At 43.2% G+C, this 70,681-nt stretch overlaps 3 protein-coding genes, 1 non-coding gene and 1 pseudogene across 5 annotated transcripts; 2 read left to right on the top strand and 3 right to left on the bottom strand.

Moving 5' to 3' along the window:
- Positions 1 to 11,395: 11,395 nt before the first annotated feature.
- LOC136325957 (transcription elongation factor A protein-like 1) lies at positions 11,396 to 12,677 on the top strand. The gene has a single exon (XM_066261188.1). It carries the CDS (start codon positions 11,501 to 11,503, stop codon positions 12,128 to 12,130), a length of 630 nt encoding a protein of 209 aa, XP_066117285.1. The 5' UTR covers positions 11,396 to 11,500; the 3' UTR covers positions 12,131 to 12,677.
- Positions 12,678 to 25,578: 12,901 nt separating this feature from the next.
- On the top strand, positions 25,579 to 32,205 carry NANOG (Nanog homeobox). Of its 2 annotated transcripts, none has more exons than XM_066253108.1 (4): positions 25,579 to 25,729; positions 29,368 to 29,627; positions 31,564 to 31,650; positions 31,834 to 32,205. In XM_066253108.1, exons 1-4 carry the CDS (start codon positions 25,579 to 25,581, stop codon positions 32,176 to 32,178), a joined length of 843 nt encoding a protein of 280 aa, XP_066109205.1. In that variant the 3' UTR covers positions 32,179 to 32,205. The 2 variants fall into 2 exon arrangements, with proteins under 2 accessions (XP_066109205.1, XP_066109202.1); XM_066253105.1 differs by having other exon boundaries at positions 31,789 to 32,205.
- Positions 30,452 to 30,531, bottom strand: LOC136321105 (U6 spliceosomal RNA; annotated as a pseudogene).
- A 13,211-nt stretch (positions 32,206 to 45,416) lies between the features above and the next one.
- LOC136325950 (solute carrier family 2, facilitated glucose transporter member 3) lies at positions 45,417 to 61,958 on the bottom strand. Its single transcript, XM_066261176.1, has 10 exons — positions 61,605 to 61,958; positions 59,529 to 59,621; positions 58,840 to 58,997; positions 52,844 to 53,084; positions 52,397 to 52,559; positions 51,895 to 52,082; positions 50,003 to 50,107; positions 49,534 to 49,635; positions 47,949 to 48,152; positions 45,417 to 47,346 (listed from the first exon to the last, which is right to left on the bottom strand). The coding sequence occupies exons 1-10, from the start codon at positions 61,617 to 61,619 to the stop codon at positions 47,128 to 47,130; spliced, it is 1,488 nt and encodes a 495-aa protein (XP_066117273.1). The 5' UTR covers positions 61,620 to 61,958; the 3' UTR covers positions 45,417 to 47,127.
- A 4,292-nt stretch (positions 61,959 to 66,250) lies between these two features.
- Positions 66,251 to 66,357, bottom strand: LOC136321581 (U6 spliceosomal RNA). The gene has a single exon (XR_010728729.1). It is a non-coding gene; the product is annotated as a U6 spliceosomal RNA (small nuclear RNA).
- Between the last annotated feature and the right edge of the window lie 4,324 nt (positions 66,358 to 70,681).

Here is a 70,681-nt window from a genome sequence, read left to right as displayed (position 1 = left end):
CCTCAGCATTCCAGGTTGCCAACCTGAGATTGCCAGCTTGAGTGCAGGATTATCAACATGATCCCATGGTTGCTAGCTTGAGTTCAAAGGTTCCTGGCTTAAAGCCCAAGGTCACTGGTTTGGCTGGAGCCCCCACCCCCACCTCCATCAAGGCACGTATGAAAAGCAATCAGTGTACAATTAAAGTGCCCCAGCTATGAGTTGATGCTTTTCAACTTGTAATATTATGTAGTACATGGCTCCTCATGTCCAATTGTTCATTAAAAATATTTTTATTCACCTGGCTAGTTGGCTCAGTGGTAAAGCATCACCCCAGCATGTGGATGTCCCAGGTTCGATCCCTGGTCAGGGCACACAGAAGCGCCCATCTGCTTCTCCACCCTTCCCCCTCTTCCTTCTTTCTCTCTCTCTCTCTCTCTCTCTCTCTCTCTCTCTCTCTCTCCCCCCCTCCTGCAGCCATGGCTTGATTGGAGCATGTTGGCTTTGGGCACTGAGGATGGCTCCATGGCCTCTGCCTCAAGTTCTAAGAAGAGCTCGGCTGCTGAGCAACAGAGCAATGTCCCACATGGACAGAGCTTCACCCCCTAGTGGGCTTGTCAGGTGGATCCTGGTAGGGGCATTGTGGGAGTCTCTCTCTCTCTGCCTCCCCTCCTCTCACTGAATAAAAAAATATTTTTTTATTCATTTACCACTTAATACATTTATTGAGCATCTTTCTATACAATAGTCACAATTCTAAGTGCTAAATGAGTAAAATAAACAAAAATCTTCCTATTGTGGATTACTCATTACCGAAAATTCTTTTTTTTTTTGATAAGCAAAAGCTTTATTCAGTACAGCACATCCCGCTCAAGGAGGTTTTCTGGTCCTGGGGACAGGGGCCAGAGGAGTCGCATTGAAAATTATTTTTTATATTAATTTTTATTTTATTTTATTTATTGCTTTCTAGAGAGAGGGGAGAGAGAAAAAAAGAATGGAGAAGCAGAAGCATCAACTTGTAGTAGTTGCTTCCTGTATGTACCTTGAACAGGCAAGTCCAGGTTTTTGAACTGTCGACCTCAGCATTCCAGGTCAATGCTTTATCCACTGCGCCACCACACATCAGGCATAACTGAAAATTCTGTAGGGCAGTGTTTTTCAACCAGTGTGCCATGAGACATGGTCAGGTGTGCCATGGGGAAATTAAACATGGGCCCCCAAACTACGGCCCACGTGCCAGATACGGCCTGCAGAGGCTATTTATCTGTCCCACCGCCAGCCGCCTCTATCCCAACATAAACATTCCCCTCACAATCCCTCCAGCTATCAGCGACAGGAAGAGTGGAGGCACAGGGATATCTCACTGACCAATCACCTTCTAGGATTCATCCCAACCACTAGCGATGAACCAATAGTAGGCCGCCTCTCATCCACACCCAGGAAGGTCCCCACTCGGGCTGCCACGCACTTGTCATTGTGTGGCCACAGCGAGTAGTTGAAGCTGCTACTCCTCCTCATGGTCCCGATTTCTAATCCTGGTCAGGACTGGAGGTAAATGTTGCCACTACTAGATGAAGCCTCAGCCTCAGCTGGTTATGTCTATCCTGATGGTGTATATAGATATTTGACCTTTTTCTTTTTCTTATTTTTATTTTTTATTTATTCATTTTAGGGAGAGAGAGAGAGAGAGAGAGAGAGAGAGAGGCAGAGAGAGAGAGAGAGAAGGGGGAGGAGCAGGAAGCATCAACTCCCATATGTGCCTTGACCAGGCAAGCCAGGGTTTTGAACCAGCGACCTCAGTGTTTCCAGGTTGACGCTTTACCCACTGTGCCACCACAGGTCAGGCGACCTTTTTCTTTTTAAAAGAGGCCCCCACAGAGAGTGATATACAATGCATCAAATGTTATCTAACTTTAAAGCTAAAGTTTGCTGATCTTCCTTTGGACAGTTTTTGGTTATCTGTTGCCAAGGAGTTCCCCATTCTGGTCAACAAAGCTATTTTGACATTGCTCCCATTTTCAACCACATATCTATGTGAGCTGAGCTTCTCAAGCTTGACTGTGATAAAAACTAAAAACAGGGAGAGACTGAGAACTGTTGAAAAAGAGCTTCGTGTGTGTCTTTCTACCATTCCTGCCAATATATCCCTTTTGTGTTCATCGAAACAGGCCCAGGTTTCACACTAAGTGAGTATAAATACATTTAGAAACTATATTATTAACTATATGTATAATATGTACTGTGTTAGAGTGTCATTTTGGTAGGTGGTGTGCCCCAGGATTTTGTAAATGTAAAAAATATGCCGTGGCTCACTGCTGTAGGGAATAGTTGATGTCAATTATTTGGCGAGTTTCTTTTCAAGTTATTCTAGGTTATTATTATTTAACCTTTCATCCTGGTCATAATCAGATGCCATAATTGCATTAGCAATCTATGTTTTCAAAGCTCATTTTTAGTATGGCCAAATCAATTTACTTATTTGTCTCCTTTTTCTCTTCCTAGCTCATAGTAATGATTGGGGGATTAATATATATTTCCTATGTTAATTTAATAGAAGCCATATTTTAAAGCTATATTTTGAAATGACAATGTATGTTTTGCAGGTATGTATTATTACTCTTGCTAACATTTTACCAGAAGAAAATTTAAATATCATTAAATATCTTTCCCAAATAAAATGGATATTAATATGGATATTAAAACAGAAAAAAAATCAATCTCTTCAATACCTTCCGATTCCCAGTAATATGAATAAACAAAGATTAGAATTCATTTGCCCTGGCCTGGTAGCTTAATTGGTTGGAGCATCATCCCTATGTGCCAAAGTTGAAGGTTTGATCCCTGGTCAGGGCATTAAGAATCAACCAATGAATGCATAAATAAGTGGAACAACAAATTGATGATTCTCCTCTCTCTCTCTCTCTCTCTCTCTCTCTTTCTTCTTCTTCTTCTTCTTCTTCTTCTTCTTCTTCTTCTTCTCTCTCTGCAAAATCAATCAATCAATAAAAATTAGGATATGTGCTTGAAAAATAAGTTTAGAAGTCAGGACATTTGATGTTTTAGGAATTTACTTGGCACTGTGGGTAACATTCCATTTTAGATATTTCTGGAGGGAGATCATTTTTAAAGATTTTATTTATTGATTTTACGGGGGGGGGGAAGGGAAGCAAGAAGTATCAACTCATAGTTGCTTCACTTTAGTTGTTCATTGATTGCTTGTAGTATGTGCCTTGACTTAGCAAGCCCAGGATTTCAAACCAGCAACCTCAGCATTCCAGGTCAAATGCTCTACTCACTGCACTACCACAGGCCAGGCTCAATGTTGAGTAATAACAAGAGACAGAGAGAAAAAAAGCTAAATATGCTAAATAAATGTTAGTATATTAAAATTTTCACTATATATATATTTGGGGGGGTATTTTTCTGAAGTTGGAAACGGGGAGGCAGTCAGACAGACTTCCGCACACATCTGACCGGGATCCACCCGGCATGCCCACCAGGGAGCGATGCTCTGCCCATCCGGGGTGTTGCTCTGTTGCAACCAGAGCCATTCTAGCGCCTGAGGCAGGGACCATGGAGCCATCCTCAGCACCTGGGCCAACTTTGCTCCAATGGAGCCTTGGCTGTGGGAGGGGAAGAGAGAGACAGAGAGGAAGGAGAGGGAAAGGGGTGGAAAAGCAGATGGGTGCTTCTCCTGTGTGCCCTGGCTGGGAATTAAGCCTGGGACTCCTGCAATCCAGGCCAACGCTCTACCACTGAGCCAACCGGCCTGAGCCTTTTTTTTTTTAATTCAGTGAGAGTAGGGGAAGCAAAGACAGTCTCCTGCATGTGCCTCCAAGCAGGATCCACCTGGAAAGCCCACTAGAGGGCAATGCTCTGCCCATTTGGGGCATTGCTTTGTTGCTCAGCAACTAAGCTCTTCTTAGTGCCTGAGGTGGAGGCCATGGAGCTATCCTCAGCACCTGGGGCCAACTCACTCTAATCAAGCCATGGCTGCAGGAAGGAGAGAGAGAGAGAGAGAGAGAGAGAGAGAGAGAGAGAAGAAAGAGGGGGAGGGGTGGAGAAGCAGATGGGCACTTCTCCTGTGTGCCTTGACTGGGAATCAAACCCGGGACATCTATATGCCGGGCTGATGCTCAACCACTGAGTCAACCAACCAGAGCCCATAATATATTATTTCATTTAAACATTATATCAACTCTGTGAAGCACTAATATCACTGTTAAGGGTAGCAGAATATGTCACCCCAAAATATGCCACTTTCACATAGGATTAAGTTAAAGTCATTTGAAAAAAAAAAAAAGCTTGACCTGTGGTAGAGCAGTGGATAAAGCATTAACCTGGAATGCTATGGTCGCCCACTTAAAACCCTGAGCTTGGCCCTGGCCAGTTGGCTCAGTGGTAGAGCGTCAGCCCAGTGTTTGGATGATCTGAGTTCGATTCCTGACCAGGGCAAACAAGAGAAGCGCCCATCTGCTTCTCCACCCTTCCCCCTCTCCTTTCTCTGTCTCTTCCCCTCTTGCAGCCAAGGCTCCATTGGAGCAAAGTTGGCCCAGGCACTGAGGATGGCTCCATGGCCTCCATTTCAGGCACTAAAATAACTCCGGTTGCAATTGAGCAAAGGCCCCAGATGGGCAGAGCATCGCCCCCTAGTGGGCATGCCGGGTGGATCCCAGTCAGGCTCATGAAGGAGTCTCTCTGCCTCCCTGCTTCTCAATAAGTAAAGTGGAAAGGAAGGCAGGAAGGCAGGCAGGCAGGCAGGCAGGAAGGAAGGAAGGAAGGAAGGAAGGAAGGAAGGAAGGAAGGAAGGAAGGAAGGAAGGAAGGAAGGAAGGAAGGAAAAGTAAGAAAAAAGACAAAGAAAAACAGCAGATGCAAGAAAAGTGCTTTGACCTCCACTTTTCTTCCTGTAGATTAGAGATAAAGCTCCCATGTGAAAGTTGTTCTCCTTATTCCTGGAGAAAAAGAATATTATTTGTATCACCAGAGATGGGGAGTTGAGGCCCAAAGAAATCTGTATAAGTAAACCTTGTTAAAATAATCCTTGTCAGGCTCTGGCCAGCTGGCTCAGCAGTAGAACATTGGCCCAGCGTGTGGAAGTCTCAGGTTTGATTCCCAGCCAGATCACACAGGAGAAGCACCCATCTGCTTCTCCACACTTCCCCCTCTCCTTTCTCCCTGTCTCTCTCTTCCTCTCCCGCAGCCAAGGCTCCATGAGAACAAGGTTGGCCCCGGCGCTGAGGATGGCTCCATGGCCTCTACCTCAGGTGCAAGAATGGTTCTGGTTGCAAGGGAACAATGGCCCAAATGGGGAATGGGTAGAGCATCGCCCCCAGTGGGCTTTACCGGGTGGATCCCGGTCGGGAGCATGCAGGAGTCTGTCTCTCTGCCTCCCTGCTTCTCACTTCAGAAAAATATAAATAATAATAATAATAATAATAATAATCTTTGTCATCCCTTAGTCTCCCATATATTTTAGTCACTTTTTCAAAATTACTACTCCCTTTTCCACCTCCTTTATAAGCACTATATACTAACCACTTTTAGGGGGTCTTCATTTTCTTGTGAAGAATGCCAGGTATAAAAATTTTATTTATTTTTTTTTATAAAATTTATTATTATTAATTATTATTATTATTATTTATTCATTTTTAGAGAGGAGAGAGAGACAGAGAGTGAGAGAGAGGAGAGACAGAGAGAGAGAAGGGGGGAGGAACTGGAAGCATCAACTCCCATATGTGCCTTGACCAGGCAAGCCCAGGGTTTCGAACCGGGGACCTTAGGATTTCCAGGTTGACGCTTTATTCACTGCGCCACCACAGGTCAGGCAAAAATTTTAAATAAAATAATATGCTTTTCTCTTGTTAATCTGTTTTATCTCAACCTAACTTGTAGGTCCAGCCAGAGACCCTAAAAGGGTAAAAGTCAAGTTTTGCCTTTCCTGCAGCTGTTTTACAGACAATGGAACTAGAAAATCAAACAGGTCAAATTAACTTACCCAAAATCTAAATAGCTGAAATAATAGTATATCTCTCATCTAAGTACTGTACTAACCAGGCCCGACCCTGCTTAGCTTCCGATATCAGACGAGATCAGGCACCTTTGGGGCGGAATGACTGTGTAGACAATGATTTCCAATACAAACCCAGGTCTGACTAGCTTCAAAGCTAACACCTGCTTTTCCAAGTCACCAAAAACCATACCACACTACCTAAGTTTTTAGGAGTAAGGGTGAAACAATGAGATCAATCTGAAAAAAAATTGCAAGATAAAAACAGAATCTTAAAAATTCTAGATAGGCCCTGGCCGGTTGGCTCAGTGGTAGAGAGTTGGCCTGGCGTGCAGGAGTCCCGGGTTCGATTCCCAGCCAGGGCACACAGGAGAAGTGCCCATATGCTTCTCCACCCACCCCCCTCCTTCCTCTCTGTCTCTCTCTGCCCCTCCCGCAGCCTAGGCTCCATTGGAGCAAAAAGATGGCCCGGGCGCTGGGGATGGCTCCTTGGCCTCTGCCCCAGACTGTAGAGTGGCTCTGGTCGCGACAGAGCGTGGACCCGGATGGGCAGAGCATCGCCTCCCGGTGGGCGTGCCGGGTGGATCCCAGTAGGGCGCATGCGGGAGTCTGTCTGACTGCCTAACCGTTTCCAGCTTCAGAAAAAAAAAAAAAAAATCTAGATAGTGCCTGACCTGTGGTGGCGCAGTGGATAAAGCGTCGACCTGGAAATGCTGCGGTCGCCTGTTCGAAACCCTGGGCTTGCCTGGTCAAGGCACATATGGGAGTTGATGCTTCCAGCTCTTCCCCCCTTCTCTCTCTCTGTCTCTCATTTCTCTCTCTCCCTCTCCTCTCTAAAATGAATAAATAAAATTTAAAAAAAATTCCAGATAGCTACTGTGACCATAGAATCTTTTTTATAGCCTTTGACATTTTGGAGAACAGTCGCCATTCAAATGGGGATAAAAATCTTTTTTTTTTTTTATTTTTCTGAAGCTGGAAACGGGGAGAGACAGTCAGACAGACTCCCGCATGCGCCCGACCGGGATCCACCCGGCACGCCCACCAGGGGGCGATGATCTGCCCCTCCAGGGCGTCGCCCTGCTGAGACCAGAGCCACTCCAGCGCCCGGGGCAGAGGCCAAGGAGCCATCCCCAGCGCTCGGGCCATCCTTGCTCCAATGGAGCCTTGGCTGCGGGAGGGGAAGAGAGAGACAGAGAGGAAGGGGGGGGGGGGGAGAAGCAAATGGGCGCTTCTCCCACGTGCCCTGGCCGGGAATCGAACCCGGGTCCCCCACACGCCAGGCCGACGCTCTACCGCTGAGCAAACCGGCCAGGGCCTGGGGATAAAAATCTTAAGGAAAAATAATAATACCTTTAAAATCAGTGAGTATATTATGTGTTCAGGAAGTAGGCAATAAATACAAGTAGAGGAAAAGAGCTGGGAAATGGGAGACAGAATGCTGTAACAGATGAGGACATGGTGAAATAGAAGTTCTTAAAATAAATAGACAAATTTCACAGCCAAGAGGAGCCTTATGAAACTCAATGACTAAATGTATGGTGGTATCCTTGATGGGATTTGGAAACAGAAAAAAAGAAAATAAGAGTTGTGAGACCTCCTACCCAGCGGCGGCAGACGGCAGGATGCGGAACTCAAACACGTGCTTGACCCTGCTTCTGGCCGGGCGCAGTTCGCAGTGCACCAATGCGGGCATAGTTCGTGGCGCACCACCGGCGGGGCACGCCTCCTGGTGTAGCGGATCTTTCCTTTCTGAACCTAGCCGGGCTGCTGCGGTGTAAAAGAGGAATTTGCCGAAATGGCGGCGCTCATTCTTGGGCCATGAGAATGCCAGGAGGGGCAACCACCCTAGGTATTTTAGAAATGATAGAATTAGGTGTAGGAGCCTGACCTGTGGTGGCGCAGTGGGATAAAGTGTCGACCTGGAACACTGAGGTCGCCGGTTCGAAACCTTGGGCTTGCCTGGTCAAGGCACATATGGGAGTTGATGCTTCCTGCTCCTCCCTCTTCTCTCTCTCTCTCTGTCTCTCTCTCTCACTCCTCTCTAAAAATAAATAAATAAATAAATAAATAAATAATCTTCGCAATGAAAAACTAATGATTGATGCTTCTCGTCTCTCTCCGTTCCTGTCTGTCTGTCCCTGTCTATCCCTCTCTCTGACTCACTCTCTGTCTCTGTAAAAAATAAATAAATAAATAAAAATTAAAAAAAAAAAAAAAGAATTAGGTGTAGGAGATGCCACCCTAGTTTATATAGCATTCTTGGTTTACCTGAACTGAACCCTTTGGAGAATAAACTGGCATGAAGTAAACTGGGATTACCAGGATTCCAGCTCATTTGCCTTGTCAGTACTGAGACAGAAGAAGGTGCCCACACCCAACAAAGCTTCCCTCAGCTGTACAACAGAACATTTACCTTAGATAATGACACCTATACTTAATGATGCTTACTTTATTCACACAAAATTGTATTTGAGACCCATCAGACAGCTTCATCTTTTATCTCAGAGAGCCCTATTCCATGTTTTCTTTCTGCAAAATAAAACTTTCCCATATAGAATTTTTGTTGTTATTCAGAAATATTGGGTAGTTGATCTAGAACGTTTTCATCTGGAGACAGTTTAATTACAGTCATGTACTAGTTTATGCCTAGGATATATTCAGAGGGGTGGAATGCATATGTTTCTTCTACCAATCCACACCCACAGCTGCCTCTTTGTTCGTTGCTGCCTCTGCTAGCTCACTGTTAAGACCACCAACTCTTTCCCCAAACTCAGCCCTCTGGGGGGGTTTTGCCACTAGAACTACCCTGGAATGGCTTATACACTTTGACACTGGTAGAGTTTATTTGAGTCTGTTTCATCCCCAGTAAAAATTAAAAGTTTTCTCTCTATTGGTTTTCATGTTGCAATTACTGTTTAATCTCTTTTTGGCTGACTCTAAATCAAAACTAAAAATTTTGGTCATCCAGGCCCTGGCCAGGTAGGCTCAGTTGGTTGGAGCAACCTCCCAATTTGCTAGGGTTGTGGGTTCATCCTCAGGGTACGTTACAGAGGTCAGCCAATGATGGCATAGATAAGTGGAACAACAAATCAATGTTTCTCTCATTCACTCCTTTCTCTCTCTAAAATCAATAAATAAAATAAGTTTTTAAATATATATATTTTTTAATTTTTTTTTTACAGAGACAGAGAGAGTCAGATAGAGGGATAGACAGGGACAGACAGACAGGAACGGAGAGAGATGAGAAGCATCAATCATTAGTTTTTCATTGCGCGTTGCAACACCTTAGTTGTTCATTGATTGCTTTCTCATATGTGCCTTGACCACGGGCCTTCAGCAGACCAAGTAACCCTTTGCTGGAGCCAGGGACCTTGGGTTCAAGCTGGTGGGCTTTTTGCTCAAACCAGATGAGCCGGCACTCAAGCTGGCGACCTCGGGGTCTCGAACCTGGGTCCTCTGCATCCTGCATCCTAGTCCGACGCTCTATCCACTGCGCCACCGCCTGGTGAGGCTTTTTCTTTTCTTTCTTTCTTTCTTTTTTTTTTTTTTTTTTTTGAGATACCACCTCATACCTGTTAGATTGGCTGTTATCAACAAGACAGGTAATAAGTGTTGGAGAGACTATAAAGAAGAAGGAACCCTCATTCACTGCTGGTGGGGATGTAAACTGGTACAGCCATTATGGAAGAAAGTGTAGTGGTTCCTCAAAAAATTAAAAATAGAACTACCATATGACCAGCAATTCCTCTACTGCGTATATACCAAAAAAAAAACCCTCAAAAACATTGGTATACGAAGACATATGCTCTACCATGTTCATCACAACATTATTCTCAGTAGCCAAGACATGGAAACAACCAACGTGTCCCTCAATAGAGGACTGGTTAAATAAGATGTGGTGCGCATATATCATATATACAATGGGATACTACTCAGCCATAAGAAATTATGATGTTGCCATTTACGACAACATGGATGGACCTTGAGAACATTATGCTAAGTGAAATAAGTAAACCAGAAAAGGCTAAGAACTATATGATTTCATACATAGATGGGATATAAAAATGAAACTCATGAACATAAATAAAAGTGAATTGGTTACCAGGGGGAGGGGAGTAAAGAGACAAATATACGGTGACAGAAAATGATCGAACTTTGAGTGATGGGCACACAACAGTTCAAACACTATAGAAATGTTTACCTGAAACGTATGTACTCTTATTGATCAATGTCACCCATTAAATTTAATTTCTAAATTATAAAAAAATAGTATAAAAAATAGGCTTATACACAGTGTGAACTTACATGTCTAGGTTAATAGGGAACAGAAAACTGTTACCTATGAGAGTACTGGGCCTTCCTTCACTCGTATTACCACCATCCTTGTTATATCACAGCTAAAGTATTATAAGAGATGTACTGGGGAACATTTTCAAGGTAGTGAATAGATGTTTTTGTCTTCTTCACTGTTTCAGTGTTTCTTTGTATTATATTTATAATAAAAATAGTTTAAAATTTTTTAAAACAAAAACTTAAAAAATATGAATAGTTAATAGCAGTATATCAATATTTGTTCATTAATTGTGAAAGTTGTACCATACTAATGCAAGATATTAATAATAGGGGGAGCTAGGTATGGAGTATATAAGAACTTTATTATCTTTCCAATTTTTCTGTAAACCTTAAACTATTTTAAAATAGTTTGTTTTTTAAATTACCAACAAATAAATAAAATGTACCTAGAATATTGGTTGTTTGCTAAATATGTTTGCTACCATTGATTAAATAATATCAAAAATGAATATTTTAATTTTTTAATTCTTATTTATTGACTTTAGAGAGAGGAAAGGAGCGAGAGAAAAAACATTCATTTGTTTTCCACTTATTTATGCATTCATTTGTTGATTCATGTATGTGCCCTGAGAGGGGATCAAACCCAACATCTTGACCTATCTGGAGCTACTTGGCCAGGGCCTAATATTTTTTTTTTGTTGGTTTGTTTTTGTTTTTTTAAAGCAAAGCTTTCCTTTTAAGAAAAATTTTTTTCTTTTTCTTTTTTCTTTTTTTTTTTAAGAGAGACAGAGAGAGGAAGAGAGAGAAAGGCATTCATTTGTTGTTCCACTTAGTTGTCCATTTATTGGTTGCTTCCATCTGTGCCGTGACCCAGTATCCAATCCTCAACCTTGGCATTTCCGGAGGACGCTCTCACCGACCAAAGGACTAGATTTAGGACTAAGCTAACCGGCCAGGGCAGGCCTAATATATTTTTAAAGATCAAGAGAAACCGATAAAGCCAAATAAAAAGAATCTTGTTAATAATAACTACCAAAGTCAGCCGGCCCCGCCTCTCTCCCTCCGTCCCTCCCTCCGTCCCTCCCCACTCCCCGCCCACTACGCTGTCTGACGTCAGTCTGCGCGCCTGCAGGTCACGCAGCCCGCAGCCTCCAGGAGCGATTGCCTGAGAGCGCGCGGCCTGGAGCTGCCCGTCCGCGCAGGGACCGCTGCCAACATGGACAAAGCCTGCCAAGCAAACGAAGAACAGCAGGCACAGAGCACGCCCGAGAGGGACGAGGAGCAGAGTACGCCCGAGAGGGACGTGGAGCAGAGCACGCCCGAGAGGGACGAGGAGCAGAGCACGCCCGAGAGGGACGAGGAGCAGAGCACGCCCGAGAGGGACGAGGAGCAGAGCATGCCCGAGAGGGACGAGGAGCAGCCGCAGGCGGAGAACTCGCCGGAAGAGCCGCGTCCAGAGGAGCCATCTTCGGAAGAGCAGTCCTCCGAGGAGGAGTTCTTTCCCGAGGACATCCTTCCCGAGCTCCTTCCTGATCTCCTTCCCGAGCTGCTGGGGCCCGAGTATCGCCCCTCGGAGGAGCGCCTTTCTCTGCATGACCTGTTCGCGGCGCGCCCCGCCCTGGAGCAGCCTCCCTGCGGAGTGGGGAAGCAGAAGCTGGAAGAAGGAAGCTTTAAGGAAAGGCTGGCTCGCTCTCGCCCGCAGTTTAAAGGGGACATACACGGCAGAAATTTGAGCAACGAGGAGATGATCCAGGTCGCAGAGGAGATGGAAGAGATGAAAAGAGTGCGAAACAAACTGATGATCATGCACTGGAAGGCGAGACGCAACCGTCCGTATCCTATGTAATGTGCCCGGCCATTAATGCGGTTTGTCTGACTTGGTATTGCCACTTGAATCGTGTGTATTTTCTCGACTCCCTCTCACCATCTTACTAATTTTAACGTTTTTGTGTGGCTTTATTTAAGGTGTTTCGCTTGTAATTGGGTAAAATTGGGCTTCCTTTTCCCCATCTGCAAGTCTCCCTCTTTCAGTCCTGTGGCTCACCAATTTGCATGAAAAAATGGACGTCATGTATTGTGAAGTGAAAAAAGCGATTTTTGAATAGTCTGTGTAGTATCCCGTTTTTGTAAAAATGTATATTTTTAACTTAATCTGCAAAGAAAAACTGAAAGTAAATATTTCAGAGGCATAACGGTGGCCACCTGTGTGGTAAGATAAGTGAGTTTTTGTTTGTTTTTCACTTTTGCTTTGTTGGAACATCTTGTTTTTTCAGAACGAACACAGTTTACATGTATTGCAAAAACCCTCCAGTATAATGGGAAATAATGTAAAGCAACTTAAACACTGTCAGTTTATAAAGACAATGTGGTAATTAATAAAATGTTTGTCAGAACTTGAGGCCTGGTCTGTGGTGGCGCAGTGGATAAAGCCTCCCCCTGGAAAGCTGAGGCCTGTTGGAAACCTTGGGCTTGTCTGGTCAAGGCACAAATGGGAGGTGATGCTTCCTGTACCTTACCCCCTCTCTCTTTCCTCTCTCTTCTCTCTCAATCTAAAAAAAAATTTTTTAAGTAAAAATAGTAACTGCTGAATTTAACAAACCAAATAAATCAAATGCCTCTATCAATGCCTAGATGTTAACTCTTTCTTTGATTTATTGATAATATACCTAACAGCTGAATTAGTCGGGGTTTTACCATAGAAACAGAACCAGTAGGAGATAAATAGATATATTTGTTTAGTTAAGAGATATTTTCAAGGCATTGGCTTTTGTGATTGTGAGAACTAGCAAATCCAAAATCCATTGGCAGGATTTGCTGGCAGGAAATGATCAGTTCTGGGCTAAAGCTGCAGTTCACAGGTGGGATTTCTTCCTCAGGAAAACCTCGGTTTTGCTCAAGGGCTTTCAGCTGATTCAGTGAGGCCCATTCAGACATTAAAAATAGTGTCCTTAAAGTCAGCTGATGGTAGATATTAACTACATTTACAAAATACTTTTACAGTAACACCTAGAATAGTGTGTAATTGAATAATGGTAATCTAGCTAAGTTGACACATTAACCATAGTAGCTCATCTCTTGTCACCTTGGCATCCAGATACATCTCCTTAAATAGTATTTAATCTTCAAATAAAGAAAACATCAAAGTCATACTTCTGCCTAACTCAGGAGTCGGGAACCTATGGCTCACGAGCCAGATGTGGCTCTTTTGATGGCTGCATCTGGCTCGCAGACAAATCTTTAATAATTAAAAAAAAAAAACATTAAAAATATAAGACGTTCTCGGCCCTGGCCGGTTGGCTCAATGATAGAGTGTTGGCCCAGCATATAGATGTCCTAGGTTTGGTTCTCAGTCAGGAATACAGGATAAGTGACCATCTCCTCCACCCCTTTCCCTTCTCTCTTACTTGCTCTCTCTCTCACTCTCTCTCTCTCTTTCTCTCTTTTCCCCTCCAGCAGCAGCCATGGCTAGACTGGTTTGAGTGAGTTGGCCCCAGGTGCTGAGAATGGCTCTGTGGCCTCCACCTTAGGAGCTAAAAGTGGCTCAGATGCCAAACAATGGAGCAACATCCCAGATGGGCAGCATGGCCCAGTAGGGGCTTGCTAGGTGGATCCCATTTCAGTGCATATGGGAGTCTGTCTCTTTGCCTCCCTTTCTCTCAATAATAATAAAAGAATCAACCAATGGCCTGACATATGGTGGCACAGTGGGTAAAGCCTCAGTGAACCTGGAATACTGAGGTCACAAGTTCCAAAATCCTGGCTTGTCCCATCAAAACACATATGAGGCCCTGGCCGGTTTGCTCAGTGGTAGAGCGTCTGCCTGGTGTGCAGGAGTCCCGGGTTCGATTCCCAGCCAGGGCACACAGGAAAAGCACCCATCTGCTTCTCCACCCCTCCCCCTCTCCTTCCTCTCTGTCTCTCTCTTCCCCTCCTGCAGCCAAGGCTCCATTGGAGCAAAGTTGGCCCGGGCACTGAGGATGGCTCTGTGGCCTCTGCCTCAGGAGCTAGAATGGCTCTGGTTGCAGCAGAGCCATCACCCCCTGGTGGGCATGCCGGGTGGATCCCGGTCGGGCGCATGCGGGAGTCTGTCTGACTGCCTCCCCGTTTCCAACTTCAGAAAAATTAAAAAAAAAAAAAAAAAAACATATGAGAAGCAACAAGTTGATGCTTCCTGCTCCTGTCCCCCCGCCTCCTATATTTCTCTCTCTCTCTAAAATCAATAAATCTTTAAAAAATAAAATAAAAAGAATCAGCCAATGGTGGAACAACAAATTGATGTTTCTCTCATCCTTTCTCTCGAATCAATTTTTTTTATTTTATTTATGGATTGATTTTAGCCAGAGAAGAAGGGAAAGAGAGAGAGAGGAATATCAATCCATTCCTGTATGTTCCCTGACCCAGGATCGAACCAGCAATCTCTGCACTTTGGGGCAATGCTCTAACCAAACGAGCTATCCAGCCAATTTTTTTTTAAGTATTATAAAAAATCTGGCCATGGGCAGTTTACTCAGTTTACTCAGTGTCAGCCCAGTAGGCAGATGTCCCGAGTTCAATCCCTGGTCAGGGCACACATGAGAAGCAACCATCTGCTTCTCTTCCTTTCCCTCTTCCTCTCTTCTCCACTTGCAGGCAGTGGCTTGATTGGTTCAAGTGTTGGCCCCAGGAGCTGAGAATAGCTTGGTTGATTCAAGCATTGGCCCAAGACAGGCACTGCCAGGTGGACCCAGGTTGGGGCGCATGTGGTAGTCTGTCTCTCTATCTCCCCTCCTCACTTTAAAAAAAATTGCCATACACATACATGCACACATAAAATTGTAATTGTCATAAACTGAATTATGTCCTCAAATTTACATGTTGAAGCCCTAACTCCCAATGTGACTATATTTGCAGATAGGGCCTTTACGGTGGTAATTCAGGTTAAATGAGGTCATAAAAGGGAAGGCTAATCCAATAGGACTGATGTCCTTGTAAGAAGAGGAAGAGACCCCCCCCCAAGAGTGCACACCCATGAAGGAAAGGCCATGTGAAGAAACACCAAGAAGGCAGCCATCTGCACCCCAGAAGAGAGTTCTCATCAGAAACCAACCCTAGTTGGCCTGACCTGTGGTGGCCCAGTGGATAAAGCGTCGACCTGGAAATGCTGAGATCGCTGGTTCGAAACCCTGGGCTTGCCTGGACAAGGCACATATGGGAGTTGATGCTTCCAGCTCCTCCCCCCTTCTCCCTCTGTCTCTTTCTTTCTCCTCTCTCTCTAAAAAAAAAAAAAAAGAAACCAACCCTACCAACACCTTGATCTTGGATTCAGCTCCAGAACTGTAAGAAAATTATTTTTGTTGTTCAAGCCACTGACTCTGTGGTATTCTATTATTGCAGCCTGAACAGACTAATACAGTAACAAAAAAGGGAAGAAATCCTTAGCCCTGGCCCGGTAGCTCAGTTAGTTAGAGTGTATTCCCAATACATCAGGGTTATAAGTTTGATCCCTGGTCAGGGCACATAGAAGAATCAACCAATGAATGCATAAAGTAGAACAACAAATCAATGTTTCTTTTTCCCCTTCTTTCTTTAAAATTGATGAATAAGGGGCCTGACCTGTGGTGGCGCAGTGGATAAAGCGTCGACCTGGAAATGCTGAGGTCGCCGGTTCAAAACCTGGGCTTGCCTGGTCAAGGCACATATGGGAGTTGATGCTTCCAGCTCCTCCCTCCCTTCTCTCTTTCTCTCTCTCTCTCTCTCTCTCTCTCTCTCTCCTCTCTAAAACAAAATGAATAAATAAAAAATAAAAAAAAATTGATGAATAAGGCCCTGGCCGGTTGGCTCAGCGGTAGAGTGTCGGCCTGGCTTGCAGGGGACCCGGGTTCGATTCCTGGCCAGGGCACATAGGAGAGGTGCCCATTTGCTTCTCCACCCCGCACCCCTCCTTCCTCTCTGTCTCTCTCTTCCCCTCCCGCAGCCAAGGCTCCATTGGAGCGGAGATGGCCTGGGCGCTGGGGATGGCTCCTTGGCCTCTGCCCCAGGCGCTAGAGTGGCTCTGGTCTCGGCAGAGCGACGCCCCGGAGGGGCAGAGCATCGCCCCCTGGTGGGCGTGCAGGGTGGATCCCGGTCGGGCGCATGCAGGAGTCTGTCTGGCTGTCTCTCCCCGTTTCCGGCTTCAGAAAAATACAAAAAAAAAAAAAAAAAGCATTTAAAATTGATGAATAATTTTTTTTCATTTTTTGTTTATTTGTTGTTGTTCTGACAGAGACAGAATCAGAGAGGGACAGATAGGAACAGACAGGAAAAAAGAGAGATGAGAAGCATCAACTCTTTGTTGCGGCACCTTAGTTGTTCATTGCTTGCTTTCTCATATGTGCCTTGACTGGGGGACTACAGCAGATCTAGTGACCCCTTGCTTAAGCCAATGACCTTGGCTCAAGCTGGTGAATCTTGCTCAAACCAAATGAGCCCTGGCTCAAGCTTGTGACTTTGGGGATTCAAACCTGGGTCCTCCACGTCCCAGTCTGATGCTCTATCCACTGCATCAATGCCTGGTCAGGCTTTCTTTTCTTTTCTTTTTTTTTTTTTTAACAGAGACAGAGCAAGAGTAAGAGAGAGGGATAGATAGGGACAGACAGACAGGAACAGAGAGAGATGAGAAGCATCAATCATCAGTTATTTGTTGCGACACCTTAGTTGTTCATTGATTGCTTTCTCATATGTGCCTTGACCATGGGGCTACAGCAGACCGAGTAACCCCTTGCTCAAGCCAGTGACCTTGGGTCCAAGCTGGTGAGCTTTGCTCACACCAGATGAGCCCGTGCTCAAGCTAGCGACCTCAGATCTTGAACCTGGGTCCTTCGCATCCAGTTCTACGCTCTATCCACTGTGCCACCGCCTGGTCAGGCTGGTCAGGCTTCTTTTAATTTTTTAAAAATTTATTGATTTTTAACCTGACCAGACAGTGGCATAGTGGATAAAGCATTAGCTCGGGATGCTGAAGACCCAGGTTCAAAACCCTGAGGTCACCAGCTTGAGCACAGGCTCATCCGGCTTGAGCACGAGCTCACCAACTTGAGAGCAGGATCACTGGCTTGACATAACCCCATAGTTGCTGGCTTGAGCCCAAAGGTTGCTGGCTTGAAGCCCAAGGTCACTGGCATACAAGAAGCAACTACTATGAGTTGATACTTCCTGCTTCTCCCTTTTTTCTCTCTCCTCTCTCTAAAAAAATTAATAAATTAAGAAATAAAAATATTTTCAAAAAAAAGAAAAAGGGAAGAAATACTCATAACAATTACAATCTTTATTTATGCAACTTATCATACAGTCTAAGTGGTATTTATAACTACCTTCTTCCACTACCCATTCTATATTCCCTTTGCAAGCAATGTATAGTAAATAAGCACTAGAGATCTAATGCACAGTTTAGTGAATACAGACAACAATGTTATATTATCATCATCAAACCTGCTAAAAGACTAGAACATATTCACTTTGCCCTCAGCACACACTTCAGTTAGTAATGACTCAGCCTAGTGGGGTGTCTGACCATTAATAGTCATGCCTACATTGGGTTGTTGTGGTTTTCTGTTGACATTAATCACAAGGCATGACCTCTAGACCAATAGAACATTAGGAGATGGAGACTCCAAGCAAAAATGTTGCTAGAGGATTACTAGAGAAAACAGTAGATGATGCTGCTCCCCTGGATTCCTGGACTGGTAAATTTTGGCTATGGGAGAAACAGCACAATGTACTGAATACTTATTTAGAGCCCTCTGGAGAACAATGCCCCAACCCTGCAAGATATTGCCAATTACTGTACTTCTGTTTGATGGGAAACATTGTGAGACCAGTGAAAAAATTCTGTAAGTATGAGAGCTCATTATGACACTTGGCTTAGTGGTAAAGCATCGGCCCAGCAGGTGGATCCCAGTCAGAGTGCATGCGGGGGTCTGTCTCTGCCTCCCTTCCTCTCACTGAATAAAAAAATAATTAAAATTAAAATTAAAAAAAGACTTTATTTATTTTAGAGAGAGAGAAGGGAGGAGGAGCAGGAAACATCAACCCCCATATGTGCCTTGACCAGGCAAGCCCAGGGTTTCAAACTGGCAACCTCACCATTCCCGGTTGATGCTTTTATCCATAGTGCCACCACAGGGCAGGCACTTCATTTGCAACCCAGTAAGTTCATCAATTAGAAGCAGTGCTGTGTGAGGTAACATGAAGACAGATAATGCATTCAGTAAGTCCACAGAGGGTAATTTTGGCAGAAGCATTACATGCAGGAAAGGCAAATTTGTATCTAGAATAAATGTCTATTCCGATAAGAACAAAGTACTGCTCCTATCAAGATGGAAGGGATCCTAGGTAATTAACCTGCCACTAGAGAGATGGCTGATCATCCGCCACGGGTAATGGTATCATATTGGAAAATAGTGTTTGTCTTCACTGCTAGCAGATGGGGCACTCAGCAGTGGCTGTAGCCAGGTCAGTCTTGGTGAGTAGAAGTCCATGTTGCTGAGCCCCCATCTTAGTCCAACTATACCCTATCATCTTCTGAATTTCCTTCATTCTTCCAATCTGAGTGAGAGCTGCCAGATATATTTGTTACTAAAATGTTTATTTTGCCCTTATATGAAAATTAAGAGACCAAAGGTCTCTGGCTTGAGCAAAGGGTCACTGGCTTGCCTGGAGCCCCCCAATCAAGGCCCATAAAAGAAAGCAATCAATGAACAACTGAGGTGTGGCAACTATGAGTTGATGGTTCTCATCTCTCTCCCTTCCTGTCCGTCCCTGTCTCTCCCTCTCACACGCATTTAATCTAGCCAGTCAGGAAAGAGTAAGATTGTACAGTCACCACCCCAGCCAATGGGGCAAGACCCAGCCTAGGGCCTATGTTAGGAACAAAAACAGAACCAACCCCTACCCCTCGTCTGCACACTTGCTGGCCAGCTTTCACTAGCGTCAGCACACTCTTCTGCAGGACTTATTAAAGTTGCCTTGCTGAGGTATTTTGTCTCCACAAGTCTTGCTTAATTGCAACTCTAACAGGGTCAAGACTCTGACAATGCTCCCAGTCAATAACTAAGTGTAAAAGGACACTAGGATTTCTCTGATGGAAACTTTGGCTCCAACACTCCCAGATAGCTTCATGGCAGTCTAGGATGTTCCCATCCAACTTTCCTCCCTCCCTCTCTTCTTCACTTGGTGTCATACTTGCTTCATTGTCTGCCTTGGCTCTCCAGCCTTTTGGGCTCCCTCCCAATTTACTTTCCTATAGGCATTTCCCCTAGTAGAATCCTTTTTTTTTTTTTTTTTTTTTTGCGAAAGAGACAGAAAGAAGGACAGACAGACAAGAAGGGAGTGAGATGAAAAGCATCAATTCTTTGTTGTGACACCTTAGTTATTCATTGATTGCTTTCTCCTTTTTCATATGGGCCTTAATGTGTGTGGGGGGGGGTACAGTAGAGCAAGTGACCCCATGCTCAAGCCAGCGACCTTTGGGCTCAAGCCAGCAACTACGAGGTCATGTCCAAGACCAAGCGCTTAAACCAGTGACCCCACACTAAAGCCAGTGAGCCCGCACTCAAGCCAGTGACCTCGAGGTGTTTTTGTTTGTTTGTTTTTAAATTTGAGGAGTTTATTGGCCAGCAACTACAGGGGGCTAGGGCGAACCCAAATTCTGCAGCCTATCTTGAGGTTCTGAACCTGGGTCCTCTGCATCCGAGGTCTTAGCTTTCATTTCTTTAACCCTGCCAGTAAGTCTCGTTTCAGGGCTCACATCAGATGACCAACCACAAAGGAATGTCTGATGTCACAAGCTGAGAAGTCCTGGATGATTGAAAACCCCACAACCCTTCCTACTCCCCCTCCCCCAAACCCTTAAAAAGCGCAGTCCCAGGCTGTGCCTGGCGCTTGACTCTCCCTTAGGAGTCAGCCCGGCAGGGTTCCTTCCTTCCTTTCAATAAAGCCTGCTACACTGGTCTTTTCGGACCATGGATTCTAACACAAGGCTGATGCTCTATCCTCTGTGCCACCATCTGGTCAGGCCCCTAGTAAAATTCTTGCATGCTCAAAAAAAAAAAAAAAAAGGGACTGACCGCCTGACTAGGCAGTGGCGCAGTGGATAGAGCATTAGACTGGGACATGGAGGACCAGGGTTCGAAACCCCCGAGGTCACCAGCTTAAGCCCAGGCTCGTCAGGTTCTCCGTCACACACACAAAAAAGAGACTGACAATTCAGTTTAAATATTAACCCTTCTGAACTCTCCAGTAGAGAACTTAGAATTTGTTACACATAATAATTTAGTTCTTAAATTTTATAAAACTTTAGTTACAGTAAGATCTGACAAACCTAAAACTGAACCACAAGGTAAAAAATAAATGTGCTTTTATTTGTTTTTGAAAGTTCTTGTAATTCTCCAATTTGTTAGTGTTTTAGCCACTGGAGCTGATTTATTAATTTAATAAAGATGTATTGACCGTTTCCCCTACTGCCTACCACTGTATTCCAGAGCAGTGCTTCTCAGAATTTAGGGTACACAAGAATTAGTGATTCTTAAAAGACAAGATTTCTGGGTCTTACTTCCCGTGATTCTGATTACATATGCACTGAAAACAAAACTAAAAAAAGTATAACTAGCATTATTGCCGTATTTGTTTCAGTATGGTGGTCTGAAACAGAACCCCCAATATCTTCGAGGTATGCCCATAAAATCTAAAATAAGGGTTTCACTGAATCACTTACTTACATTTGCAGCCCTGGACTCTAGCACGTTGCAGTACACCCCTCCTCCACCCGTACAGCCTACCCAAACAAACCCGAAGTCTCCGACAGCTTCTGAGGCATTCTCAACCTTATTCAAATCGCTTTCCAGGGCAAAGAATGTAGTAAGTCTGCCTTCTAGCCACCACCCCTCCCTTTTGGCCTTTCACTCCGGAGGCTCTTATGCTTGATACAATGGGACACAAGTCAGGGGGATGGGGTGAAGTTGACCCAGGCTTTTAGGCAAAGAACCCTATCATCAAAGAACAAAGCTTCTGGAACCTGCAGTTTAGAGAGCTCCAGGAAAAATAAGCATGCAGTCTTGACTGCTCTCATTTACTGAACTGCTAATTGAGAGCCAGGAAGTCAAATATTTCCCTTTTTTAAATCCCCCCCGATTTATTGAGATGTAAATTGACATATAATATTGTATTAGTTTAAGGTTTACAACATAATAATTTGATATATATTATATATGGAGAAATGATCACCATAATAAATTTAGTTACCTGTAAACCACCTCATTCCACCCCCTTTTTCTGCATTCCCTTTTATTATTATTTTTTAATTAATTTTTTTTTTTTGGTAATGTTTTCGTTTTGGCTAATACCACTATGAATGTTGGCATAAAAACATCTGTTCAAGTTCCTGCATTCAATTTTTTGGGTATGTGCACAAAAGTGGAATTGCTGGATGATATAGTAATTCTATGTTTAACTTTTTTTTTTTTTTTTTTTTTTACAGAGACAGAGAGAGAGTCAGAGAGAGGGATAGATAGGGACAGACAGGAACGAAGAGAGATGAGAAGCATCAATCATCAGTTTTTCGTTGTGACACCTTAGTTGTTCATTGATTGCTTTCTCATATGTGCCTTGACCATGGGCCTTCAGCAGACCGAGTGACCCCTTGCCTTGAGCCAGCAACCTTGGGTCCAAGTTGGTGAGCAACCTTGGGTCCAAGTTGGTGAGCTTTTTGCTCAAACTAGATGATCCCACTCTCAAGCTGGCGACCTCGAGGTCTCGAACCTGGGTCCTCCGCATCCCAGTCCGACACTCTATCCACTGCGCCAATGCCTGGTCAGGCGACTCCCCTATTCTTCTTTTTTAATCTTTATTTATTCATTTTAGAGAAGAGAGAGAGAGAGAGAGAAGGGGGAAGGAGCAGGAACCATCAACTCCCATATGTGCCTTGACCAGGCAAGCCCAGGGTTTTGAACCGGCAACCTCAGCATTTCAGGTCAACACTTTATCCACTGCGCCACCACAGGCCAGGCGACTCCCCTATTCTTAAGGTGACCAACTTTTTTACAATGAAAAGGAGGACAAAAATAAATAGAAAACAGCCTGACCTGTGGTGGCACAGTGGATAAAGCGTCGACCTGGAAATGCTGAGGTCGCCGGTTCAAAACCCTGGGCTTGCCTGGTCAAGGCACATATGGGAGTTGATGCTTCCAATTCCTCCCCCTCTTCTCTCTCTCTGTCTCTCCTCTCTCTCTCTCTATCCTCCCTCTCCTCTGTAAAATGAATAAATAAATAAAAATTAAAAAAAAAATTTTTTAAAAAAAGAAAAAAATAAATAAATAGAAAACAATATTATAAGTAAAAGAAACATTTTATTCATTGCAACAATAATACACTAATATGATTAATACATAATAAAAACATTTGTAATATTTTATATTGTAATTATGCTTACATGCCTATTAATTTTTAATAATTATAAGAAAAAAAGTAGCCTGATCAGGTGGTGGCGCAGTGGATAGAGCGTCGGACTGGGATGCGGAAGACCCAGGTTTGAGACCCCGAGGTCACCAGCTTGAGCAAGGGCTCATCTGGTTTGAGCAAAAAGCTTACCAGCTTGAACCCAATGTCGCTGGCTCAAGCAAGGGGTTACTTGGTCTGCTGAAGGCCCGCGGTCAAGGCACATAAAAAAAAAAAAGTACTCATTTAGATACAAATACATCACATCACATGCAGTGGATCAACTCTGCATAGATCAAACATGGACATTTACAGATTAGTCTTCCAATATCAAAAAGGAGGACATGTAGGAGGACTCTTTTCAAGGGAGAATGGAACTTACGAAAGGACTGTCCTACCTAAAGGAGGACAATTGGCTACCTTACTATTCTAGACACTTCTGTTTCAGAAGGATGGTCTGTGAAGACAAAGAAAAAAAGTTACATAGAATTTTATCCCCTTGTTTGGACCCAGCAATACTGTTACACGCACAAATTGGCATCTTTGCACTGTGAATAAAAAAACAATTTGCACCGGCGCAAAGCCAGCAGCTCTAGCTGGAGATCCAAGTGTCAGTGTGTGTGGTGGGGGAGGTTAGTCAAGAGTTGTATCTTGGAAAAACATTATGATTGGGATTGGCTAAGAGTTAACTTCTAGGGATGGGAGATTAAAAGGGGATAAGAAACCTGAAGTTTTTTGAATGTTGAATTTGAAAATGGGGAGGAAAATTGCAAGCCATAGACTGTTTTGTCATAAATATGTTAATGCTTGAAACTAACTCCAAAAATTCTTCTCTTAGAAGACGAATCAAAAAAGAACAGTGTGGAGATGGGAGTGGGGTTGAAGATCATGACTGGATGCCAAACCAGAGAAGAAAAAGCTGATTAAAGAAAAAAGCCAGCCTGACCAGGTGGTGGCGCAGTGGATAGAGCGTGGGACTGGGATGCAGAGGACCCAGGTTCGAGACCCCAAGGTAGCCAGCTTGAGCGCGGGCTCATCTGATTTGAGCAAAGTTCACCAGCTTGGACCCAAGGTCACTGGCTTGAGCAAGGGGTTACTTGGTCTGCTGAAGGCCCACAGTCAAGGCACATATGAGAAAGCAATCAATGAACAACTAAGGTGTTGCAATGAAAAACTAATGATTGATGCTTCTCATCTCTCCATTTCTGTCTGTCTGTCCTGGTCTATCCCTCTCTCTGACTCTCTGTCTCTGTGAAAAAAAGAAAAAGAAAAAGAAAAAAGCCAGAGGAGAAAGAAAAGCCAGCAAATGATGACTGCTTGGGAAAGAGGGAGAGACAGGAGGGCAAGCATTGACTCTGCAAGGAGCCCACCACAAATGTGTTGGCAGGTCCCTTATGGGAATATCATTTTTTTAAAAAAATTTTTATTTTATTTATTCATTTTAGAGAGGAGACAGAGAGGGACAGAGAGAGACAGAGACAGGAGGGAGGAGCTGGAAGCATCAACTCCCATATGTGCCTTGACCAGGCAAGCCCAGGGTTTCGAACCAGCGACCTCAGCATTTCCAGGTCGATGCTTTATCCACTGCGCTACCACAGGTCAGGCCATGGGAATATCATTTACCTAGAGTTCTTTTTTAACTCCTTCCTTTCAACTGGATTGGTCAACAAATTTCATTATTTTATATCTAGTAATGTCCCAAGTGAAATTAAAAGGTGGTGTTTTCATTCTATCATGTTGTCCACTGGATTAAAATAAAAATAACTACAAACGGTAATGCAAACTTGAAGGTCATGGGCATAGGATCCTGATAGAATTTCTATCAGCAGCCACCATTTATAGGTCACTAGCTGATGTGTCAAATACTGCATTTAGCTCTTTATTTTCTTTAATTCTTACAACAACACAGAGAAGGTACTTTTGTCCCTATTCACAAATGAGGAAACTAAGACTTTTAAAAATTGCTGCACCAAGATTCTATCCAGTAAGGAGTATAAAGAAACTAAAAATCTTTCATAGTAATGGTATGTGCATAATTACTCGCCGGGCACCAAAGTGTCTTGGTTAGCAGATCAGCAGATCGCAGCTCCTTTCCTCTGGATGTTGTTGAAAACAAGACAACAGTCCTATTGGAAAGACTGCCTGTCCTCCTGAAAGCTAAAAAGCAAAGCAACTTCAGTGGAAGTTGAAAACAAGTACTGTTTTTAACATCAATTGAGGCCTTAGCAACACACAATGTGTGTTTTATTGTGACCTCAGGGTAAATCAAAGAAGGAAATGAGAGTTTAAGTTTCTGCATAACTAACCTGATTTCAAGGGGTCTAGAAATTAAGGAGTTAAGTGTCCTAGTGGGAATTTCATTCACCTGCAGTAGCCTCAGGAACTGGAGGTGCATCTTTGATGTTAAAAGGTGGAAACACGATAAATCTAGAAGTATTTCGTTGTTGAGTTGATTTAGTCTGTGGCCCCAGTTTTCTCATTCCCCACCCAGTCTGGGTTATTCCGCAGCTACCTTTTGCATGACAATGGCCGTGGGGAGACTGGCAGACAGGATTAACTGAGAATTCGCAAGGGTGTGTGTGGGTGCGGGGCTGCCAGGAGGGGCGGGTCTAAATTTGGTTGACCCTTCCTTATAAATCTACATCCTCCAAAATCTCCACATTTTGCAAGATTGGGCTGTTTGGCCCCTGTTACTGCAAAGGTGATTCATTTCATTCCATCTTTTTGATACTTTTGCATTTGGAGATATTTTTAGTTCTCTGAGGTCTTCTATCTAGATTTTTAAGCCTGGGACTTTCTTACAATTTTGCTCTTTGGGCTTTTTCCCCCCTCCTTCAACTCAGCAACATGAGTGTGGATTCAGCTTGTCCCCAAAGCCTGTCCTTCTCCGAAGCATCCAATTCTAGGGAAACTTCACCAGTGCCCGAGATTTATGAGCCTGGAGAAAACTATGCATCCTTGGAAATATCATCTGCGGAGACGCTCCATATGGAGACTGGTAAGAAAATGGAATCCTTGAAAACCTGAATTCCTTAAGGGGGAAAGAGGATAAGGGTCATACTTTTCCCACTTGAGCCAGTACAGCCCATTAATAGAAGCAGGTGTCCGTTATCTATTAATCCTCAAGACACCTCTCATTCTATTCTTAGTGGCACGTGCCCTTTCACCAATGTCTTAGGTGTCAGGAGTTATGAACTGTGACTAGGGGCATGGGACTCAGCAGTTCAACTGCACACTATGTTTGAGAACTTGCATGCACACTGTAAAAACAAATGAGCTAAAGTAGATAAGCTAATGTATAAATCATTTTTTTTTTTTTTTAATGTATAAATTTTAACGCTGTTCCTGGCACACAGTAACAGTAAATATCACTAAGCCAGAAGTGATAACATCACAGCTTGGGGGTAAGGGCAAGGTGTTCATGGTGAGCGGCCTCTTCCTTGTCAGTCACTACTAGAAATGGCACGGCTGATTACATGGGTCTCACCTTGTGGAAAAGTCTGATCTCTACACAGTAGCAATTGGCTTTTCTCCCATCCTTTGGATGTATGAGTGTTAATGGAAAGCTCTTTGAGCACATACTCAGATCTCCTAAATCTCAAGGAGAAGCGTTCACTTTGCTTTATGGTAGATAATTCCGGAAGGTTTGATCTGCTGACAAAGTGGCTAGAACTCGGAATTAAAAACCAGTTTTGGCTTCAAAGCCTGTTCTCTAGTGCTTAGGCTTCTAAATAACTGAGCTAATCTGTGGTAGTACAGTGGATAGAGTGTCAACTTGGAATGCTGAGGTAGTGTCAACTTGGAATGTAAGGTCGCTGGTTCTAAACCCGGGGCTTGCCGGATCAAGGCACATGCGACAAGCAATTGATCAATGAACAATTAAAGTGAAGCAACTAAGAGTTGATACTTCTTGCTCCCGTCTGTCTCTCTCCTCTTTGTAAAATCTATAAATAATTTTTTGAAATGGCAATTGCGGGTGTGGGAGATGCTTGGGATACTTAAAGCTGGCACTGCTTTTTTAGATATTACTTGTTAAAAACTATTTACATTATTATTACAACTATAAAACTAAGTTGTGGCGAAGGAGTTAGTGCTATGTTTGAGTGTTAGATATTGTTACCCTGTTTTCCTAAACTTTGTTAATGTCCTTTGATCATTTCAAACGTGGAAAATACAGACAGTGCTGGATTGTGAGAGAAATAGCTTGGGAAAGAGCAGGTGAACATCCCTCTGTAGCAAGCAAGTGTAGATGGTGAATTTGTATAGATGTAAAACACTGCCCCACTTCTAGTCTTGAGAGCTTTCTTCTTAGAGCTACTTGCAAGAAGCACCAGGTTGTGAAGTTTTGTCTTTTAAAGCCTGTGCATTTGTACCATGACAAGGGTAGAATTGGAGTGCAAGTAGGAATTGAAGTACTTAATCTAGGTAATACAGGAAATTAATTTTTCATTCAGTTACTAAAGCTGATATGTCCAGGTGCTCTGCTAGACAGTTTTTATCTATTACCTCATTTTAATCAATGAAGAAACTGAGTGAGGGAGGAATAATTTTGGAGATGAGGTTACAGAGTAAAAATAAAGGCAAAGTCTGGACTGAAACAAACCCATTGAAATCCATGTCCTTTTAGTTCTCGTATTTAGAAATGGGCAATATAACTGTTAGCTTTATGAGATTCCCAGAATCTAATCATGTTTATTTATTTATTATTTTTTTTACATGAGTTGAGATAGGAGAAAAGAGAATTTTTAAAAATTTCTTTAAAAATTTATTTCTTCTTGCCCTGGCCAGATAGCTCAGTTGGTTAGAGCATTGTACTGATACACAGGCTGCCGGTTCAATCCCTGGTCAGGGCACATACAGAAACAGATCGATGTTTCTGTGTCTCTCTCTCCCTTCCTCTCTCTCTAAAATCAATAAATAAATTTAAAAAATTTGTTTCTTGATTTATTCATTTATTTTTATTTTTTTAAGAGAGAGAGAGGAAGGGCAAGAGGAAACCATTAATCTGTTGTTCCATTTATTTATGCACTTTTTGGTTGCTTCTTGAATGTGCCCTGCCCTGATTAGGGATCAGACTGCAACTTTGGCGCTTGGGTACGATGCTCCAACCAACTGACCTACGTGGGCAAGGCCAGGAGGGATGAGGATTTATTTGCCTTTCCGGGCCTTGGTTTCCATCAGCTGAACTCCCAATTCCTTGCGCTGCTAGAACTGCTCCTCTAGACTTCAGTGTTCTTTTTTCCTTTCATCATATTTCTTCTAAATTTTTTTGGTCATTTTTTGTTTAAAATCTCTTCCTCCTCAGGAATCACCTTAGCCCCCTTCTTGTGGCTCAGGTGTGCTGTCAGTGAGCACAATACGGTTCTTTACTAGGGTCTTGGTACAGGGCAGGCAGATACATTGTAGACAGACAGCATCAATCCTGATTTGTGCATGCAACACCAGGAGCCCTAGGAGAAGTTGCACACTTCCAGTCTCGCGAGGCTGAGTACTTTTTGCTGCCTCCTTGCATATAGACTGTATGTATGCAGCAACGGCCAATCTTTGTATTGGCAGCAGGGCGTCTCAGCTTATAGTTTCACTTTGTATTGGGGGGCTTGTACCTAGAGATTCCCATAGTTTGGGACCAGCTGGAAAGAACTAGTCATCAGTTTTAAAAGTTATGTAGGTAATGATTAAGATTACAAAAAGTTATGAAGTGACACAGTAGGTGGGAGTCAAGTGATTCAATTTGACCTTTATGAACAGCCCAGGTGTTGTCAAAGAGGTTTGAGTCCCACTGTGTTCAGCAATACTAGCGTGTTTGTTCTATTAGCCTTGTCTGTCATTATTTGCCATGTCCATTGCATGTAAAATGGTGGAACTGGATTGTATTAGATTGTACAAAAATTGGCAAATTATTCAGGTTGCTTAAGAATTGTTGCTTACTATCTAGTTCTGAGGTAGTAAGGACTTTAAAAATGTGTCTGACCAGGTGGTGGCGCAGTGGATAGAGTATCGGACTGGGATGCTGAGGACACAGGTTCGAGACCCCAAGGTCTCCAGCTTGAGCCTGGGCTCATCTGGTTTGAGCAAAAAGCTCACCAGCTTGGATCCAAGGTCACTGGCTCGAGCAAGGGGCTACTTAGTTTGCTGAAGGCCCGTGGTCAAGGCACATATGAGAAAGCAATCAATGAACAACTAAGGTGTCGCAATGCAGAACGAAAAACTAATGATTGATGCTTCTCATCTGTTCATTCCTATCTGTCCCTGTCTATCCCTCTCTCTGACTCTTTGTCTCTGTAAAAAATAAATATATAAATAAACGTATTTATAAAAAAAAAAATGTTGAAAATATGCCTGACCGGTGGTGGCACAATGGATAGAGTGTTGACCTGGAATGCTGAGGGTCCCAAGTTTGAAACCCTGAGGTCTCTCACTTGAGGATGGAATTATCAACATAATCCCCAAAGTCACTGGTTTGAACAAGGGATCACTGGCCTTGTGACTCAACTACGAGTTGAGTTGATGCTTATCTCTCTCCCTTCATGTATCTCTCTCTTCTCAAAAAAATTTAAAAAAGCTTTGCAAATAATAAATTCGTGAATTTAATATTTAAAAAGCTTTAGAGAAAAGTGTTGTTTTTATTCCCAACAGTCTCTCCTCTTCCTCCCTCCATGGACCTGCATATTCAGAACAGCCCTGATTCTTCCACCAGTCCCGACGTAATACTACCTACTTCTGTAGAGGACGATACAGTGAAGGAGGAGGAAGTCCAGGTCAAGAAACAGAAGATCAGAACCGTCTTCTCACAGACCCAGCTCTCTGTACTCAATGAAAGATTTCAGAGACAGAAATATCTCAACCTCCAGCAGATGCAAGAACTTTCTAAAACCCTGAACCTTAGCTACAAACAGGTAAGGTTGTTTTGTTCCTGTCTCTGCAATAAGAAATAAAAAATAATAATAATAAGGCTAATTTGCAGATAACATCTTTCTATGCGTTCTGCTTTTATGCACCCCCTAAATAATTTAATATGAAAATGAAATGTTTTTGTAGTATACTTTGTAACCATTGTTCATTAAACAGTCTGTTGTGTAAATGTGTCTTTATTTAACACTTCCCTGTTGCACAAACCAAAATTGTGGAAATGTTTCCAATTTTGCCTCAATCAAAAGGGGTGTATACTCCCATCTTCAGGTTAGAGAGTCCTTAACCAACATCGGTTCTCATTAAAGGAAAAATTGCATCTTTTGTTTTTATCTGGGTGCATTCGATTACTCCTGAGGTTTATCATTTTTCATGCATTTCTTTAAAAAAAATAATTTATTGGCATTTAATTTTATGGTTTTTTGTCATTTGTGCCATACTTAGAAAGTCCTCTACTCTGTGATTTTAATCTTCTGGTCTTTCTGTGATCTAATTTTCTAACAAGTTTATAAACCATGTGGAAATTTTATTTTGTGTGCTACAGTATAACTTGATATTTTCTAAATAATTGTTCTAGTTGTATGTTCATAATTTCTGAGTTAAAATTGCCACTATTCTCAGGAAATAGGTAAAGTGTTCATCTGGGTGGGGGTTAGTCATGCAAACAGTTTATCATTAACTGTGAATAATGGCATGGGTAAACTACATGTGTACTTCCTGGTTAGTAGATCTGCAGTCTGTCTTTAACTGGTTAGGTTTATTACACAAAAAGCAGCCAGCTGACTTGAGCAGCTTGATAATTCATTTATAGAATATTGATTTAAGATTCTTTTTTTCATGTCATCTTTAAGCAGGGGACATTCTAATCTTCTTTGTATTGTTCCAGGTTTCTTTTTTGTTGTTCCAGTTTTAGTATTTGTTTTTTTGTGGGTTTTTTTTTTTTGTAATTTTCTGAAGTTAAAAATGGGAGGCAGTCAGACAGACGCCCACATGTGCCCAACCGGGGTCCACCCGGCATGCCCACCAGGGGGCGATGCTTTGCCCATCTGGGGTGTTGCTCTATTGCAACCAGAGCCATTCTAGCGCCTGAGATAGAAGCCACAGAGCCATCCTCAGCGCCCAGGCCAACTTTGCTCCAATGGAGCCTTGGCTATAGGAGGGGAAGAGAGACAGAGAGGAAGGAGAGGGGGAGGGGTGGAGAAGCAGATGGGCTCCTGTGTGCCCTGGCCAGGAATAGAACCCGGGACTCCTGCACGCCAGGCCGACGCTCTACCACTGAGCAAACTGGCCAGGGCCCTTGTTCCAGTTTTAGTGTATGTGCTGCTGAAGTCAGCACGTTTTGGGTGTTTTTGTAAATTTTTTTTTAAGATTTTATTTATTCATTATAGAGAGGGGAGAGAGAGAGAGAGAGAGAAGCGGGGAAGAGCAGGAAGTATCAACTCCCATATGTGCCTTGACCAGACAAGCCCAGGGGTTTTTTTTGTTGTTTTTTTAAAATTTATTTTATTTTATTTATTCATTTTAGAGAGGAGAGAGAGAGGGACAGAGAGAGAAAGAGAGAAAGGAGAGAGAGACAGTGGGGAGGAACTGGAAGCATCAACTCCCATATGTGCCTTGACCAGGCAAGCCCAGGGTTTCAAACCGGCGACCTCAGCATTTCCAGGTCGACGCTTTATCCACTGCGCCACCACAGGTCAGGCTCAAGCCCAGGGTTTTGAATCGGCAACCTCAGCATTTCCAGGTTGACGCTTTATGCACTGCGCTACCACAGGTCAGGCTGAAGTCAGCAGGTTTTTTAAAGGACTCTAAAAATTCACATTTTGATAGCTTTAGACAGTTGTAGTTGTCAGGGGAAGAAAATGTTAACAATATTCTTTGATCCCTAGCACATCGGTATCACTACTATTTTATGTTTTCCTGCAGATTAAGACCTGGTTCCAGAACCAGAGAATGAAATGTAAGAAGTGGCAAAAATACAACTGGTCAAAGAATAGCAACCATGTGGCTCAGGTAACAGGAAATTTACTTACTGTGCTCTGGCCTTTCAGTGATTTTTTAGTTTGATCTGTTGCTGAAGCACACAATCCCAGCCACAGGCAATTCGGATTTTTCCTGTCCCCTCTCAGTGAACCCACCCTTCTCTTGCAGATGAGCTCAGCAACCACAGAGTACCGGAGCCTCTCCTATCACCAGGGATGCCTGGTGAATGCCTCTGGAAACCTGTCAACGTGGAGCAGCCATCCCTGGAACAGCCCATCTTGGAACTACCATTCCTGGAATAGTCAGACCTGGTGCCCCCAGGCCTGGAACAGCCAGGCCTGGAACAATCAGTTCTATAGTTTTGGAGAGGAGTCCCTACAGCCCCAGATCCAGTTCCAGCAAAATCTTGTCACTGATTTGGAGGTTGCCTTGGAAACTGCTGGGGAAAGCTATGATGCAATACTGCAAACCCCGAAGTATTATTGTAGTGCTCATCAAACCGTGGATCCATTCCCAGATTACTCCATGAACACACAGCCTGACTCCACCAACATATAGCCATGAACTTATAGCATAACGATGGATATATTTTCAGTCTCAATCTGGGCAGTGGCTGTATTACCTCCTAGGATTTTCTGTGTATCTCTCTGCCTTGATAAGCTGCTTCTCATTATGCCTGTGGTGCCAATTTGGAAGGGTGGGAGTGGGTTATGACCTGAATCTAATCAAAGAGGTTTCTGTAGCCTTGCTTCTGTAGACAAAGATAAAAGGTGTCTGTGGCTATAGATAATTAGATGTAGTATTATTTTGGGTAGCTCTAGGCTCTAGAATCGTAAGGTCAAGGATAGAAAGTAAAAGGACAAAGATGTGTGATAAAAGATTATTCATATTTCCTGGGATTCATATTTCTCAATTCAGGTGAATGGTTAACCTATACTATGCTTCACTGATTTCCTCTGCCCCTTTTGCTGTTTTCACTACAACCCCTAATTTGTTACTCAAGTATTTGTAAAAGATGTTTTGTATTTTGCTGCATCGTGATAATAATGACAGGTTGGCTGGTTGGTTTGTACGTTTAAATACAAATAAATAAAATGTCTATTTTACTGTTAGTTGGCTATACCCTGATTTTTACCCAGTGGTCTAAATAAAGTAAAAACTTGCTAAGCACGGTTATTTATTGCATTTTTGATGTGGGGGAAGAACTAACTGAAGTCTTTCTTAGCCATTGGGAAGACTGCTATCTCAGAAATGAGCAAAGGTGCCCTGGTAGGGCAGGTCAGTGGGTAAAACGTCAGCCCCAGCACGCTAAGGTTGCAGGTTTCATCCCCGCACAGGGCACATATCAGAAGCAACCAATGAGCGTATGTTGGGCAGATAAAATATATTATGCTCACTCTGTTAAAGATGGCGCTGCCCACGTGGAGGCCGTTGCCCAGGTGATATTAATGTGTGTTGGGGGTGGGCTGTAGGCAGACAGGGTCCTTGAAGCCTGGGGCTTGGTTTTAGGACTAAGCCTTTCCCACCCTTTTTGATGTGGGATGGTACAATTCCACCATGCCGCAGATAAGTGACTTTGTATTAGAGACTTCCCTATTTTGTATATTGGATTAAAGGTTTTGATTTCTGCACTATAAAGTGGGGGCAGACCGGGAACTTGAACTCTTGGTTCCTGAGATTATCATTAGAAGAGAGAGCAGAGGAGAGCAGGAAGAGGCCATGTGGCCAGGAGAGCAGTGCTGAGTGAGATGCCAGTTTGTATCTGGGATAAGGAGATGGGGAACTGAGGAGAATAAGGCTGGTGAGCTAGAAACCTTTGATTCTAGGAAACTCGGATAAATCAGTAGCTTTGTGAGCACTGAATGTGATTGGGTTTTGGAGCCCAGTGTATGTTTTACTTGCCTGCCGGGTGCAAGCTAGGATGAAAGATTATGGCCCACTAGTTTGTGGCTCCGTTGTTTCTTTACCGACTGTCCGAATCCAATGTGAACCTGCATGGGCTGGGCGGCTGTGATAGTTGCCCTGGCTCTGGCTGCTGGCTTTACAGCGTACAATTAAATAGAACAAATACGATGAGTTGATGCTGCTCTCTCTCCCTTACCCCCCCCCCCCTTTCTCTCTCTGAAATCAATGGAAAGTTTTTTGGGTTTTTTTTTTTAATATTTTTTAAGACTTGATTCATTTTAGAGAGGAGAGAGAAAGAGAAAGAAGGGGATAGGAGCAGGAAACATCAACTCCCACATGTGCCCTGACTGAGCAAGGCCAGGGCCTCAAACCCGGGACCTCACGGTTCCAAGTCAATGCTTTATTCACTGTGCCACTACAGATCAGGCAATGGAAAGTTGTGTGTTTTTTTTTAATTAGTAACAAAAGTCACCAAGGATATGATGATATGGTGCTTGGTGAGTTATTAATTAGACCTGAACAAACTAATTCTTTCCTCGTGTGTAATATCACTGAAACAAAATTTGTGGTTATTTTCTGGTAGAGTAACACACCTGGGAGGTTTGGGAAGTGATAAGCGGAGCCCTTGGGTTTGTAAAGAGGCTGAATCTGAATGGCAGCCCGGGGGGAGGGAAATACTGAAGTGTCACCCTGTAACATCTGTGAAAGGCTCTGACTGCTCTGCAGTATTCTCCTGCCCTGCCAGAACTATGTTGAAATAAGGTATTTTAAATAATTTTGCTATTAGTAATAACGTTGCTCTATAATCTTATTCAATTATCTAGACATTTGACAAAAGAAGAAGGCAGGAATAGTTAATTCCCACCAAGACCTAAATTCAACATGCTATTCCTTCCTAGTATCAGATATTTGAGTGTTGTGCCAACCTCCATATTATGGACCAAGTAGATAACTGAAACAACATTCACTGAACAATGAGAACAGTATATGAAATGCCATTCTCTAAGTCACTACTTGTCAGTCTTGTATATAATTCAAGCAAATTTTACTTAGACTTTCAAAAATTGATCTTTTCCTGCCACCTTCCTTTTTCACTTATGTTTTGAATGTGTGAGTGAAGGGAAAAAAATCTTAGATTAAACTAGAGCTTTCTTTTTAAGATAATTTGTCATATTTCTGCAAAATTCTTGGCTCTTAACTAAATGCAACTAATAGACAACAAATTTGAAGAAACACTAAATGGTGAACCAGAGTCTAGAAACTTCTAGGCAAAATAGCTATTATAAAGTGTCAGAACCTAGGAAACGCCAAGGCTAGCTGTCCAGTTCTGAACCCTAAAACTTTCTTTATACCCCCAGTTGCTGCTTGTGTTTACTTTGGATTAAGTTTAGTTACAAGATAATTGGGAACAGGCAAGGAAGGGCTAAGAATTGCTAACGATGTAGAGTCCAAAGACAACATTAGCAGCTATTCAAGGCAACATGCTAGGTACTGGAGAAGAAACAGGAAAGTAAGTAAGGGGAAAAGAGAACCATTGAAAAGAAAAAAGGAGAAAAAGACTGATTTCTGATGTTTATTGTTTGCTTTTGGAAATCAAACCATTTATGAAAATGCTATTCATTTACTGTTTCTTATTTCCAACAGGTAGATATAATTGAAGTAAAAGCAGAAAAACCTAAGGCAGAGGATAGTAAAACTCACAATAATTAAGAAGCCAAAGAACATTTTATTTTTTTATAAAATTGGATATTTTAATTTCAAAACTAGATGAAACTTGCTGTTAAAAACAAATTTAAGCAATAACTGCATAATGAAGTGAATCCAGTAAAAATATCTATTCAGTGATAAACACTAAACCTACAGCTATTTTGTATATTGTTTTTGTTTTGTTTTTTTTTAAATACTTTATTGATTTTACAGAGACAGGAGAGAAAGGGGAGCATGGAATGGGAAGTAACAACTCATAGTTGTTTCAGGCTAGTTGTTCATTGCTTGCTTGCGGTATGTGCCTTGACCAGGGAAGCCCGGGGTTTCAAACCGGCAACCTTGGCATTCGAGGCTGAAGGTTTATCCACTGCGCCACCACAGGCCAGGCTGTTTTTGTTTGTTTTTTAAGCTGAGGACAGTGACACAGGGAAGGGCCTAGAATAGAAGAAACAACAGGAGAGAGCCTAGGTGGGGCTGCTTTAGCTCTCTAGCAAATTTACAGAGAATAAATGAGCAGAGAAAAAAGGTTCTGGGGGTAAACCCAGGATGAGCTGCACTGCTCATTGCTCCCCTGAAGGCAATCCTGTGGGGACCCCTGCGTTTAGGAGATGCATGCCTCAGGCGGAAGGAGAAGGGAAAGGCTCAGGTAAGTTTGTTCCTGGGGAGCGAAGGTGTCTAGGTGGGTGGTTTTATATGTGAATATTAGTGGACATATTGTATCAAGATTATACTGTACATTCTCTGATTATGGTGTCACCCCTGCCAGTTAAATATGGAAGCTTTTTAAAATTTTTTTTTTTATATCTTCAAACCTCTTTGGGAAGCAGAATTTAGAAATATATTTATTTGAAAGAATCTTAAAAATTGATAATTAAATTAAAAAACAGAGTGCTTATTTTTTCTAGCTATATTAGCTAAGATTGAGATGGTTTCTTTCTTAAATATTCTCTACCAAAGCTTTTTTTTTTTTTTACAGACACAGAGAGAGGGATAGATAGGGACAGACAGACAGGAACAGACAGAGATGAGAAGAATCAATCATCAGTGTTTCATTGCGACACCTTAGTTGTTCATTGATTGCTTTCTCATATGTGCCTTGACCGTGGGCCTTCAGCAGACCGAATAACCCCTTGCTCAAGTCAGCAACCTTGGGTCCAAGCTCTTGGTGAACTTTTGCTCAAACCAGATGAGCCCGTGCTCAAGCTGGCGACCTTGGAGTCTCGAACCTGGGTCCTTCCGCATCCCAGTCCAATGCTCTATCCACTGTGCCACCTCCTGGTCAGTCACCAAAGCATTTTTTAAAGGATTTTAAAAAAATTATTCATTTTTAGAGAGAGAGAGAAGGGGGAAGGGAGAGGAATAGGAAGCATCAACTCCCATATGTGCCCAGGGTTTCGAACTGGCGACCGATGCTTTATCCTCTGCACCACCACAGGTCAGGCCCAAAGCATTTCTGATACAAAGAAAAGACTGGAAGGAAGGTAGAGGGGTGATGGGCGATGATGGAAGGAGACTTGACATAGGGTGGTGAACACACAATACAATATACAGATGGTGTATTATAGAATTGTGCACTTAAAATCTGTGTAATTTTATTAACCAATGTAACTCTAATAAATTTAATTATTAAATTTTTTAAAAAATGGAATTTAGGTAGCTAAATAAAAGAAAGATTAAGTATTTTGGTTCTTCCTAACATCTCAGTGTGATTTTTGTCATTCCCTTAAAAAAAAGGCTATTAATAAAATATTAAAGCAAGATCATTACAGCCCGGCCTGTGGTGGTGCAGTGGATAGAGCACCGACCTGGAATGCTGAGGTCACCGTTCAAATCCCCGGGATTCGCCTAATCAAGGCACATATGATAAGCAACCAATGAACAGCTAGCAGGGGTCCCCAAACTTTTTACACAGGGGGCCAGTTCACCATCCCTCAGACCGTTGGAGGGCCGGACTACAAAAAAAACTATGAACAAATCCCTATGCACACTGCACATATCTTATTTTAAAGTAAAAAAACAAAACGGGAACAAATACAATATTTAAAATAACAAACAAGTAAATTTAAATCAACAAACTGACCAGTATTTCAATGGGAACTATGCTCCTCTCACTGACCACCTATGAAAGAGGTGCCCTTCCAGAAGTGCGGCGGGGGCCGGATAAATGGCCTCAGGGGGCCGCATGTGGCCCGCGGGCCGTAGTTTGGGGACCCCTGAACTAGAGTAAAGCAACTGCTTCTCATCCCTCTCACCCCTACCCCCATAAAATCAATAAATGAAATCTTTAAAAAAAAATACAGTTAACTTTAACATCACTGTTTTTTTTTTAGTTTTTCTTTTTTTTTTTTTTTTTTTTTAGCAAACGCATGTACATGCGTACACATGCCAGTGAGAGAAAATAATACAAGAGTAAACTTTCACGTACTCACAACTGTAAAGCTCCTTTTGCCCCACCCTGGACTTTAGCTTTGTCCTGATTTTCAGCTAGTATGTCAACTTCAGTTTGTACCTGAAGGAAAGCAGCACACTGGATTGAAATGCCTGAGTCTTCTGAACTCCAGTTTGGATTCAAAGCTCATGTGTGGCAAGAGTACCCAACAGAGAACACCCTTCCGGCAGCCTTAACTCAACATCCATCTGACCTACTTTGAGAAATAAAAAACGAGAACACGCAAAAAAAAAAAAAAAAAAAAAAAAAAAAAAAAAAAAAAAAAGGTGGGAGCAGTATGTGCTTTGCTTCATGAATTTCAAGCACCCAATTCTCATGGTAAAGGACATGTTTAATTCTGTTCAGAAAAACTGTACTATTCAAAAAAAATTGGGAGTCTACAGGGGAGAGATAGGCCATGACTGCAAACCCAACGTAACGGCAGACAGCCGCCAGCCAGAGAGGCAGGAAAGTGGGGAAGGGCCTTCAGTAAAGTAAACATTTCTCCCAGGCCCAAGTGACCTTTGCCTCAAGCAGGAGATAAAGGGAATTTGTTAAATAAAGAAGCCAGTTGGGACTGACAAAAGTTTCCAGCAAAGGAAGTTGGTTGACTAAGGATATCGAAATGTAGGCATTTGAATAGGTTCCTTGGTGTGAGGTTGAAGTGTAACCAGATTGAAAAGAAGTAGCAGCTGGTGGTCAGTTTCTGGCTTAAACTATTCTTGATTTCTGGATGGTTATCAGCTCCAGTCCTAGAAGGAAGTGCCCTTGAGAATTTTAGAAGGTTAAATGCCTGGAAAATGACTTTTATTTTCCCCCAGGGACAGAGAGAGAGAGAGTCAGAGAGAGGGATAGACAGACAGAAACGGAGAGAGATGAGAAGCATCAATCTTCAGTTTTTCATTGCGGTTCCTTAGTTGTTCATTGATTGCTCTCTTATATGTGCCTTGACCGCGGGCCTTCAACAGAGCGAGTAACCCCTTGCTCGAGCCAATGACCTTGTCGGGGTATCGAACCTGGGTCCTCCGCATCTATCCACTGCGCCACCACCTGGTCAGGCTGGAAAGTGACTGGTGCAAAGGTAACACTACCCCCTTGTACCCTACCACACTAGCTATCAAACAAAAATATTTCACAGAGCAAATTAACACACTAGAAGCAAATTAATCAAACACAGGGCATGAAGCATAGGAAATGAGATGGTCATGCTGATGCACTTGGGGCACAAGTGGGGTAGAAAGTGTCACAATGTTCATATGGCCCACCTCTCTGACACATGATATGGTGACAAGAACTAAGGGCAAGTATTGAGGACCAGAACTTGAGGTTGAACAAGGCCAGGGATCTGCAGAAGGAAGGTGTCTGGACACAGTCCCACAGGCTTGCACTATCAGACACTGGGGGCAAGTATTTCTGGCCACAAAAGTAGTTCTCCTTCACCTAATGATGGAATTTATTCTCCTGTGGAATTTATTTCTCCTAGTTGGTCAGAATACATGTGAGGTCAACAAAGAATGGCCAATATAAGAATGATGCATTTTGAGTGCCTCTGGTGTATAAGGATATTTAGTATTAAAGTGTCTCTTATTCCTTCCATCTTTCAGTGTTGTGTGCATGTGTACCTACTTATTTAAATCTAACATCTTACCAATGAATAATTTGTTTATAGTTACTGTGCCTTATGTGTTACATAAATTGTATTTGCTTTCTCTTCCATAGTCAGAGTGAGCATTCTCAAACAATACGGTCAGTGCACATTGCACTATATTAGCCACACAGTTTTGTCCTTTCTGCAAATCTCTAAATCTTCTTTAATTCCTAGCCTCCCCTAGATCCTGCATCTTACTTAAGTCTCTTACCTCCATCAGCCGCTTATCCTACAGTCATACCCACTATTCCCCCAAACTAAGTCAGCCTTTGCAGAAGCCGGTCCCATGCTGTTCAGTGAACCACTAAACACAGTGTTAACTCCCACCAGTTCCCTGATCAATTCCTATCTCATTAGGTCAGTAAAATCCTTTTATCTACTGAGACTCTACCCTCTGGGAAGAAAAAGCTCTTGTTTAAATACCTGCTACATCAGTCTTCGTCAGGGTTAGAGAAATATGATTATTCTTAACTTTGTCGGTGGCTCTTTCCCGTCTATCCTTATGCCACTGGCATCGTCCAAAGGGACAGTAAAAAATAAAGTGAGTTTCTTTTATTTTTACTTTTTTTAGCGAGAGAGACAGAGACAAAGAGAGAAATGGAAGAGAGACAGATGGGAACAGACTGACAGGAAGAGAGAGAGATGAGAAGCATCAACTCAGAGTTGTGACACCTTGGTTGTTCATTGATTGCTTTCTCATATGTGCCTTGACCCGGGGGCTTCAGCAGAGCCAGTGACTCCTTGCTCAAGCCAGTGACCCTTCGCTCAAGCTGGGTGAGCTCATACTTTAGCCAGCAACCTCGGGATTTCAAACCTGGGTCTTCTGCCTCCTAGGCCGACATCTATTCAGTGCGCCACTGCCTGGTCAGGCATAAAGTTAACTATCATTTATACATTGTTGGGCAGATAAAATGTATTATGCTCACTTTGTTAAAGATGACGCCGCCCACGTGGAGGCCGTTGCCCAGGTGATATTAATGTTTGTCTCTGTGGGCTAAAGGCAGGTAGAATCCTTGTAGCCTGGGGCTTGGTTTTGGGATTAAGCCTTTCCACCCTTTTTGCTGTGGGGTGGTACAATTCAATCAGGCCTCACAGAAGTGACTGGATTGGAGACTTCCCTATTTTGTATATTGGATTAGAGGTTGTGAAGCTACAATATAAAATGGGGGCAGAACAGAGTTTGGCCGGTTGGTTCCTGAGGTTAGCATGAGAGAGCAGAGGGAGTAGAGCCAGCAGCGGAAGTAGGCCACGTGGAGGAGGCCAGGAGAAGCAGCCAAGATGGCGGAGTGCTGAGTGAGATACCAGTTTGTGTAGAGTTTGTATCTGGAATAAGGAAGGAGATGGGGAACTGAGGAGAATAAGGCTGGTGAGCTAGAAACCTTTGATTCTAGGAAACTCGGATAAGTCAGTGGCTTTGTGAGCACTGAGTGTGACTGGGTTTTGGAGCCCAGTGTGTGTTTTTACTTGCCCGCAGGGTGCAAGCTAGGATTAAAGACTATGGCCCACCAGTTTGTGGCTCCGTTGTTTCTTTACCGACTGTCCGAATCCAATGCGAACCTGCATGGGCCGGGCTGCTGTGATAGTGGCCCTGGCCTTGACTGCTGGCTTTACATACATAAAGAAGCTAAAGCTCAGAAAGTTTTTTTCTCAGCCCATCTCTTTCTCAGGAAATTTTTGTTTGTTTGTTTGTTTGTTTTGTTTTGTTTTGTTTTCCTTTTTCTGACACGAGAACTGGGGGTGGCAAACAGACTCTCCCATGCGCCCAACCAGGATCCATGTGGCATGCCCACCAGGGGACGATGCTCGGCCCATCTGAGGAGTTGCTCTGCTATAACCAGAGCCATTCTAGCACCTGAGGAAGAGGCCATGGAGCCATCCTCAGCACCCGGGCCAACTTTTGCTCCCATGGAGCCTTGGCTGCAGGAGGGGAAGAGAGAGATAAAGGAGAGGGGGAGGGGTGGAGAAGCAGATGAGCGCTTCTCCTGTGTGCCCTGGCCGGGAATTGAACCCTGGACTTCCACATGCCAGGCTGATGCTCAACTGTTGAGCCAACCCGCCAGGGCCTGAAAATATTTTTTCTTGAGAATTTTATTATCCATCTTATTTTAACTGAATTTATTGGTGTAGCATTGCTTAATAAAATACAGGTTTCAAGGGCACATTTCTACAATATACCACCTGTATATTGCATTGTGTGTTCACTGCCCCACGACAAGTCTCCTTCCATCACCATTCATCCTCCCTCCACCCTCCTGCACCTCCTCCTGCAATCACCACATTGTCCGGAAGTTTAAGTAACTCATCCAATGTTGTTATGTTACCTTCCTTTCACTGTCTGAGTTGACTATAAACCGACTTCTTTGAGAAACTGCTCTGCCCATCCTCTTACATGTAATTTGTTTTTATTTTATTTTATTTTATTTTTAGAAAGAGGGATAGATAGGGACAGACAGACAGGAACAGAGAGAGATGAGAAGCATTAATCATCAGTTTTTTGTTGCGACACCTTAGTTGTTCATTGATTGCTTTCTCGTATGTGCCTTGACCGTGAGACTACAGCAGACGGAGTGACCCCTTGCTCGAGCCAGCGACCTTGGGTCCAAGCTGGTGAGCTTTGCTCAAACCAGATGAGCCCGCGCTCAAGCTGGCGACCTCAGGGTCTTGAACCTGGGTCCTCGGCATCCCAGTCCAATGCTCTATCTACTGCGCCACCGCCTGGTCAGGCTGTAATTTATTTTCTTAAATGTTTTAAAAACTTTTTATTTTATTTATTTTAGTGAGGAGAGAAGGGGGAAGAGCAGGAAGCATCAACTCTCACATGTGCCTTGACCAGGCAAGCCCAGGGTTTGGAACTAGTGACCTCAGCATTCCAGGGCAATGCTTTATCCACTGCACCACCACAGGTCAAGCCATTCATAAATTTTTAAAAATTAATTTTATTGCCCTGCTTGGATAACTCCGTTAGTTGTAGCTTCGTCCAGAAGCGCAGAGGTTGCTGGTCTGATCTTGGTCAGGGCACATACAGAAGCAGATCGATGTTCCTGTCTTTCCCTCTTTGCCTCTCTCTCAAAAAAAAAATTATTTTATTGATTTTAGAGAGAAAAGCAGAAAAGAAATGTTGATTTGTTGTTCTACTTATTTATGCATTCATCAGTTGATTCTTGTCTGTGCCTAGACATTGAACGCACAACCTTGGTTTATCGGGATGATGCTCTAACCAACCGAGCAACCTGGCCAAGGCTTATAATCCATTTTGTCCTTAACAAGCTGTTGTAATTAAGGTAAAATTTTAAAATCACTTCAAAATTCAACTTTCATTAGTTCATTAAATGTTTTGCTAGGTGTTAAGATGAGCAATATAAATATGGTGCTTATCTTCTTAGAGACAGCATAAATGGTTCAGCTCCCGTCCCTTTTTGAAAAGAGAGAGAGAGGGCCAGACAGGGATGGACAGATAGGAGAAAGAAGCATCAACTCGTAGTTGTGTTACTTTAGTTGTTCATCGATTGCTTTTTTTTTTTTTTTTTTACAGAGACAGAGAGAGAGTCAGAGAGAGGAATAGATAGGGACAGACAGGAACGAAGAGAGATGAGAAGCATCAATCATCAGTTCTTTGTTGCAACACCTTAGTTGTTCATTGATTGCTTTCCCACATGTGCCTTGACCACGGGCCTTCAGCAGACCGAGTAACCCCTTGCTCGAGCCAGTGACCTTGGATCCAAGCTAGTGAGCTTTGGTCACACCAGATGAGCCCGTGCTCAAGCTGGCAACCTCAGGGTTTTGAACCTGGGTCCTGTGTCCCAGGCTGATGCTCTATCCACTGTGCCACCACCTGGTGAGGCTGATTCTGTTATTTATTTATTTATTTATTTATTTGTATTTTTCTGAAGCTGGAAATGGGGAGAGACAGTCAGACTCCCGCATGCGCCTGACCGGGATCCACCGGCACGCCCACCAGGGGGGATGCTCTGCCCCTCCGGGGCGTTGCTCTGTTGCGACTAGTGCCTGGGGAAGAGGCCAAGGAGCCACCCCCAGCGCCCGGGCCATCTTTGCTCCAATGGAGCCTCGGCTGCGGGAGGGGAAGAGAGACAGAGGAAGGAGAGGGGGAGGAGTGGAGAAGCAGATGGGCACTTCTCCTGTGTGCCCTGGCTGGGAATCGAACCCGGGACTTCTGCACGCCAAGCCGACGCTCTACCACTGGGCCAACCAGCCAGGGCCTGTTATTCTTTTAATACTCCTTGTCTTGAAGTATATTTTATCTGATACCTTCCCATTCCATTTTTGAATCCATGACAACCAAATTTTCAACATCCTTCCACCAAAACTCTATCTATTGGCTTGATTAGGTGGTAGTGCAGTGGATAGAACATTGAAACATTGACCTGGGATGCTGAGAACCCAGGTGTGAAACTTGAGGTGGCCAGCTTGAGAATGGGGTCTCTGGCTTGTGTGGGATCACAGACATGACCTCAGTCACTGGCTTGAAACGTAAGCTTGCTACCTTGAGCAAGGCGTCACTGGAACCCCCTGGTCACGGCACGTATGATAAACAATCACTGAACAGCTGAAGTGCTGCATCTACAAGTTGATGCTTCTTATCTCTCTCCCTTTCTGTCTCCCTCTCTCTTGCTAAAAGACTGTCCCTACCAAAATTATTGATATCCATATTCTTAAGTTCAATGGCAATTTTCAGTTCTTAGTTTACTAGACAATAAAAAAAGCAGTCTTTCTTATTTTTATTTATTTATTTTTATTTATTTTATTTTTTTTACAGAGACAGAGAGTGAGTCAGAGAGAGGGATAGACAGGGACAGGCAGACAGGAACGGAGAGAGATGAGAAGCATCAATCATTAGTTTTTCATTGCGTGTTGCAACACCTTAGCTGTTCATTGATTGCTTTCTCATATGTGCTTTGACCATGGGCCTTCAGCAGACTGAGCAACCCCTTGCTGGAGCCAGCAACCTTGGGTCCAAGCTGGTTGGCTTTTGCTCAAACCAGATGAGCCTGTGCTCAAGCTGGTGACCTCAGGGTCTTGAACCTGGGTCTTCTGCATCCCAATCCGATGCTCTATCCACTGCGCCACCACCTGGTCAGGCTCTTATTTTTTTTAATGTGTATTTTATTGGTTTTAGAGAGGGAGGAAGGGAAAGAGACAGGTACACTTGTATGTGCTCTGACTGGGGATCAAACCGGCAATCTCTGTGCTTCTGGACAATGCTCTAAACAACCAAGCTATCTGGCCATGGTGAAAATAGCCTTTCAACATGATAAAGATTACTCTGGCCTGACCAGGTGGCACAGTGGATAGAGTGTTGGCTTGGGATGCTGAGGACCCAGGTTAGAAACCCTGAGGTTGGGGCTGACCTGTGGTGGTGCAGTGGATAAAGCGACGACCTGGAATGCTGAGGTCGCCGGTTCGAAACCCTGGGCTTGCCTGGTCAAAGCACATATGAGAGTTGATGCTTCCAGCTCCTCCCCCTGTTCTCTCTCTCTCTAATAAAAATGAATAAATAAAATCTAAAAAATTAAATAAATAAAAAATTTTTAAAAAAAGAAACCCTGAGGTTGTCAGCTTGAGTGCAGGCTCACCATCTTGAGTGTGGGATCATAGACATGACCTCATGGTCTCTGGCTTGAGCAAGGGGTCACTGGCTCAGCTGGAGCCCCCTGGTCAAGGCACATGTGAGAAAGCAATCAATGAACAACTAAGGTGCCACAACAAAGAATTGATGCTTCTCATCTCTCTCCCCTCCCTGTCTGTCTCTCTCCCTCACTAGAAAAAATAAAATATCCACAAAAGTAACTCTGTCACATATAAAGGTAAAAATTCAACAGTTAATATTTAACTCCCTCAAATAATCATTGTAATACCTTTATTGACATATATTATATTCTGCTTTATTTTTCTAAGTGGTGTTATTCTTTTTGTTTTCAAATGTATAGTTGCCCTTGTTTACTTTTCTTTTTCTTCATGTATCTGACTGAGACTGTTTTGTAAGAAACTCACTCAAGGTTACAACAGGTACTGAATGGCCAAACCAGGATTTAAAGCAGATTTTGTTGTTAGAACAGGAAGGACAAAAACAAAAACAAAAAACCAAGCCTGTGATGTCATATGTACAATCAGAATTTTTATTTCAAAACAAAGAACCACAGTAACAATAATATAAAACCTATTTGGAAGTATTCACAGTCTGGTCACTGAGAAATGGCACACCCTCCACACTGCATGACTGCCCATCTGGTTTGTGAGGAGCCAGAAGTGGAGGTGCAGTTGGAGGAAAGTCACCCGCACATACATTCATACTCTCAAGTATGGGCTACACTGCAGTTACTCATACTATCTCAATGTGGGCTACGAGAAAGGCTCAAGTGCCCTTAGCACACTTGACATAATACTATGGTAACATGGTAACAAGAGTAACTTGACATGGTAACAGACAAAAAGAAAAGAAAAGAAAAGAAGAGAAAAGAAAAAGAAAGAAAGAAAGAAAGAAAGAAAGAAAGAAAGAAAGAAAGAAAGAAAGAAAGAAAGAAAGAAAGAAAGAAAGAAAGAAAGAAAGAAAGAAAGAAAAGCAAGCAAAAGCAAGCACAGGTTGACTCTAAAGCAATAACATACTTCAACTAGATAATAATCGTTTAGGAAAAATCCTCTCCCAGTAATGAGGTTACAAAATTCAAGTTAGCTATGAACACTCTCCTCTGAATTCTTTTAAAGCTATGGCTTAAAACAAAATTAAAAAATCTAAACATCTAAAATCTCCCGAAAAGAAACCAAACCTTTACCAAGAATCAATGTTTTTAGGTTGCTCTCCCACCAGATGAGTGGCAGGAGCACTTAAAAAAAAAAAAAAGTGAGTCCACAATGACAGGAAGCAGAAGGGAAAAGAGGATTGATTTCTGCAAACAACTTTCCCTTCTCTGGACTCCATCCAAAATCAGAACCCATCAACCACTATTAACTACAATACCCACCTTAGTAATAATAATCCTAGATTTCAAATAATACTACATATAATCTCAAACAAAGAAAAAAGTTCCAAAGGAAACCAATAGCTTCTTTACACAGGCACATGACTTTTTTGAGAAACTGAACTTGAGAATTTCCATCCGAAGGACAGACACTGTTAAGAGGTAATGCGCAAACCTCACACACATCACACTCCCTCCCATTCGCGTTACCTGATGCCTGAATTCTCCCCTCCTGAGACTGACCTCTCCAGTATCAAATCTTCCACCCTACAGACTCTTTAAGCACCTCCCTTCCAACCTCAATTGCCTGAAGTTTTCATTATTTGGTAAAATCACACTTAAAAAAATAAATATTTATGCAATAAAACCAGAAGATAAATAAATAAAACAAATTAATGTGCTCTGCAGAGCTGCACGGAAGTGAGGATAGCGCCCGTGAGTGACCCCTCTCTGTCTTCCACACTCACGTGTATCTGGTTCCTGGGGAGTCTGAGTGGGAAGCTCTCTCCCCTACCTGCCCCCATGAAGAAATGTTAGAACTTACGGAAGGAGGAGCTGGCAAAGTTGTCAAGTGCCAAGTAGCTAATCCTTCCTGAAATGAAGGTAGGTTTACTCATTTTCTCCTAAAGGAAGAGAATGTCCAAGAAATGAACCGTTTAAAAAGCCACTGAAGATACAACTGACCCCAGCATTGGGTTCCTCTGAGTGCTGACGGAGTGTGGGGGGGAGAAGAGAATCAGCTAGCAGCATTCAGAAGCAGTCCTGGGTTACAGCCTGACGAGGTCTCTCCCCCATTCAGGGAGAGGCTGCTTCTCCACGTTGGGAGGGAGGTGGGAACGCATGGCTTAGAAATCCACGGAGGTCTCCTTTCCGGGCTCCATGCTGTTCATCTCCACAATGGGGCCTTTCTCGACTCTATCAGCCCCCTGGGCCTGCCCTTCAAAGCTCCGTGTAATTTCCTCAAAAGTCCTGCCACGGGTCTCTGGGACTTTGAAGAAGGTGAACAGCAAGAAGGTCACAAGGAAAACGGTGAAGATAATAAAAACGTAGGCTCCTATGTAGTTCTACAAAAATAAACAGAAAAAGGAATGTTGATAAAAAAATCTGGTCACTGACAAAACCCAGTTTCCCTCACATCTGTATTTCCCATAGACTTGAAGCCATAAACCGTTTATAGTTAATGAGTCAGGTTTCTGCACAGGTCTGTTTATGATTTCATTGCTAACTTCCTGTATTATTCAGCAATTTTGTCACTCCTTTTTCCATTTATTAAAGTTAGCTGTTTCTTCCAAATACCTATTGAGTATTTTAGGATTTTTGATTATCATTGTTCAAATCTAGGTTTATTATGAGGGACTCACAGAAATAGGAAATGCCTTGCAGATGTCACTGCAAGTGCCTTTATCCAAATCAGCTCCAGGTTATTTTATAATAGGACCCATGTCATTCACTAACATCCTATGCTTTGTGAGCCTTTAAAATCATGAAGCCAAAATGCTAATTCAAATGATGAATTTTGAGTATTGGTTTGAAATCTTTTGTGGGGGGGGGCGGTTTAAAGCCCTTGAGATAGAATTCTTCCCGGTGTCAATAACCATATGGTAAACATGGCGTAAATGGGCTGATTTCAAGATGGGCTCAGTGAATTCTGCTTTAGTTTACTTACTTCAATTAAGGGGAAGAGCAGTCCAACCAAAAAGTTGGAGGTCCAGTTGGAACAACCAGCCACTGCCATTGCAGCTGGGCGAGGTCCCTGGCTGAAGAGTTCGGCCACAATAAACCAGGGAATGGGGCCTGGGCCAATTTCAAAGAAGGCCACGAAGACCAAGATAGCCACAATGCAGATAAAGCTCATCCAGTTATACGAACTCTACAGAAGAAGGAATAGAGGAAAAGTCATCATTAAACAGAGCATGCCTTTGGCAGGATCCAGCTTCCCAAAGACAAGTACTGACTGATACCAAAAAGCTTCTCCTGTCCTGTGGTATAATGGAGTTACTGGACTTAGAGTAAAAAAAATTGGGGGTTTTGAGTCCTAGCTTTGTGATCACACATAGATCTGTGTGTGTGTGTGTGTGTGCGTGTGTGTGCGTGTGTGGCAGAGACAGAGAGTCAGAGAGAGGGACAGATAAGGACAGACAGACAGGAAGGGGGAGAGATGAGAAACATCAATTCTTTGTTGCGGTTCCTTAGTTGTTCATTGACTGCTTTCTCACATGTGCCTTGACCGTGGAGCTACAGCAGACCTAGTGACCCCTTGCTCAAGCCAGCAACTTTGGGCTCAAGCTGGTGAGTTTTGCCCAAACCAGATGAGCCTGCACTCAAGCCGGTAAATAGTGCTGGTGGCCCAGGGCCACCTTGCCGAGTGACAATAAATCCTATGAATGGCAAAAAAACAAAACAAAAAAACAACTAAGGTGTTGCAACGCGCAATGAAAAACTAACGATTGATGCTTTTCATCTCTCTCCGTTCCTGTCTGTCCCTGTCTATCCCTCTCTGTCTCTGTAAAAAAATAAAAAAAAAAAGAATTAAATTACATAATGTATTTTATAAGCTATATGTTACATAGATGTAAAGATTACAGCAATTTAATTACCTATCTTTGGCAAACTGCCTTTTTTGGTTTAAATTTTTTTTTTACAGAGACAGACAGTCAGAGAGAGGGATAGACCGGAACAGAGAGATGAGAAGTATCAATGATTAGTTTTTCGTTGCGCATTGCGACACCTTAGTTATTCATTGATTGCTTTCTCATATGTGCCTTGACCGCAGGCCTTCAACAGACCAAGAAATCCCTTGCTCGAGCCAGCAACTTTGGGTCCAAGCTGGTGAGCTTTTGCTCAAGCCAGATGAGCCCGCACTCAAGCTAGTGAGCTCGGGGTCTTGAACCTGGGTCCTCTCGCATCCCAGTCCGATGCTCTATCCATTGTGCCACTGCCTGGTCAGGCTTGTTTAAATTTTTATTTATTCACTTTAGACAGGAAAGGAGAGAAAGAGAGAGAAACATTTATCTGTTCCTGTATGTGTCCTGGCCAGGGATCGAACTGAAAACCTTTGTGCTTCAGGATGATGCTATAACCAACTGAGCTATCCAACCAGGCCAAGAACTACTTTTCTTAAAACTCTGGGCATGCTGCTTCTTCTAAATTTGACTTTTTTCAATCTGCAGCCTCAACTATGCATCCCTGTCACAGAGTCAGCTGTAACATCTCCTTCCCCTCTCCCTGTAGTTTACTCAAAGAGCACTCACCCTTAACAACAAGGAAACAGTCATGAGGACGGAACAAAAAGCCATCCCTCCAAGGCCAATCATATGTAGAGTCCTTCTTCCTGCCCTTTCCACCAGAAACAGCTAAAAGAAGAAATATAACATGACATTTCTGCTTTCCTTTTCATAAAAACACTGTGTGAGCTACCGGAATCTACGTTAACAATCGCAGGGTACTTGCTATAGTCACACTCCCCTTTTATCTTACGCAATCCCTCCTATAACCTCCCTCTTTCCCATCCATTCCATATTTGTTTGAAAAAAGTGAAGACTACTTACACCCATTATTCAACAGCTCTTTTCCCCTCAAAGAGGAACTGAACAACAATAATGGCTTTAAATAATGGTAGGGAGGTGGAAGTACATACAACCCATCTTTGAACATGGGTAGCAAGAAGTCCTCTGCCCCCTAACCCCTGTCCCCACAAAATGATCAAACCATCCAACTTACAGACACTACAGTGAAGACGGTATTAACCACACCAGCACCAATGGTGGCATAGACGGGCTTTTCGACACCTGCATCTTTAAAGATTCCTGTTGAGTAATAGAACACCTGGGAGGAAACAAAAGAAGATGCAACTTTAAAGTAGCACTTGTGCATGGCAGCTGAAAAATAGGACCAACTTGCTATTTCGAGTATGAGATGTGATTTGCAAAACACTTTGCTAAAAAAAATGATTGAATTATATCCATCAAAGATTGATGAGAAACCATCAGGGCATAAATCAGTATTTAAAGAGGTGGGACAAGGGTATTCTTCATAACCAAATATTTTATTGACAATGGATAGGAGGTATAGGAATATCCTCTCTTCTCACAGCAAGACTCAAAAGCAGAAAGCTGATATTTGCATAGAATTTAAGGGCTACCTGCCAATTACTAGCTTCCAGTCTTGTGCCCCTGGCTCTCAATTGTCATTGTTTCCATTCTAGATGGAAAAAATGCATAGAATAAGATCACATCAGTCTCAAGGTGCCAGTGTGCTTTTGGACCTGTTTCCTGACTGTTTCCCAGGACTTTACACTGATTTTATTTATGTATTTGTTTATTTACTTATACACTGATTTTATAATGTAAAGTCCCAGAGAAAAGCCAAGGCATAGAAATTCTTGGCTATCTACTTTGGGTTGTATGACTTACTTATCACTGATGACATCATATAACATAGATCACAAAAGTAGCACTAAAATTATCCACTGTGCTGGAAATTTTAAAAGAAGAGTGGTCAAAACACTGTGTTGCCCCATATATTGAAAAGTCTAGAAGATGACAAATGTCAACCATCTGTTCCAAAACTAAGTTACAAAATTTACATTTTTATTTATTTTTGCATTTTTCTACATGGAAAACATGTACTATCAATATCATTTTTAAAAAAGATTTTATTTATTCATATTAGAGAAGAAAGAGAGAGAACAGGGGAGGAGCAAGATGCATCAATTCCTATGTGTGCCTTGACCAGGCAATCCCAGTGTCTAGAACTGGTAACCTCAGTGTTCCAGGTCAACATTCCATCCTCTGCTTCACCACAGGTCAGGCAAATTTTTTTTAAGTAAAGTCTTTTATTTATTTATTTATTATTATTTTTTAGATTTTATTTATTGATTTTTACAGGGAGAAGAGAAAGAGAGAGGGATGGGGAGTGAAAAGTTTCAACTCATAGTTGCTTCATTTTTAGTTGCTCATTGCTTGCCTTATGTACCTTGACCAGGCTAGCCCATGGTTTCAAACCCACGACCTCAGCATTCCAGGTCAACACTTTATCCACTGCGCCACCACAAGCCAGGCTTTGATTGATTGATTAATCTTAGAAAGATAAAGGAGAGAGAGAGAGAGAGAGACAGGAACATTGATCTGTCCCTGTCTGTGCCCTGACCGGGATCAAACCAGCAACCTCCAAGTTTTGTGACAATGCTCCAACCAACCAAGCTATCTCGTCAGGGCTCAATATCATTTTAAGAAATAAAACCGACCTGTGGTGGCACAGTGAATAAAGCATTGACCTGGAATCCTGAGGTTGCCAGTTTGAATCCCTGAGCTTGCCTGGTCAAGGCACATACAGAGAGCAACTAATACAAGTTGATGCTTCCCATTTCTCCCCCCTTTCTTTCTCTCCTTCCCTCTCTTTCCTCCTCTAAAAATGAGTAAATAACAATCTTAAAAAAAAAAAGAAATAAACCCCAAACCAAATCAAAACCTGGATAATCAACATTTTCTGAGTGGCTGCTACATGGCAGGCATTGTGAGAGACTCTACATAAGAAGGTGAGCTATTCAGCTCAGGTCAGAGGTTATAACGGAGGTATTTCAGAACGCGTCAGATACAAACACCGATACTCACGGCATTGATTCCAGAGAGCTGCTGAGAGAGCTGTAGCATGATGGAGATCAGGATGGGCTGCTGGTAGCTCCGGACCCTGAAGAGCTCCAGCACAGTGACTTGCTTCTCTTGGGCCATCCTAGCACCCTCATCTTTCATCTCCTGGATCTCCTGAGTCACGTCCTGGGTGCCCCACAATCGCTGGAGGACTGGTGGAGAGAACAAAGAGGAAAGGAGACAGATAAGGCGCTGTGCCCACATCCATTTTCCCCATAAGACAGCTGGGGAGAAGCCACCGGAGATGAACCCTGGACATGAGCTAATCAATCAGCATCTGTGTCTTAAATTAGCTTCTCACCTTCTTCTTTAGGGGTTAAAAGTCCCTGACTTAGTAATCAGAAAACTCTTCACGTGGGTTCAAAGGGCAGGGAAAGGAGATGACAAAAAAGAGATCTGATATCCTCATCCTAAAATAAACCAGAACCCTACAATTTCTGTAAGTGAATCTGTGAAGGATACTCACTCTTCTTAGCATTGTCCTCTTCCTTTCTGTTAATGAGCAAGAATCTAGGGCTCTCTGGGCAAAATGGAAGGGCTGCGATTTGCAGGACAGCTGGAAGGATGGTGAAGCCCAACAGCACAGGCCAAAGATCATAAGTCCCTAAGATGACGTTCAGACCAAAGATCTAGAAACCAGACAAAGATAATAGTATAAACCTCATACTTTATAGGCCACATATTGATTAAAAACAAACAAAAAAGTTCAAAAAAATTATCCATTCTTTTATCACAAGAAATGATAAATTAGTTTCTTTTCTCTACCCTGCTTACTTCTTCAGCTGTCTGTGAGCTATATAATATCTCAAACATATGTAGTTGAATATGTGCCTAACGTTCTTTTGAGTACTTTATGTTAACTCTTTTAACGGGCCTTGAAACTAACACTCATTAAGTTTAAGTTCTAAAGTACCTGGGCCACCAGAATCCCGATGACGATGCCCAACTGGTGGAGAGTGCCAAAGGCCCCCCGCAGGGCAGTAGGAGAGACCTCTCCAATGTACATGGGCACAAAACCTGTGCTGAGTCCGCAGAAGAGGCCAATAACCAACCGGCCCAGGATCAGCATCACAACTGACTCCGCTAATTTGCAGAATCCCATAAGGCTGCCACCAGCGATAGCCAATAGATTGACAATACGCATTGAATTGCGCCTGCAAGTTCAAACAAAGACAAGTTAGCAAAAACAATCTTATCATTCCTTTTCTTTCCTTATTATACTGTTCTCCAGGCTCATACATCTCTTTTGATTTAACTTTTCCACTTTCTATCACCAGAACATTTCTAGTTGGGATAATGGCTCTTATACCTCTAATATGCATAAAACTCACAGAACTTAAGATTCTCCTCTTTTAAGTTGTAGTTACAACCCAGCATTTTAGCAGCAGGTTATTGCTTTTAATGAATTTATTGGGGTGACACTGGTTAATAAAATTATGGGTTGCAAGTGTACAATTCTAAGGCCCTGGCTGGTTGGCTGAGTGGTAAAGCACTGGCTTGGCGTGTGGAAGTCCCAGGTTTGATTCCCAGTAAGGGCACACAGGAGAAGCAACCATCTGCTTCTCAACCCCTCCTCTTCCTTCTCTCTCTTCTTCTCCTGCAGCCATTGCTTGAATGCTTCTAGCAAGTTGGCCTTGGCGCTAAGGATGTCTCCATTGCTTTTCCTCAGGTACTCAAATAGCTCAGTTGCCCAAGCAACAGAACAGTGGCCCCAGATGGGCAGAACATCACCCAATAGGGGGCTTGCTGGGTAGACCTGGTTGGGGTGCCTGTGGGAGTCTGCCTCCCTGCTTCTCACTTAATAAAAAAAAATTATAGCCCTGGCCGGTTGGCTCAGCGGTAGAGCGTCGGCCTAGCGTGCGGAGGACCCGAGTTCGATTCCCGGCCAGGGCACACAGGAGAAGCGCCCATTTGCTTCTCCACCCCTCCGCAACGCTTTCCTCTCTGTCTCTCTCTTCCCCTCCCGCAGCCAAGGCTCCATTGGAGCAAAGATGGCCCGGGCGCTGGGGATGGCTCTGTGGCCTCTGCCCCAGGCGCTAGAGTGGCTCTGGTCGCAACATGGCGACGCCCAGGATGGGCAGATTATCGCCCCCTGGTGGGCAGAGCGTAGCCCCTGGTGGGCGTGCCGGGTGGATCCCGGTTGGGCGCATGCGGGAGTCTGTCTGTCTCTCCCCATTTCCAGCTTCAGAAAAAATGAAAAAAAAAAAAAAAATTATAAAAGTGTACAATTCTATAATACTTCATCTGTATACTGTATTGTGTGTTCAGCACTCCAAGTTAGGTCTCCTTCTATTAACCACTTATCCCTCCTTTATCCTCCTCTGACTCCCCCCACCCTCCCTTTTGCTCTGGCAACCACCATGCTATTGTCTGTGTCTATTTACTTTTTGCTCAATCCCTTCATCTTTTTCACCCAGCCCCCAATACCCCCCTCTGACAACTGTCAGTCTGTTCAATATCTATGAATCTGTTTCTATTTTTTTTATTAGATCTTACATATAAGTGAAATCATGTGGTACTTAGTCTTTCTCTACCTGGCTTATTTCATTTAGCATAAAGTTCCCCAGGTCCACCCACGCTGTTGCAAAGGGTAAGATTTTAGCAAGCACTTTAGGCCAGTAGTTCTCAAAGCGGTCCATAAACAAACATATTTGGCTAGAAATTTGCTAGGAATTAAAACTGTCCTACCCAGCCCTGGTCAGGTAGCTCAGTTGGTTAGAGTGCCATCCCAATATGCCAGCATTGCAGGTTCAATACCTGGTCAGGTTACACATACAAGAACCAACCAAGGATGGCTGAATAAGTGGAACAGCAAATCAAAAAGTTTCTTGCCCTTTATCTTCCTTCCCCTCATAAAAAAAAAAAAAAAAAAAAAGCATGGCTTATCGTGGCTCAGTGGATAAAGCATTGACCTGGAATACTGAAGTTGCCAGTCTGAATCCCTGGGCTTGCCCCGTCAAGGCACATATGAGGATCAACAACTACGAGCTGATGCTTCCTACTTCCCCACCTTTCTCTCTTTCCTCTCTAAACATCAATAAATATTTTTAAATGAAATAAAATTTTATTTCAGATTTATTAAATCATTAGGCTTGACTCTGGGGTGGGGTCCAACAATCCCAGTTCTAAAAAGCTCTTTGGTTGGCCCTAGCAGGTTGGCTCAGCAGTAGAGTGTCAGCCCAGCATGTGGAAGTCCCGGGTTTGATTCCCGGCCAGAGCACACAGGAGAAGTGCCCATCTGCTTCTCCACCCTTCCCCCTTTTCTTTCTCTCTATCTCTCTCTTCCCCTCTCGCAGCCAAGGCTCCATTGGAGAAAAGACCCAGGAGCTGAGGATGGCTCCATGGCCTCCACCTCAGGCGCTAGAATGGCTCTGGTTGCAAGGGAGCATTGCCCTTTAGTGGGCTTGCTGGGTGGATCCTGGTTGGGCACATGCAGGAGTCTGTCTCTCTGTCTCCCCATTTCTCACTTCAGAAAAATACAAGAAGATTAAAAAGCTCTGCAGCCACTGTGGGAAGCAGTATGGAGTTTCTTCAAAAAAATTAAACATGGGCCTGACCAGGCGGTGGCGCAGTGGATAGAGCGTCAGACTGGGATGCTGAGGACTCAGGTTTGAGACCCCGAGGTCGCCAGCTTGAGCGCGGGCTCATTTGGTTTGAGCAAAAAGCTCACCGGCTTGGACCCAAGGTCTCTGGCTCAAGCGAGAGGTTACTCGGTCGGCTGAAGGCCCATGGTCAAGGCACATATGAGAAAGCAATCAATGAACAACTAAGATGTCGCAATGTGCAATGAAAAACTAATGATTGATGCTTCTCATCTCTCCGTTCCTGTCTGTCTGTCCTTGTCTATCCCTCACTCTGACTCTCTCTCTCTGTCTCTGTTAAAAAAAAAAAAATTTAACATGGAACTGCCTTTGATTCAGTGATCACACTTCTGGGAATATAATCTAAGAATCCCAAAATAGTACTTTGAAAGAATATATGCACCCCATGTTCATTTGCAGCATTATTTACAATAGCCATGATCTGGAAAGAGCCTAAGTGCCCATCAGTGGATGAATATATAAAAAAGCTGTGGTACATTACACAGTGGAATACTATGTGGCTGTAAAAAGAAAAAAAGGAAATCTTACCTTTTGCAACAACATGAACAGACCTGCAGATTATTATGCTAAGTGAAATAAGCCAGTCAGAAAAAGGTAAATACCATATAACCTCACTTATATTGGAATCTAATGAAGAAAATAGAAATAGGCATGGACTCATGATAACTAGAGGGAAAGCTGGGTGGGGAGAGGTGGAGGTGGGCAAGGGGGGAGATGGGGATGGAAAGAGACTTTGCGTGGGGTGGTGGGTGCATGATGCAGTGGGCAGACGATGTTTTATTGAGTTGTACACTTGAAACTTGAATGGTTTTCCAAACCAGTGTCATCCCAATAAATTCAATTAATAAAAAGAAAATAAAAATAGACAATAGTGTTGCCAAATAAATAAATAAAATCAAGCAATATAAATTCTTAGTTTTTCTAATGCCTCTGTGAACTACTACTACTTGTAGTTTTTTTTGGGGGGTGTTCATTTTTGTTTTTAAGCATCAGGACACTTGCAAACTTGTGACTTGTAAAGTTCACTTAGGAGGAACTTAAAAATTCTTAAAAATAAAAGTAGTATCTGTTTGAAAAAAAAAAATAGAAACCCCTCCAAGTGATTTGGTATAAGTTAAATTTTGAGAATTAATGCCCTAAGCACTTCTGATATATATAGTTGGTCCACGAACATACTCAAGAAGTATTTTTGGACAAATGATTCTTACTGCATTTAGTTATAATGTAGTTAGTTGTTCAGATAGATCACAAACACACTGTGATGATAGATTATTTCAGACAGCTCTCCTTTTCCAGGCTAGACTGTGGTGATGTCATTAACAATTAGTGTTGATAACTAACATCAAGTAACAAATTACTGCATTTATGTACTAAAAATGTGGCGGAGCCACTGAAATAATTGATAGAAGACCAAAATAAAAGACTAACAGTGAAACTACTAAAGCTGTTAGGAAGAGCCAGCACTATACTTCCACGGTGACTCTCGACTGAGGTGGCTCATTGTAATTACTTGGGGAGCTTTGGAAAATACTGATACACAGGTCCTGGTCTGGCACTGGGACTTACCAAAAGCTCCCAAGGAGATACTAAATGTGCAGCTACAGTAGAGACCCTTTTAAGAGAAAAACTCCACCCCTCATTCTCAATTTTACCTTTCTCTTCATTCCTTCCTTGTTTTCCCTTCCTCTGTTGGTTCTTTTTTTTTTTTTTTTTTTTTTTTTAATTCATTTTAGAGGGGGGAGAGGAGCAGAGAGCATCAACTCCCATCTGTGCCTTGACCAGGGAAGCCAGGGTTTCGAACCGGCGACCTCAGCATTCCAGGTCAACGCTTTATCCACTGCGCCACCACAGGTCAGGCTCTATTGGTTTTTTTGATAACAAAATTTTAGGAAGAAGCCATGTTAGTCCTGGGAAACCCACATTAAAATTTTAATGCCTTCAAAACCAAAAATCAAACAAAAATCAAACATTATCAAATACATTGCTTTCATTAAAAGAAAACCACTTGAATTTCATTTATGTTTCCAGAACATCCAATTAGCAAACTAAACGATTCCTTTGGCATGACCAGGCGGTGGCACAGTGGATACAGCGTCGGACTGGGATGTGAAGGACACAGGTTCGAGACCCCGAGGTCTCCAGCTTGAGTGCGGACTCATCTGGTTTGAGCAAGGCTCACCAGTTTGAGCCCAAGGTCGCTGGCTCAAGCAAGAGGTCACTTGGTCTGCTGTAGCCCCCCCACCTCAAGGCACATATGAGAAATCAATCAATGAACAACTAAGGAACCACAACAAAGAATTGATGTTTTTCATCTCTCTCCTTTCCTGTCTGTCTATCCCTATCTGTCCCTCTCTCTGACTTTCTCTGTCTCTGCTACAAAATAAATAAATAAATAAAAAGAAAAACTGAGTTGGCTTGACAATAAAAAAATAAAAATAGCCCTGGCCGGTTGGTTCAGTGGTAGAGCGTCAGCCTGGCATGCAGGAGTCCCGGGTTCGATTCCTGGCCAGGGCACACAGGAGAAGCACCCATCTGCTTCCCCATCCCTCCCCCTCTCCTTCCTCTCTGTCTCTTTCTTCCCCTCCTGCAGCCAAGGCTCCATTGGAGCAAAGTTGGCCTGGGCGCTGGGGATGGCTCTATGGCCTCTGCCTCAGGTGCTAGAATGACTCTGGTTGCAACAGAGCATCACCCCCTGGTGGGCATGCTGGGTGGATCCCGGTCGGGCGCATGCGGGACTTCCTCCTTGTTTCCAATTTCAGAAAAATACAAAAATAAATAAATAAAAATTAAAAATAAAATAAACAGTTCTTTCACCAGTCATTATTGAAAGTATTCTACCCAAGGCATTTATTTTATTAAGCCAACATAGAGTGAGAAGATACAAGTTTCTTGTTTCCAGGAAAAAAAAATTCAGTTTTGTTATTTGGCCATTATCCACATACCAAAGACTAAGGACTATAAAGTATTTCCTATTCTGCTGCATAAAATAATGAAAGCATTGTAAATAAAGTACATTTCTGGGAAACTCCATAGTGAAATTTACTAGAAACTGAATTAGCTTAACATGGACTGCAAAGGCCAATCATTCACACAGCCCAGCTCTTACTGGCTGAGTGGAGGCCATGCAACACAGTAGAGCCCCAAGCAAGACTAGTCATATTCAGTGCCAGCTGGATTAGGTTTTCCTTTATCAGAATTTGGGGTGCTCTCATTCAAATGCACCATTACCGTCCCATCCTAATTCTCAATACCTGTCCTCAGTGCAACCAGGATAGCCCCTCTTCTTTGCCCAGTTTCTGGTCAATACCTGCCAAAGCGGTTGACAAAGAGTCCAACGGAAAAGGATCCAATCATACCACCAACGGAGAAGATAGCCACAGACAAGGACCAGAGGGTCGTTAGTAACACCTCGGGGGGATCGCCTACTGTCTTCCCCACAGTGTGATTGATAAAGTCCTTTATGATCTGCAAATTAAAATGATTGGTGGGAAAGCAGACTGTTACAGTTAGCTAAGAGACAAATACTGGGGGGGGGGGGGGGTCTTCTCTTCCTAAGAGAACATCATTACAATTACTACTTTATAGGTAGAGAACCAAGGGAATAACTACATAGATGGGGATAGAAAAGAGATCATGTTGGAGTTAATGTAATGCTGAAAAGAACAATTTTTTATTTGTTCCGAAAATCTCAGTAGGTAGCACTGATATTCAGTGAGTACCCCAGCCCTCTCCTTTCTATGTAAATAACCCCTAAGGGATAATAAAAGATTGTATCACCATAGGGTGAGGTGAGAGAAAGAATGGGTACAGTGCAGGATATAAACAGCAAATGAGTTTTGTTTTAATGATTCAAGTAGACTTCCCTGCCAGTGTGATTCTCCCTCTTCAGCCTTAGCCAGGCTGGATACCAAGTTTGACATTCTTAATTCTCAAAACCCTACTTTAAAGAAATCATTTCCCTATTCCAAATTTTAACTCTAGTTGCCCAGTACCCACCGTCTCAGGGGCATTGATGACTCCAGTGTTGTAGCCAAACTGGAAAGAGCCTATTGCAGCAATGGTGATCGCAAAGATCAGAGATGCGGTGACCTGGGGGGGGGGGGGGGGGGGAGGAACAGTCTTTAAAACTTTTTTGTTTTGTTTTTATTGGTTTGTTTTACATTTTTTAAATATTTTATTTATTGATTTTTAGAGAGAGGGAAGAGAGAGAGAAGGGGGAGGAGCAGGAAGCATCAACTCCCATATGTGCTCCAGGCAAGCCCAAGGTTTCGAACCGGCAACCTCAATGCTCAATGTTCCAGGTCGACACTTTATCCCACTGTGCCACCACAGGTCAGGCGGTTTGTTTTACATTTTTAATTATCTATTGATTTTAGAGAGAGGGAGGGAAACATGGATCTGCTGCTCCATTTATTTATGCATTCTTTGGTTTCTTGTATGTGTCCTGAAAGAGCTCGAACCTGCAACCTTTGCGTACAGGGACAATGCTCCAACCAACTGAGCTATCCAGCCAGGGCAGTCCTTAAAACTCCTGATAATTGTCTCTTATTAATTAAGGAGATGTATTAGGATAACTATCACCTATAAACGGTATAAAAAGAACGAAAACAAAAATAGATCTAGATAATGAATTGGAACACAAGAGAATAGCTTATCTGCAAATATACACGGACAAGCATATAGAATAAACTTGGGCAAAGAAGCAAGAACTTTTGGTAAAGAAAAAGTTAAGGGGAACTGGGTTAGTCAGTTTGGAATTCAAAAAACTGCCCCAGGTAAAAGCAAACAGAATTGCACTGGGAATGAAAGAATTTGGGAGGACACAGGGGACTCAGAATTCCTAAGGACAGATTATTTTGGAAACAGCTAGATCCTGTGCAGTCTCACCAGCACCCTGGAATCCACAGAAGCCCCAGAGCTGGTAGCGTGGTGGTGTCTTCACCACTGAGCAGCTCTTGTATCTCTCTCAGCATCACGTAATCGACCCATTGTGTCAGGCCCCATTTGAAATTCTTCCAGTTTACTTAATACTGTACTGCTATGTCCCACCCAGCAGGGGGAGAACACAGATTCACTCTCAATCCAGCACAGGAGACGTTTCTTGAGGGATGGGGACAGAAATAAACCTAGTCATCTCTCAGCTTGCCAGGAATAGTTCAAGTGGCTGTTATCTTAGACTTCTATCTCAAAGTAGCTCAATATTTATTCCTGAGGACATCCTCTCCCCCCCCCCCCAATTACCAATACCACCATTCTTTAAACTCCTCTCTCCAGTTAGATGAAAGTGGCAGGCTGAGAATTTCAGTTCCCAAATTAACCTTGCCTTCCAAGCAACTAGGTATAAGGACCCCTGAGGACCTGGCCAGTGCAGTTCCTTCCTGTTTGATTCTTTTCTCTTTAGTAAAAACCTTTTTCCCCCTTATCATACTATCTTTGAAAGCCTTTTCCTCTTCCTTCCCATTTTATCATCACTCCCCCTATCCTTTTATTTTCAGATTAAGTTTACCTTAGTGAAAAGACCTCTCTCCTTACAAATACTGCGTATAGAATACACAATGATATTATTATATCGTGCACTCACAATCATAATAACAATAGGAAGGACAACTGGAGATCTTTTCTTATTATTCAAGGAATCTCATAGGTCAGGGAACAGATGGCTGGACACTCGGCCCCCACACCAACCTCAGATCTTTTCAAGGTCTAATGCTTCCAGAGAAATCCTCATACTGCGCCTGGACCCGCACTTGTCATCAACACAACCGAGCAGCCCCTGATCCCCTGTATACGCGACAGGCTCTTAGTGGAGTATAATTATGTAAAATAAACCTGAGAAACAAACACAACTTCTCTCGGTAACTTTCCTTAAGACCAGAAGGTGATAGAACTGGAATAAAAGTCCTTTGTAGCCTATGACAGTCAAAGCGAACTGTAGCGCTGCAGGCTGGAAAGGCCTGAAGATGGCTGGGCGATTTGGAATAGTTTAGAATACAGCAGCCATCATCATAACGGTTTGCCTTGCAGAGCGTATCCTCAAGAAGCAAAAATAACTGGTAATTGCATCATTCTTACCTTCTGTGTCCCCATGGCCCTAATTTAATTCTTTTTTAATCTTCAAGAAAGATCTAGGAGTAGGATTCCAGAGACACCTCTTCCAGCCAACAAAATCTTCAAAATGTCCTTATCCGGCAGCAAGTTCTCCTTCAGGTGCTCAAGTACATCGCACATCTCACGCTCACGCTCACCCTCACCGGCCAAGAGCGCATCGGGCACCTACTTATAACCCCTGCAAAGGGTGGAGCCAGGGTGGAGCGGAGCCCCCAGCCCTTCCCCTGAACCGCCCCCAAATAATCTCGTGACCTGTCGGAATTCTGTTAACATCAAATTCAGCCCCCGCCTTAGGTAACAACTCCCTCCCTGCCCTCCTTTTAAAACCACTTCCTTCTCCCATCCTACTAGGTTTTTGTTTTTTTTTTTTTTTAAGCTCTCCTCCTTCCCTTTTCTAAAGCGGCTACAGCCTTTCAGTTTCACAGACAAAATGCTACCAGAAAAGCCTGGAGGGAGGGCAGGTTCACTTTATTTTTTGCTTTTACAGCTGCTCAGAATTGAATCAGTCCGTGAGAAGATGAGAATAATGCTATCTATGTAAGGCCAAGTCAAGTGGGTGTTGCTATCTGAGAGTTAAGGTTGTTTGAAGGAGTTTCAGCAGAATCAATGAGCCTGTGAATTTATCAGCTGCTTTTTGATTGTGACTAGGTCTACAATCTTGAAGGAGAGTGAAGGACGGTCTGGAAGAAAAAAAGGGAGACACAAACTGGGCCAGTTTGTGGCTTTGTTTGTCCTCTCATTGGCATAATCGCTCCAGGTAGGAAGAAAACCTGAATATCCAGAAGCCAGACCAACTTTCTTAAACTACAGGAAGGAGAGAACTAACTTACCTATGGGATAGAATTGTATCCACCAAACACCCATTCTAAATTCTACCCTTTCTGCAAGCTTGGCCTCTAATCTCAGATTTATAACATGTAGAGATGGGATAATGATCAAATTTAGTTAAACAGGTATTTGCTGAGCACACGCTATGCATCAGCTACCTCCAAGGAGGTGAGAATTCATCAGTATACAGGGCGTCCTCAGGTTACGACAAAGTTCCGTTCCTGCAACAGTGACATAACCCGAATTTTGGTATAAGTCGAAATATCTCATTATTGCCTGACCTGTGGTGGCACAGTGGATAAAGCGGCCAACCTGGAATGCTGAGGTTGCCAGTTCAAAGCCCTGGCTTGCCTGATCAAGGCACATAGAGAAGCAACCAATAAACAGCTAGAGTGAAGCAACTACTTCTCATTCCCCTCCTCTGTAAATCAATAAATAAAATCGTTTTAAAAAATATATATCTCATTACTAAGTTATATAAGAAAATTGAGTAGATTAGAAGAAAAAAAACAGGTAAGAAAAATGTGAAGGGAGGAAGATGAAGGATAAGAAAAGGAGAGAGAAGAGGCTCCAGTGTGAGTTAACAAAGCAAAACAAACAAGTTGTGGTTAAAGAGTTGCGTGTGTGAGAGATAACATCAGGAATTTGAGGGAGGTGAACTATCCCTCTTCAAATTCCTTGTGGGTCAAATAAGTTTGCAAATATGATGTACATATATGTTTGCTCGCTTACAGTTTGCATTGGGTGTGGGGGACAGGCTGTAAGCAGGCAGGGTCTTTATAGCCTAAGGTTTAGTTTTAAGACAAGGCCTTTCCCACCTTTTTAATCCTAAAATTTTCTCAACACTAAGCTTTTCCCCATACCCTTGACTGTTGCATGATGTGGAGTGGTGCACTCTTTTAGGAATCCCATTTATGCCTCAGATAAGTGACTTTGTATCAGAGACTTTCTTGTTTGTATTGTTGGCTTAAAGGTTTTGATTTCTCCACTATAAAATGGGGCAGAGGAGCCCATGCTGTAGCAGGGTAGAGAAAGGCCACGTGGAGGAGAGGAGAAGCTGCCAAGATGGTGGAGTGCTGAAGGAGAAGCCAGTTTGTACAGAGAGAAGGAGATGGGGAACAGAGATGAATAAGGCTGGTGAGGTAGAAACCTTTGATTCTAGGAATACTTGGATAGATAAGTCAGTGGCTTTGGAAGCCCTGAATGGAAAGGGAAGTATTTTTCCACTGTGTGTATTTTTTGCCTGCCGGGTGCAAGCTAGGATTAAAGGTAATAGCCCACCAGTTCTTGGCTTCGTTGTTTCATTACCATCTGTCCGAATCAAATGCGAACCTGCATGGGCCAGGCGGCTGTGATGGTAGCTGTTGGGCAGATAAAATGTATTATGCTCACTTTGTTAAAGATTACGTTGCCCACGAGGAGGCCTTCACCCAGGTGATATTAATGTATGTTGAGAATCCTTGTAGCCTGGGGCTTGGTTTTGGGATTAAGCCTTTCCTACCCTTTTTGATGTGGGGCGGTACAATCCAATCATGCCTCAGAGAAGTGACTTTGTATTAGAGACTTCCCTATTTTGTATATTGGATTAGAGGTTGTGAAGCTACACCATAAAATAGGGGCAGAATGGGGGCTTACCCGCTCTTGGTTCCTGAGATTATCATTAGAAGAGAGAGCAGAGGAGAGCAGAGAAAGGCCACGTGGAGGAGGCCAGGAGAAGCAGCCAAGATGGCGGAGTGCTGAGTGAGATGCCAGTTTGTGTAGAGTTTGTATCTGGGATAAGGAAGGAGATGGGGAACAGAGGTGAATAAGGCTGGTGAGCTAGAAACCTTTGATTCTAGGAAACTCGGATAAGTCAGTAGCTTTGTGAGCACTGAATGTGACTGGGTTTTGGAGCCCAGTGTGTATTTTTACTTGCCCGCCCGGTACAAGCTAGAATTAAAGACTGGCCCATCAGTTTTTGGCTCCGCTGTTTCTTTAACGACTGTCCGAATCTAATGCGAACCCGCATAGGCCAGAAGGCTGCTGTGATAGTGGCCCTGGCCCTGCCTCCTGGCTTTACAGTAGCCGTGGGTACTGGCTTTACATGCCCATTAATTTGTAGCCCAGCAATCCCTTAAGTATGCAGGGAAGAGAGTGTGGCTGAGAGAAGCTCAGTAAATGAACGCAGTCTTTCAAAGTAAAGCAAAGGAAGTAACATTGAGGTTTTGGTTGAGGGCTTTGAGTTCAGATTGAAACTACTGGACAAATCAGATTATATTTTCTCATTTCCCTAAATGAGGATATTTTCTAAAGCTGAGAGAACTGAGGACAAGTGAAATGTGATGTCCAAGAAAATCTTCCCTGAAGGCACACCTCCCTTCCCCCATTTCATCCTGTCTTCCAGGAAACACTGAGTCTAGAGGCCTCTTTAGTTACCACAGCAACTGAATTAGCAGCCAAAGGACAAAGAATATCCTGTTTGACAGCGCTAATAGAAATATATTTTGAGCCACTTATATAATGTTACATTTTTGTTGGTCAAATAAGTTTGTAAATATGATATATATGTTTGCTTGCTTATAGTTTGCATTGGATGTGAGGGACAGGCTGTAAGCAGGCTGTGTCCTTATAGCCTAAGGCTTAGTTTTAAGACTAAGCTTTTCCCCACACCCTTGACTGTTGCATGATATGGGGTGGTGTACTCTTATGAAGAATCCCATTTATGCTTCAGATAAGTGACTTTGTATCAGAGACTTCCTTGTTTGTGTATTGGATTAAAGGTTTTGATTTCTACACTATAAAATGGGGCAGACCGAGAGCTTGCTCTCTCTGGGTTCCTGAGATTAGCATTAGAGAGGAAAGTAGAGAAAGGCCACGTGGAGGAGAGGAGAAGCAGCCAAGATGGTGGAGTGCTGAAGTCGAGAAGCCAATTTGCGCAGAGAGGAGATGGGGAACAGAGGTGAATAAGGCTGGTGAGGTAGAAACCTTTGATTCTAGGAAAACTCGGATAAGTCAGTGGCTTTGGGAGCCCTGAATGGAAAGGGAAGTGTTTTCCCCCTGTGTGTATTTCTTGCCTGCCGGGTGCAAGATAGGATAAAGATGATGGCCCACCAGTTCTTGGCTTCATTGTTTCATTACCGTCTGTCCAAATCCAATGCAAACCTGCACTGGCCAGGCAGCTGTGATGGTGGCCATGGCTACTGGCTTTATAGTTTTCTAGTAGCCACATTAAAAATTTTTAAAGAAACAAGAGAAATTAATTTTAATATTTTTTTTTATTTTTATGTGTGTGACAGAGACAGAGAGTCAGAGAGAGGGACAGATAGGGATAGACAGACAGGAAGGGAGAGAAATGAAAAGCATCAGTTCTTCATTGTGGCAACTTAGTTCATTGATTGCTTTCTCATGTGTGCCTTGAAGGTGGGGGTGGCTACAGCAGAACAAGTGACTCCTTGCTCAAGCCAGCCACCTTGGGCTCAAGTCAGCAACCATAGGGTCGTGTCTATGATGTACGCTCAAGCCAGTGACCCTGCACTCAAGCTAGTCAGCCCATGCTCAAGCCAGGTGAGTTCACACTCAAGCCGGTGACCTCAGGATTTTGAACCTGGATCATCTGTGTCCCAGTCCAACGCTCTATCCACTGCGCCACCGCCTGGTCAGGCTTAACATTTTATTTGACCTAATATATTCAAAAGAATACTTCAGCATGTAATTAATATAAATATTACGCTTGTGCATTTTTTTCCCTGCTGAGTCTTCAAAATTCAGTGTGTGTGTGTGTATATATTTATTATTATTATTTTTTAAATATGGAACACTTCACGAATTTACGTGTCATCCTTGCACAGGGGCCATGCTAATCTTCTCTGTATCGTTCCAATTTTAGTATATGTGCTGCTGAAGCGAGCACTCGGTGTATATTTTACATTTGCAACACATCTCCATTTTGGTCCCTAAGCTTTCTACAGTTAAACTAATATGTTATTTTATCAAAACAACAAAGTTGGCCCTGGCCGTTGGCTCAGCGGTAGAGCGTCGGCCTGGCGTGTGGGGGACCCGGGTTCGATTCCCAGCCAGGGCACATAGGAGAAGCGCCCATTTGCTTCTCCAACCCCCACCCCCTCCTTCCTCTCTGTCTCTCTCTTCCCCTCCCGCAGCCAAGGCTCCATTGGAGCAAGAATGGCCCAGGCGCTGGGGATGGCTCCTTGGCCTCTGCCCCAGGCGCTAGAGTGGCTCTGGTCGCGGCAAAGCGACGCCCCGGAGGGGCAGAGCATCGCCCCCTAGTGGGCAGAGCATCGCCCACTAGGTGGGCATGCCGGGTGGATCCCGGTCGGGCGCATGCGGGAGTCTGTCTGACTGTCTCTCCCCGTTTCCAGCTTCAGAAAAATACAAAAAAAAACAAAACAAAACAAACAAACAAAAAACAACAAAAAAAAACAACAAAGTTGTGTTTAATGGGAAAATACTTTAAATTGTTTCCATTTTAAACTAATTAAATTAGCGATTCGCATCTTTAGTGGTACTGGCCATGTGTAAGTACTTAATAGCTACATGAGGTTCATGACTGGACCTTGCAGCTAACAGTAAGACAACCAGGATGTTCTCTACTCTTTTCTCCATTCTTATTTTTATTTTATTTATTTTATTTTATTTATTCATTTTTTAGAGAGGAGAGAGAGAGAGACAGAGAGAGGAGAGAGAGACAGGGGAGAGGAGCTGGAAGCATCAACTCCCATATGTGCCTTGACCAGGCAAGCCCAGGGTTTCGAACCGGTGACCTCAGCATTTCCAGGTGACCTCAGCATTTCCAGGTCGATGCTTTATCCACTGCGCCACCACAGGTCAGGCTCTTTTCTCCATTCTTAAAAAAAATAAAATGATTGATTTTAAAGAGAGAGGAAGGCAGAAAGAGAGAGAGAAAAAAAACATGGATTTGTTCCTGTATGTGCCCTCACTGGGCATCGAACCCATAACCTTTGCACTTTGGAATGGTGCTCCAACCAAGCTGCCCTACTAGGACTCTCCATTCTTTTTTTTTTTTTCTCCATTCTTTTTTATCTTTGGCTTTATTATAGGTATTATATGTCTCACAATGTCATTCTTGGCTCTAAATCACTTTGTCTTTTCTTTCCCTCTCTCCCTAGCCTTAGAATAATGATTAGTTAATGTTTTCAAGAGCAAATGGCACCAGGGAAATTAAAAGGAGGTCTGGCCCTGGCTGGATAGCTCAGTTGGTTAGAGCATCGTCTGGAAGCACAGAGGCTGCCTGTTCAGTCCTCAGTCAGGGCACGTACAGGAGCAGATTGATGTTCCTGTCTCTCTCTTTTCCTTCCTTTCTCATTAAAATCAATAAATAAAAATTTTTTTAAAAAGTGGGTCTATCGTACCCTTTCACTTCCTCAGAGCAGGCTTCAAGGTAATTCAGAACACAGTGTTTGCCCCAGTAATTATTTTCCCAGTATTTATTGAAAAAATCAACAAAATAATGGTGAAGGTCCAGGATTATAACTGTCCCAAAATCAGTTGTGTAAAACCACTATGACATCTGTAGAATTTTTTTTTTTCTTGGTAAAAAGCAGACAGGGTGAAAAGGAGAGAGATCTGATACCTGTTTTTCTGGCAAAACTCAGTGTAAGAAAATTACCTTCAAAAATGCTAGCTATGTACTATTTTTAATAGGGAGAAAGACTACTTTTTAACAATGTATATTTGAAAGATTACAACTGGAATGCAACTGAAATCTCAAGAATCTAAAGCTGTGCTAACATACTGAGACAAAGTCTTGTTAAACAAGTGGGATGAGAGAAAGGCTTTCTTAAACAAGTGGGATCTAATCTTCTGAGGCTCAGAAACCGGTTCAGTAGAGTTCAGTACAGAGGGGTCCAAGTTAGGCAATCCTCACTGTGGACAACTGTTGCAGTAATGTAAGGTTACAGTAATTAAATACATAGAAATATAGAAAAATATGGAAGATATATAAAAATAATTAGGGCCCGACCAGGCGGTGGCGCAGTGGATAGAGCGTTGGACTGGGATGTGGAAGGACCCAGGTTCGAGACCCCGAGGTTGCAAGCTTGAGCACGGGCTCATCTGGCTTGAGCAAAAGCTCACCAGCTTGGACCCAGGGGCGCTGGCTCCAGCAAGGGGTTACTCAGTCTGCTGAAGGCCCGCGGTCAAGGCACATATGAGAAAGCAATCAATGAACAACTAAGAAGTCGCAACGCGCAACGAAAAAAAACTAATGATTGATGCTTCTCATCTCTCAGTTCCTATCTGTCTATCCCTCTCTCTCTCTCTCTCTCTGTCTCTGTAAAAAAAAAAAAAAAAAAAAAAAAATTAGGATATAATATTAAAAGCAATTAAGGAAATTAAATAAACTTATGCTGTCTGGATAGGAATTAATATAGTGTGTACAGATATAATAAACAGACTCTGCCTTTTGCACAGGGCTCAGTTAGTGTGTGTGTGTGGTTACATATAGATAAGAAATGGCTTGATGTCATAACTGTGAGTTGACGTAGACAGGAGGCTCCCCTAGGAACATTTTTTTTTTTTTTTTTGCATTTTTCTGAAGCTGGAAACAGGGAGAGACAGTCAGACAGATTCCCGCATGCGCCCGACCGGGATCCACCCGGCACGCCCACCAGGGGCGATGCTCTGCCCACCAGGGGGCGATGCTCTGCCCATCCTGGGAGTCGCCATGTTGCAACCAGAGCCACTCTAGCGCCTGAGGCAGAGGCCACAGAGCCATCCCCAGAGCCCGGGCCATCTTTGCTCCAATGGAGCCTCGGCTGCGGGAGGGGAAGAGAGAGACAGAGAGGAAGGTGCGGCGGAGGGGTGGAGAAGCAAATGGGCGCTTCTCCTGTGTGCCCTGGCCGGGAATCAAACCCGGGTCCTCCGCACGCTAGGCCGACGCTCTACCGCTGAGCCAACCGGCCAGGGCCCTAGGAACATCTTAAAAGTGGTCCTGCGAGGAACTCCCAAACAGGTAGTTTGAGATGATAATCCTGTAGATTGACACCTGTTAGAAGGCGTTGGCCAGAAAAGGTACTAAAGCTAAGGGGCCCCCCTGCTGAGGTAGTCGCCCAGACTGCAGTGTGAATTTGGACTCCACACCACTCTGGCCAAAGACAGCTGAGAAGAGCATGCCAACAGGGCCCCCTTAAGCTGTATCCAGGCACGCCAAAAAGATTTGTGAGTAATAAACTGCCTGTGTGATTCTTGCAACTAATTTGTGTGTCGGTCGTGTCTTTCCTCCGGTGGCAGTTGGTGTTGGCACTGATAAGTAGCATCCTCATAGTCACCTCAAGAGTAGTCTTGAAGAGGCTGCCAGCCTTGCTGATAAGCAGGAGTGTTGAATTCAACTGCACGGGGAAGTTGAATCAGGGATGCCTGATTGACGTAGAGCTCGGGCTTCACTGGGACAACTGGTGTAGTTGGCACTCAGCCTTCAAAGGCAATTTCTTTTTTTTTTTTTTTAATTCATTTTAGAGAGGAGAGGGAGAGACAGAGAGAGAGAAGGGGGGAGGGGCTGGAAGCATCAACTCCCATATGTGCCTTGACCAGGCAAGCCCAGGGTTTTGAACCGGTGACCTCAGCATTTCCAGGTCAACGCTTTATCCACTGTGCCACCACAGGTCAGGCCGAAAGGCAATTTCAATTGGAAATTTCTGGCTTAAAACCAGAGGGCAGAAGTGAAGGAAAATTCATAAACTCCATATGGTTTAGTGGCCATCCGCAGAAAGCTGAATAAATCTTTTGACCTCATACAGTTTTAAGGCCGTCTGCTAGAAGCTGAGGGAAACCTCTTCCATCTCCAGGTCTGACCTAGTCGGGGGTATATACTGACCAACTAATACTAAGAGGCAAAAATTTGTTTTTCATCTTTGGGTCTGACCTAGCCAGGGGTGTATACTGATCGGCCTATACTAAGGAGAACGAATATCCCAAGGTGGACTCAGCAAATGGTTGTCACTCTTAAAAGGCAACTCTGAGAAAACCGTTCTAAAGCCCACAAGTTATAAAAAATATTATAAAGAGGATCTACAAAATAAGCTCTGGGGCAATGAACAACTAAGGTGCTGCAACAAAGAATTGATGCTTCTCATCTCTCTCCCTTCTGGTCTGTCTCTCTCTGTCTCTGTCACACACATACAAAAAAAGTTGGTTACCTTACTTTCTGCATCTATTTATTTGATGGTTTGGAGAATTCCTGTAATTTCCTTTCCTCCTGC

This window comes from Saccopteryx bilineata, chromosome 1 (genome assembly GCF_036850765.1).
Source record: "Saccopteryx bilineata isolate mSacBil1 chromosome 1, mSacBil1_pri_phased_curated, whole genome shotgun sequence".
Lineage (NCBI taxonomy): Eukaryota > Metazoa > Chordata > Mammalia > Chiroptera > Emballonuridae > Saccopteryx > Saccopteryx bilineata.
The sequence above is the reverse complement of the archived record's forward strand: the minus strand, read 5'-3'. Positions and strand labels throughout refer to the sequence as shown.

Bases quoted from the DNA above. Each gene is read 5' to 3' on its own strand.
- LOC136325950 (XM_066261176.1), bottom strand. The intron at 52,083-52,396 runs GTGAGTATCCTT...TCTCTCCACCAG, and splicing joins AGAGGACAATGCTAAGAAGA to TCCTCCAGCGATTGTGGGGC. The intron at 49,636-50,002 runs GTAAGTTGGATG...TTCTTCTTTTAG, and splicing joins CCGTCTTCACTGTAGTGTCT to CTGTTTCTGGTGGAAAGGGC.
- NANOG (XM_066253105.1), top strand. From the start codon at position 25,579: ATGAGTGTGGATTCAGCTTGTCCCCAAAGCCTGTCCTTCTCCGAAGCA. The intron at 25,730-29,367 runs GTAAGAAAATGG...TATTCCCAACAG, and splicing joins GACGCTCCATATGGAGACTG to TCTCTCCTCTTCCTCCCTCC. The intron at 29,628-31,563 runs GTAAGGTTGTTT...GTTTTCCTGCAG, and splicing joins TGAACCTTAGCTACAAACAG to ATTAAGACCTGGTTCCAGAA.
- LOC136325957 (XM_066261188.1), top strand. From the start codon at position 11,501: ATGGACAAAGCCTGCCAAGCAAACGAAGAACAGCAGGCACAGAGCACG.